Genomic DNA, 62,399 nt, shown 5'->3' on the forward strand with positions numbered 1-62,399 from the left:
GCTATGAGTCGGAAACGACTCGATGGCACATAACAACAACATTATCAACCCCGTGCTTGGGACAGGGTGTTGAAGGACACATGTGATATTTAAAACAAAGTGAAGAATTAGTGATTATTTATTTGGAATTCTAATGCAACTGTTCTGCTAAATTTGGGACATTTACATTCCCATCTCGTCAATGTCTGTCTCTCTCACACTCAGCACGCAGGACTCTGTCCCTTCTTCGATCCCCTGAAAAAGGTGTCTGGCTTCTCGGCCTGACTGGAGCGCAGAGTGGCATCATTACCCTCCTATGCTAAGCTTGCCCCTTGATGTCACCTCCATCCTTTCCTAAACCCTGGGTCTCTGTGGCCTCCACATTTCACTCAAGCCTGGGTACCTAGCAGGCAATTTTACCCTTAACTGGCTCCTTGTCCTTTGAGCCCAAGACAGAGAACCTTCTCTATTCTCTGTCCCACTGTCTCAGAAGAGGGAATCTGGGCTTCTGAGTCTGAGGAAAGCTCTGGTCCTGCTGCCTTGATGTGGAGCCGGAGGCATCTGGGCAGGCAGCAGGTGGCGCCATAGACAGAGAAAGGTGACTTGCTCCAAGCTTTCAGTTCCCTCTCCTCCTGACTGCCCCACACCCCTGCTTGCAGCCCAGGATCTGGGCTTACACATTGATTGGGGTGATCTCATATGTCTCTGATACTGGCCTGGGTGTTCATGCAGGGACCAATCATGCAGACCAAATCAGCAGCAGGTGCTTCCACAGGGGCTGAATCAATGAATGAAGGCGGGTGAGTGAACGTGGTCCTGTCCAGGAGAGATGCCTATTCTCTAGCTACAGATCCTCAGATCACTGGCTGCCAATGCTGACTGGGAGCAAACCAGCCTGTGTGCAGGAGCCGTCACCTGGCCAGGATTTCCTGCGTTGTCCTGTACTTGGTGCAAACAATGACCACAAAGACAAAGCCCAGAAGTATCAATTAAAAAAAAAGGTACTAATCAGACATGAGATCCTCACTCTAAAGCAATCATTTGGACCTGAATGGGTGTAGAAGGAATTTCAGAGCAACTTGGGCTGAGAAATGAGGGCCAGGGCTCTCTGCCCCTCACTCCACACATGCCTGGGTTAACAAAAGTCCAGAGGAGACAGAGGGTGTGTAGGGCTCATTGCCCTTATGCTGGAACTGCACGTCTGAAATGTGGCTACTTCTTAGATGTGCTGTATGTGCAAAATACACACTGGATTTCAAAGACTTAGCCAAGAATGTGAAGTATCTCACTGCAGTTGAGTCAGAAGTGACTCATAGCTGACCTTCCAGTGCTTTTTAGAGGCTGCGAAACATATGGGACGACACTGTCTCTCTTTCCCCCGAAGAACAGCTGGTGGATTTGAACCACCTGCCTTTGGGTTAGCAGCACAATTCCTTAACTATTAGGCTGCTAGAGTTGTGGTGCTGGAGAAGAGTCTTGAACATACCATGGACCACCAAGAGAACAAACAGGTCTGTCTTGGAGAGGGTGAAACCAAGTTTCTCCTTAGAGGCTAGGATTTTGAAGCTCTGTCTCACATATTTTGGGTATGTGGCCAGGGGGGACTGGTTCTTGGAGAAGGACATCATGCTTGGAAGGGTGGAAGGACAGTGCAGGAGAGAAAGACCCTGGATGGGATGGATTGACACAGTAACTGAGCTAATGGAGGTAGGTGTGTTGGAGAGAGACTGCCTCAGGACAGGGCCAACTTCACAGCTGTTGTACATAGGGTTGCAGTGAATCACAGGTGATTCAACGGCACATAACAACAACATACCACCGCCACTCCGACTCATAGTTACCCTCCATTGGTTTACTGAGGCTCATCTTTCTCTCAAGGAGCACTGGTGGATCTGAACCACTTCTGGTTAACAACACACCCCATCATCATAGCTCCTTAAATAAATCTATTAATAAATTAATTCTGCCTGTTTTTCTGTGTAGCTACTAGAAAATTCATTCCACGGTTGAGGCTGTTGAGGCCCTCCCACTTACAGCTCAGTCTCTGGGTTGGAGCCCACATCTCCCAGCCAGCCAGGGTCCTTGAAGGCCCCCTGAAGGGACATGACCATTGCTGAGGGAAGCCTCCCTTTACAGGCAGGCAGAACTGGGTGTATCCCACATCTGGCTTACTAAAATGACTTGTGGAGGCACATGGCTTTGGATCTAGAAGGGTACTTGCTGGAGGCCCATTATATCAGTGAAGAAATGGAGAGGTTCCACACAAGTCCTATGTCCCAGTTCAACCACTCTTCCACAAAGCCTCTCCCAGACTCGCAGAGGTAGTTCAAGACCCCTTCCAGCCTGATCTGTCTTTGTCCAAGCTGAACCCACTCTCAGGAAGTATCTGTCCCTTCCTCCTGTCCAGTAACCCTTTGGCTGAACATTGATTTATTCTTCACATCTCAGTTGACTAGAAGCTCTAGGAGGGCAAAAAGAGTGGTACAGCCAATAGACTACTTGATAAATGAATGAGTGACATAATTTCCTCCAAAAAGCTTTCCTCGACCTCCACTCTCCAGAACGGGGAATCCTCCCTCCATGCTTCTGCTGGACAAGATGCTGCCTCAGTATGGAGACTACAGCTGCAGCCCCACTTTCCAGAACCCAGTATGAAGCAAAGGCATCCTGGTGTTGTGGTAGAGCTCATGTTGAGCTACTGACCAAAAGGTTGGTGGTTCAGATCCACCAGCAGCTCTATGGGGATATTGAGGCCATGAGCTAGAACCAACTCTTCAGTGGCAGGTTGAGCCTGGGGTAGAATGGAGCAGGTGATGGACAGGTAACAAAGGAGATACACAAGGGGGCAAAGCTTCACAGCTTAAGAAACAAATAGATCCTTCAGCTCACCCTAAATCTTGCTCCTATCCCTGACAAGAGGCTTAAAGGGGGAGAAACAGTTAAAAAATTCTGGCCTTGATACTTTGTTTCCAGATGTGTGATCTTAGAATATTATGTCAACCTCTCTGGATTACAGGGGGGGTAAAAACGGGGATCCCATGAAATACTGTCCTTAACTCATAGCACCTGGTACTTATAAAGTGCTCAGAGAATATAATTATTCCTATTTGAAACTGAAGAGGACCTGAAGCGCCTGCTGCAGAGTGTCAAGGACTGCAGCCTACAATATGGATTGAGGCTCAATGTCAAGAAGACAAAGATTCTCACCACTGGACCAATTGGCAGCATCAGGATGGATGGTGAAGAGATTGAGATTGTTCACAGCTTTAGTTTGGTTGGCTCCATAGTTAACAGTCTTGGCACCAGCAGGGACCTCTCCAAAGTACTGAAGAGCAATGGTGTCTCTCTGGAGACTAAGGTGCGTCTGAAACAGGCTTCCCAATCACTTGTTATGCATCAGAGAGTTGGACAATGACCAAGGAGGATAGAAGGAGAATTGATGCCTTTGAGCTGTGGTGCTGGAGAAGAGTATTGAGAATACCATGGACTGCTAGGGAAACAAACAGATTCGTCCTGGAAAGGGTTAAACCAGGTGGCTCCTTGGAGGCAAGGATTCTGAGGCTCCGTCTGACATACTTTAGACATGTGAGGAGAGACTGGTCCTTAGAGAGGGACACCATGCTTGGGAGAGTGGAGGGACAGCGCAGGAGAGGAAGGCCCTCTATGAGGTGGATTGATTCAGTGACTGGGATAATTGGGATGGGAGTGTCAGAGACAGTGCGATTGGCACAGGACAGAGTGGAGTTTAGGGCTGTTGTACATAGGGTCGCTATGAGTCGCAAGCAACTCGACGGCACATAACAACAACAACAACATTTGCAACATTTCCCTCTTGCTTGGATCCACAATCAGCATCCTTGGCACCAGCAGCCAGGAAATCAAGACATACTGCATTGGGAAATTCAGCTGTCAAGGACCTCTCCAGAGGACTGAAAAGAAATGAAAACTGGGCAATGAATAAGGATGACAGAAGAATGAATGACTTTAAGTCGTGGTGTTGGAGAAGAGTGCTGAGTTTCCCAAGCAACGGCCGGAAAGACGAATATCTTGGAAAAATGTGAAGCCTTGGAGGCAAAGATAGTGAAACTTCATCTCACAAACTTTGGGCATGTTAAGAGGGGCCAGTCCTTGGAAAAAGACATCATGTTTGGAAGGATAGTGTCAGAAAGACCCTCAAGGAACCACATAGTGACTTTACCGGTGGGTTTTTGTTATGTCAGAGATGGTTAGCAGGGTTCAGAAGCCTTGTTTATAGGGTCACTATGAGTCATAAATTGACTCCACGGCACTTAATTCACTGGGAGGCAGGATGCAGCTGCTACCTTGGGATACTGACCAAGGCTATGCTGGGTGTGTACACAGGAGGCAACCCAAGCTGACCCCTGCCCCCCAGGGTCCTTTACCCCAATGCAACAGAGCCTCACACCAGCCAGCACAGAAAACATTGCTTTATTAACTGCGTTTGCCAACACACGAGGAGTGCAAAGGGCTCTTTAAGACACAGGCCCTGGCAGGGGGTGGAATCTGGAAGCCCCCATGAAGTGAGCAGGACATGATGGGGCTGGGAGCTATGCAGCAGCGGCAACACAGAATCATGCAGGGCACAGCGGGCACTGGCCACCAAGGCGGCCACACATTCTATTGCTTGTTAAAGGGTTGCGAACATGGACGATGTACAAAAAGGAGAAATAGGTCTTTGCGTTAATGAAAAATACATTTTTTTCTCTACAAAGGAATCTTCTCTAATACAAGAAAATAAATATTGCAACATAAGCCAAAAATAATTTAAAATTGCTCTTTTCAATATATTTTCAATATTTCTCTTGTATATTAACAAATGGCACATCACGTTCTTTGAAACAAAGACAGAAGGCATCTCCTCCTGTGACATTCATATCATCCCCCGCCCCCACAACTGACGTGGAACACAAAGTGGTGTGTGAAAAGAGGAATGCCTCAAAAAACAACCATAAGTCCCAGCCTCCAGCCCTGGCTCTTTGGCCAATGTGGCCAGCTGGGTCAGAGGCATGGGAAAGTGGCCTCCCCAAGGATCTGGATGCAGGAACCAGCTCATTCTGCAGCCACGCATGGGCATGGGCATAAGTTGGCCACATCTGGCACGGGGTAAGGAAATGCCAAGTCCAACTGCCGCAAATGCCCATGAGAACTGGGCAGCTGATGTAGAGCCATGGCAGCAGGCCCCGCAGAGCGCGCACATCCTACATACACACACGCAGGCACGTGTGCACATGGACACAAGAGCTGTGCCCTTGTACACGCTCACACACCCGTTGAGCACCCAGGGCTGGGAACCTGGGTGGTTTCTCCGAGACACCAATGCCCTGACATAGCAAATGCTCTCACACTGCTATGCTGGAGCTCATTTAATAAAATAAACCCTTCTAACTTTCCTCTCCCTATTTGTTCCAAAATACATTTACATAAAAATACTTTCCTTGCACATTACCCCTTCTCACTATGAGGAAGGGCAAAGAGGTGGTGGATCTTGATCGCGTGTAAAGACATTTTCCCCCTGAAAGGAGGCCAGGATGGAAGGAGTGACAGCCAGAGTTGAGTTACAGAGCAGCTTCGCCCTCCTGGAGTAGGGCCAGGTGAGTGTGGGCAAAGGTGGTCAAGTGAAAGATCCCGCTGGTCTGGAGAAGGCCCCTGCCTCCTCCCCCTGCTGCCCACCAGGGGCAGCCAAGACCTCTAGACTGTGGGAGGAGAGGACAAGAGTGAGGGGACCATGCCGATGGGGAGAGAATAGGGGGCAGGGACAAGTAACCTTGTCCTGCTTGCAGCCTCATGACATGCTGGATGTGGACAGCTGGCTGGTGAGGACAGCTCTACGGCCTGGCCTGGGAACAAAGTGCCATCAATCAGATACACTAGGTTCTACACAGGACACAGGGATAGTCTGGTCCAAAGTAATAGCCAATCAAGGAGGGAGGCTTGAGCACAAGCTGTGTGTGGAATGCCCCGTTCCAGCTGGCCCAACCGCTTCAGCCCTGCTGCCCTCTTTGGATTCTCCACCTGCCCCCTCCCTAGAGTAAAGACTACAGGCCAGGATGGAACGAAATGGCTAGTCACTCAGTACGGAGCCATCCTTGCCACCCCCAACCCCTAGCAGAATTTGGTTGTACTTTAAGTTTGTCCCTTTGCTTCCTGAGGGATCAGATGAGCAATCCAGCACATGAACCGTGTGACCCAAAGCACGGAGGAGAAAGGAGGTCTGTTCAAAGGCAGTAAACGAAGACTGGGGTTGGGAGGCCAATACTGCACTGGCCACTACTACCAAGGCAGGCAGGCAGGCAGGCAGGCAGGAAGGAAGGAAGGCAGGCAGCCGAAGCCCTACAGCATAGCTCATGCCATCCCAACACCCAGAACTCTAACACCCACTCCCTCCGAGTCCACTGCAACCGGACACATTTGTGAGATCCTCTGAACTGAGTCATTATCTTTGTTTTCGGTTTTGCTAAAGTTCACATGAAACTGAGTGTCAATGACAACACCACTGTCGTACCTTGATTGTTCTGGAGTCAGGGGTGGGTGACTGAGCTGCTCCCATCCCACTTTATTTCTGTCCTTTGTATCTAAGTGTGGGGAACCAATGAGACTTTCCCCAAGCTGGTTTTGTTGCCTCTTCCCCCATCTGAGTCTCAGTTAAGGAAACTCACAGCCAGCCAACCCCTGGATCTGAGAGCCAAGCCCAGGTGACAGGGCATCTCCCTTCCGCAGAGCCTGGACTGTCTCCTTGGGTATGTGCAGCGAACACGGTGCTATACTTGGTTGTTAAAGAACTCCACTTAAAAAAAAGTCCAAACGATAAAGTTGTCAGGTCCAGGCTGTGCTGTATTATGGTCAAAATATTCTTTGGCATCCATAGAATGATTCGACTGATTCACTGGACTTTTACAGGTTCTTGTTGGAGAAGTTCTGGCCTTACTAGTGGCGGAAGTGACCCAGGAATAATTCGTAAAAGAGAAAAACAAATATTTTCACGGAATTCCTTTTGTTGGTTCCCTGAGCTATCACCCTGGGGCCACTCACTGAAACTCTTCAGAGCAACGACCTGGGACAGAGGGAGGGGTGGGAGAGTGAGGAGAGGTGGGAGTGAGGGACACTGGCAGGGAAAGGGGTTAAGGCTCAGAGGGACAGAGGAACACAGGGACATCCAGCAAGACTTAAAACTGTGGCCAGCAGGCCAACACAGGCCCACCCCAGGCCCCGGGATCCCACTGCTTGTTGGAAGGATGTGTTTCCAAAAGGAAACCGAGGAAGAAGCTCATTCATTATCTTAGCAGGACTGGGAAACTTGAAAAGGCAAACGGTCTGGTCTGGTCAGCTCTTGCCTGGAAGTGACCAGACTTCGGCCGAGACTGGCCCCAAAGGGAGAAGGAAGTTGGAGCCCGGGGTGCTTCTCTGGGGTGGGCTGGGTGGAGCCCCACGCCGTCTGGGCACTGGCCCTCCCCTGCAGCTCCCTGCCTGCACTGGCGGCTGGCTGTTTGGGAGTCCCCTGAGTAAATGGCGCAGCCTAGGAAGGATTCTGGGAACCTCTTCCCAGAACCGCTGGGCTGGGCGCTGCTGGCAGGGGCGGAGCAGCAAGGGAGGGAGGGTGACGGGGTGGGAGGCAGGCCTCACATGCCATGGGCTGATGAGGAACAACTACTGGTTCCTGTGAAACCAGCCGGCCTCTGCACCCCTCAGTGCTTTCTCAGAGAAGCTCGTTGTGCTTGTGACAGTGAGTAGACTCTGGCCGGGGATCACTTGGTATACTTCCTTGGGGATCAGTGGAGTGCAGCAGGACCCCCCAAATGGACCCCAGTGGGATCTGGGGGCAAGGCGGGGCAGGCCCTGCGCTGGCCCATCTGCCATGAAATAATGCCCTAACAAGTCAGTGTCACCAGCGGCAGCGGACTAGAGTCCTGGGCTCTTGTTACTTTGCCTATGTCTAGCCAGGAGCCCATGGGGCTGTGCAGGCTGGGGGAGGAAGGCCACCCAGCAGGAGCAGTACAGGGGACCTGGCACGGCCCCAGTGGCCAGAGCCACAGAGGAATCCTAATGTCCTAGGCCAGCATAGAGGAAAGACAACAGTGTGGAATCAGAAACTCTCTCTATATTAAAAATAAAACCATAACAGAGTGGCAGCCTTGTAGGTCTGGGACACTCAGCAGAGACTGGAAATGGCAGTTGTGACTGAGCTGAGGCCTTGTGGGTGACCAGGGCAGGACCCAGGACAAGGCAGAGGTGAGTTAGGAGGCCAGTACGCCCATGCGAACCACCTCCTCAGCTCCTGCCTCTCGGGGACCCCGCTGCACCCCACTGTCCTCAGCCTCTATGTCGGAGTCGCTCATCTCCCCATCTGAGAAGTAGCCATCAGTCTCGGTGTCAAAGTGCAGCCTGACCTTTGGCCTCTCGGCCACAGGAGGAGGCAGTTCTGTCCCAGGCATCTGGCCTGGTGACCTCCGGCTTCCCTTGCTGTCACGGGACGGCCGGAGCCGGCCCAAGGCCTTGGGGCTTGCCGTGGGGCCAGGCACTTGGACATTCGAGTCAGCAGCCATGGGAGCCACCTCATCCAGGGCCTCAGGGACCAGTGGTGGGGGGCTCTCAGGGGCTTCTGGGATGAGACAGTCCCCAGCTGTAGGGCTGGATGGCACGTGAGAAGGTGTCCGCCTATGTGGTCTCCTGGCAGGTGGCCCTTGACTTCCCTTGTAGCTGCCTCCATCCTGACCCCAGGGCTTCTTGAGGGATTTATCTGGAGTTGTCCGTGGAACTGTCCCATCCTGTGATGGCGGCGGCTTCTTCTTGGCAGGCTGGCGGATGCGGCCTCGGGCCTTCCTGGTGGGGTCTCCAGGTCGAAGTGAGGGGTCCCGCATGAAGCTGAGCAGTGTCTCCTCATCCTGCAGCAGCTCCTCTGACAGCAGCCCCGGGGCAGGGTCCTCGTGATGACCATTGTTCAGAGACCACTCACTCATGGCCATGTTCTCTGCTGTGATCTGCACTGACTGTGCCAGCCAGCTGTTGAAGAAGGTGCCATCGATGGGAAATGGAGTGGACAGGCCTGGCCAATGGGAGAAAGGAGGAAGGTGAGATGCCAGCAGGTGTGTGTGTCCCACCCACCCCCTCTTCCAGGAAGCCCTCAGTGATTATCTGCAGTACACAGAGCAGGGTACTTTCCATCTCTCATTCCTAATCAAATAAACACAACCAAAGCGTAGGTTCCACACACATATCTTTCTCCCTGAAGGACCACTCATCTCCAGGGTTGGCTACATAATTTACAGGGTAGAGTGTAAACTTAAAATGTAAGGTCTTTTGTTAAAAAACCCACTTTCAAGCTGGCAAGAGCAGAGTAGTAAACCAAACACAGGGCCCTTCAAAGGGTGGGATCCTGTGTAGCTGCACAGTTCCCACATCAATGAAGTTGGCCCAGTCCACCCCCATTTTCCACCCTGGGGGAGGGGGAAACCCAAATTTGGCCCAGTCTGACTCATACAGAGCCCCCCAGGGCTGTGTTACTGGAGGAGACAGACGAGCAGTGGTGGATCTGAAGCGGGACCTTCGGGTGAGTTAACCACCAAGAGGACAGAGTTGACACCTTCACACCACCAGGGGGCGCTGGGCTTTTATGAGCCGTGCCTCCCACACTTCCCAGAGCAGGGGACTCCAAACAAGGCATTAGGTGTTGGTGTCAGAGATAGTGATGTGTGGGATGGAGTCCGGCTCTCTCCATGATGCCAGGGCTCAGATGAGGACATCTTGCAGAGTGGGGCTGGGATTGAGGTTTTAGCTGACCACTACTTCCCACCACAGGGCTGGATTTCTGAAAGGGCTTAAAGGGCCTTGTGGATCCCTGCAGACCTCTGGGAAAAATCTAGCAAAAGTCATGCTTCTGAGTCTCCAGGTCACAAAAGGGGAACAAGGGGACATCTCAGGAAGAGAAGAGCACATGGCACACTGCTCTTGCGGCTCGGTCTCCTATGCTGTGCACTGGGGTGCTGCTTTATGGAGGGTCACAGTGAGGTGATGGTTTGAGCTGTCCACCAGGCCAGCACGGCCACTCACTCACCCAGCTGCCCCAGGACAGACTCGTGCCTGGCCTTCACTTTCTCTTTCTTCTCTGGGCTGCCCTTGGGGCCCTCTCGGCCTTTTCTTTTTGAGTCGTTCTTCTTGCCCTTTGCTCTTCTCCCAGATCGCTCTGTGTCAAGAAAAAGGAGAGGATGATCGAGGCAGTTACGTTAAGCAGTTTCACTCAGAACCTAAGTCATTGCATATCATTCCAGGAGTCCTGCACGATCTCAGTGCCTTACCCTGCAGGCTACCTTTCCCTGTACCTATGCCTGGGTGAGCTGTGCGAATGTGGGAGTTGGGGTACCCCCACGGGGCTTCCGTGAGTGAAATGACAGTTTGGGAGAGAGGATTTCCTGTCCATTGCTGCCTTAAAAAGTCTGGGCAGCATATAGAGTTAAGAGAAGCCTGCATAGAGCTGACCTACACACAGGACATGCCCTATGTGAATTATAGAGCTTCCTGGTGGTGTCGGAAGGCTGACTAAGGTGAATCTGGACAGAGCAGGCTGTGAACACCAGGTCAAGGAGCTAGACATGAACACCAGGATAGAATACTACCTGAAGAATCAAAGGGCATCCAGTCCTGGTACAATGGTCAACCTTTTTATACAAGTCCCCTGCCTCCTCTGGGTCTACTTTAAAGGTTGGTAGTAAATCGAGAGTTAGAACACACACCTGGTGCTCATGCCCTCTCAGTCCACAAACCCAAGGAGAAGGGCAGAGCAGGGGAGGGGAGTGTGTGTATGGGTCGGCTCCACAAACTTGGAGGCCTCTCGTCCTCTTGTTCAGTGTCTACACTGGAGGGAAAAGGGCTTCCCAGATAAGGGTTTAAAGAAAAGGTGGAATGACAGGTGCGGCTCCAACTCCGAAGATCTTCCTAGTTCTGCTGCTAACCCACAATGCAAACTTAGGCCAGGTGCTTCTTATTTGCTGGCCTCAGTCTCCTCCTCCTTAACATGGATCAGAGCGGAGATGCTTTGGGAAGGGGAAGGGAGGCCTCCGTGACTCCCCACTGACATCAGGATAGTTTGTGCTCCTGCCCCAGGTTATAAGGCTTGGCCCGCATGATAGTGACACTCCCTCAAGTCTCACTGTGCACATTTGTCTGAGGGGCAGCCATGCTAGCTTCCTCCTGGTTTCTCTAAAAAGACATGCCTGGCCTCCACGTCTCCTCCAATATGTTGTTTTCTGCCTTTTCCTTTACTCGGTTTGCAGCCTAAACAGTACCTCCAGTGGGAAGCCTTCTTCAGTGTCCAGGCTAGAACTCATACTCGTTACCTGTTTTATATCCCAAGAGCTAAGCATCACGGTAGCACGGGTATCCGTCCAAGCGAGACTAAATCAGTTCTCCCTCCAAATGCCTTGTTCTGAAGAAAAAGGTGCCTGTTCCGGCCACTAACGTCAGGGAGCTGCAATGTGTCCAGGGCAATGCCTGGTGGGGTCTTTCCAGATTCTTGACTACATTTTCTAGGAAGGCTTCAAACCAGTTTAAACCTGTTCAGTCATGGCCAACATACTGAGATAGGAACAAACCTGATTTTTTTTTTTAATTGGTTACATCTGAACAGTAACTGGAATGGGAAAAATTACAGACTCAAGCCTTGAAATAAGAACTCGGTGAGTCCTTTCAGCAGCTGGATGTGGCAGATGAGATTATTGCCAGGTCTGTGGAGAGCAATACTATCATGCAGCATAAAGTGGCCACCATTTCTGAGCGTGGCACTGCGGTCTACAAGCTGATCAAGAGATTTGGTTGCCATGCCCTTGTTTTCTAATAGAAAGATTAAGTTTTTAGTGGACATCAACCTATAGTTTTCCTTGTTCTAGTTACTGTTCCAATACACCATATTTTACAAATTTGAGTCTACTCTGATTTTACTATTTCAGCCATGACAGAACCAGAAAGAAGTGGTCTGAGGTGCTGGTTTCTGGAATCCCGTACCCAAGGGCACTGCTCAGTCCACTCCCTGCATCTTTGCTCGTAGGTGCCTTGTGTGGGTGGGGCCTGCAGGGTCCACGAGAGCTCTGCTTCTGGATGTGTGGTCACAGCAGATGCCAAGAAGCCTGGGAGCACTGCTCCAGCACTGTCCAATCCCCTCTCAAATCACAATGATACTCTCCCATCTCTGTGTAGGCAACCACCATAGCCTCTCAGACGCCATGCCCATGGGTTCGTTTTCTTTTGCCCTTCCAGGTGGTGAGCTCCCCAAGGGCAGGAGCCCACTCTCTCAGGCCGCTGCAATCTGCCTTGTGGAGCACCTCATCACGCGCAGTTAGCACTCACTGAATAAACACACAAGGGAGCCTGGAAAATTCCGGAAACTGAAAAGTTGCCACAGTCCGGGGGTCTGCTGCGAGTTCTGACCATCACATGACAGCAACCTGCCCTGATCCAACGCATGCACTCAGCTGGTGTCCCAGAGTGGGTAGTGATACCCAAGTACAACTGAGGGAACCCCCGTCTCAGTCACTTCTGTGGGAGCCCAACAACCGTCCTCTCCACTCCAAGCCCAGCCTCACCAAGAGGCCGAGCTGGTAGTGGCAGCCCTTAGTCAAAAGCTTTCATCACGGATACATTCCTGTGGCATGTAGTTTGGTGTCACAGCCATATTCATTCGAGTTAAGCACTGTTCTTCTTAAAGTGTCAACACTCAAGAAGGGTCCTGTGTCTGGTAATATCCACAATTAATAGGTAAAAGCAGTATCAGAACTTTCTTTCATTTCCAGAGGGTGAAAGAATCAGAAGAAAATGGAGAAGAAATCTACTGATGTGGGACCCTAATTCCAAGGCAAACAGCATCAGACAGAATGAGCACAGAAGTCCTGATCCATCTCTGGGACAGTTGCCTCCTTCAGAAAGGGAGAGCGCTGGAGGTGTCCCAGCTTCTGGCCCTTCCATCCTCCACACCAGCACAGAGCCACTAGGACCACGGGTCTAGCCCTGTTTACATGCTCCAGACGCCTCTGGCCCTGGAGCTGAATGAGTTTCCTGAGGGAAGCTCGATGCCCACATTCCAACCTCTGCTTCTGTGCCTACCAACACACGACTCCAGGGCACTGGGAGGACCGCCTCTTAGCCTACTAATTGGACAGCAGAGAGTAGGAGTGGGGTCCAGTGGTGCCTGGCCCCCAGCAGGCCCTGAAGATGCACCCTCCTTGGGACCCATTCCAGAATGTGGCTGGTGGCGGGCAGGGAAGACGCCTACCTCGACACAGATCCTGTTCAATAAGTTTCATCTGCAGGTGGAATATCTGCTCCTGGAGTTTGCAGATGGCGTGTTTCGTTCTTTCGCGCCTTGTCACCATGTAGCACAGATTTCTAACCTGAGAAAACACAAGAGAGATTTTCCACCTTACTCATGGGCAGCTCTGACCTCCCAGCTCTAGGGAACTTTGTGCTGGTGAAGACAGTGCCCAGGGCAGAGACTGACCTCAGCTGTCTCCACTGCTTATCCTGCCTGGGACAGCTGGGAATCACTTCCCAGCCCCAATCCATAGGCCCAGGCATACCCTTGGCCCTGTGGCTCCTGGCTGAGCCGGAGGGAAGCATCTGGTGAACTTGAACTTGTAACTCAATCTTTCCTCCTCAGTCTTAACTTTCTGGTACCGTTAGCCACACTGCCTCCCAAGGTCCTTCCAACACAGCGGCTCTCCCCTACAGACGCAGTGGCCCAAGACTCCTCAAATTCTCTCAAGTTCCAAACTTTTGCTTCTGTCCGCGGCTTCTCCTTAACATTATTGAAACTCTTCAGCTCCAAGCCCCACAGCCAAAACGAACAACTGCTCTGAGTCACAAATGACCCCAGTACAAGAAGCTAGAGAATAGCTCTGAGCACACAGCAGTGCCTAGTCACGTCCACCAGCTACACTCATACCCAAAGCTTGGCCAGGCTGCTCCAGCCAAGGCCTCTATATTCACTTGTTTCTCCAGCCACTGCAAGAACTTCTTAGTGTACAGGGCTTCTCCAGCTTCATTAGGCCAGCCCCGAAGAGCCCCTCAGGGCCTCAGAGACCAATGTGCTAAGCACAGGGGGCACAGAAGTCATCGGAGGGTCTTGCACCTCAGCCCAGTACACCACCCCTCTTCTGCTGCTCTCAGGGGAGGTCATGTTCATGAGGCCAATATCAGGCTTCCTCTATTGAGAAGCTTCTTTGGCTGAGAATCATCTCCAGTTCAGGATGAAGCAGGGACAGCCGAATTTGAATCCTTGATCCCACCAGAGTCTCTCCAGCAGAAGTTGGTACTTCTGTCTCCACCTGGATTCTGTTTTCAAGAAGGACTTCAGTCTTTGTATCTTTCAGCTGCTGCTAGGAGGTGACTTCTGGTTTTAGAGCCCCTCTCAGCATGAGTGCCACTTCTCCAGGCAGGGAGGGAGCTGTTGTCTCAGGCCACTCTGCCAAGAACTAGCATCTTCACTTCCTTCTTGAGCTTAATCATGAAGTACATCCCAAAGCATCTGGTCCAGACTTGGCCTCCAGAGCGGGCTCTGTGTGTATTCCTGGTGCTACACCACACTGGTTCACATCACCTTTCAGCTTAAACAGCAAAGACCAAGCCACAGCACCACTCCCACGGAGTCACAGCTCTACTCCAGACCACCTGGCCCCAGCCCGGGGTTTCTACTGGCTTGTCCTGACTTGCTTTCAAATTCTGAAATTTCAGGACCACTCTTGGGCACCTCCTTCCCCAGATGCCCCTAAGCACAGATTATAGCTCTGTGGCCTGGTGCGATGCTGGAGATCCTGGGCTCAGTTAGCAACAACGCCAGGGTTCCTTTCTTCTTAGGGCAGAGCAGACAGGTGCTGAGCAAGTACTGACAAGACCAGACTTGGTAGCAGTGAGGAAGGCTTCCTGAGAAAGGGTAAGCTAGGCTAAACAGAATGTAGCTAGACTCTGTGATCTGCCATTCAAAAGGAGTGTCATCAGGAGCTGGACCAACTTGATGGCACTCAACAACAACAGGCTTAGTGAAACGACAAGTTCTTGAATTTCAAGTGTAATATCAAAGAGGAGGAGCCTCTGTGCAGTGCAAATGGTTAACACACTTTACAGTTAACTGAAAGCTTAGGGGTTCAAGTCCAACCAGTGGGTGCTTCCAAAGAAAGGCTTGGCAACATATTTCTGAAAAATCAGCTATTGCAAATGGTACAGAATACAGCTCTGCTCTACCACATATAACCCTGCTGTGTGTGAGAAGGAACTGACTCTACAGCAACCAGGAGGGTAAAAAAAAAAGGCTAACAGGGAAAGGTCCATTGACCTAGTGTGGACTCCAAGGGTGACGGGCTGGCTGGTCCCCAGGACACCTGTGTGCCACTGTTACAGGATCGCTCCTGCAGAGATGGGTTTACAATGGCTCTTCCTGGGTGAGGCTCCACTAAGGATGTGACCTCTGCACAATGGGAAGGGCAGTGGGCTAATGTCAAATGAGTGAGCTGGGAGAGAGTGAGAGGACAGGGAGGCAGGGGCTTTGAGAGATTTCCCTGTCACTGACCTGGGAGCAGCAGTTTGAGGGGATAACTGGGTTTGGGCCAGGTGGGAGAACTGATAGGTTGGAAAAGTCCTAGAGTTAGGAAATATGAAGAGCCAACGGCCTGGAGGCTGATGCTTCTCAGAATAAGATAAACTTTGGTGAGAGACCAAAGGGATCCCAAGCCAGGCACTGAGGACAAACGGGGTGTGGCCAAGTAACAAGGAGACAGGTGGCAACGGTGGAGGGGAAAAAGACCCACTTCTCAGCTAAGCCTTCCTCTTCTTGGGGGAGCCTGTAGATAGGAGGCCTTGGGGAGTTCTCTAATTTTATGTGTGTGAGCTGCTTCATTCTCTTGGCCCCTCCTTGGGCCAGCCTGGGTCTCTGGTAAACCCTGAGTAACCAGCTCCACAGCCACAGGCAGCGGCCCCTTGTGCAGCCCTGCTGCCAACACGGTTGCTAGGGGACACCTGTCAGCGTTTGTCGGGCTAATCGTCACTGCTGCAATTTTTTTGTTAGGCTGTGAATAAATCTGGGAAGCTGCAATAGCCATGCCTTCCCAAGCCGCCTGCCAGGGCCAAGGCCTAAGGCTGAAATTTTAGGAAAGCAAATTTTCTGGGCTGACCATAAAATGGGATTTCATGCTGGAGCCTGCTTCTCAGCAAACATCCTGCCCAGTCTTGTGCGGGAAGAGAGGTAAATGATCCATCAGGGAGAACGCCCCTTGCCCTGCTGGCCCCCAGTGCAGCCCTGCCTGGGGTGCAAAGCACAGCCTCTCTACTCCTCAGAGCCAAAGTGCTTGTCCAACCAAAGCGAATCAATAATGTGGCCAACAGCTGAGGAAAGGGAGGTAAGCTCTGCACCTTGACCTTCCCTGGTACTCCAGGGCGGCAGGATCCTTAGTTCCATTTCGTAGATATGGAAGGGAAATGCAAAGATGTGGAAACTGAAACTAGGAGCAGGAAGCTGGAAGTGATGCAAACACAGCCAACCAGAGGCCTCACTCTTAACCCCTGCGCCGCCTCCCTGATGGCTCCGTGCCCAAGCTGGCCAGCTGCCCGGCTCAGGCTGGACACTCTCAGTTGCTGGCACTAGACCATGGTCAGAGACTGGGCCTAGACAGGCCACCAACAGTTATGGGTCTCTGCAGAAAGCCTCCCCCGCAAGCACGGTTCTCGACCCTGTTCATTCACTGTCACCAACGCGTGGCCATGAAAGGCCCCATGGCTGGGCGTGCCTGGCACATCACGGTATCTGATGCCCTTCCTCGCCGTGGCCCTGCCAGGGCTGCTAATTCTCACACCCTGCTCTCAGCTGGTGCCAAAGACCAGTGTCCTCCTCGATCCTGTCGAGCTGGCATCCCCAAACCCAGCTAAGGGGCTGTTAGGGAAGCAATATTTTGAAAAGATCCTCCTAATCTCTAAGAAGCTGCAGAGGACTCAGTCTCCCCTGCTTCTTCTTCCTCATGTTTGACTCTGTCCTGTCCACTATTAGAGGAGTGTGACCAGCAGCTCTGTTTTCTCTGTAGCCCCAAAGCCTTGCTCCAGCATGCTCGCCGGCACCCCAGCCCCACCTGTACCCGCTAACCTCGCGGCAAGGGTAGTTAAAGAAACAGGTAAAGACTGTTCTTGCCCAAATCATTAACAGAACAGACCATAAACCAACATCTCTCGTCCCAACAATTCTGCATTAAGATCCAAATACGAGCCCAAATCCTAGTAAATGCAAAGTCTTCCTAAGAGTTTCCATCACTTCCTCTTTCCAAGTTGTTTCCTCATCTGCTCAGCAGGACTGAAGTATCCACCTCATCTTTCCTTCCCCAGGACACCGGAAGATTAAAGACCTCCGCCCAGCCCCTAGGCTTCCTGCTCAGCCTACCCAACCAGGGCTGACTCCACAAATGCCCAGCACACGGCAGGGAAGTCAGATGTGCTCAGTGGTCTGGGAAACAGGGCAGGAGCAAAAGCCAGTGTCTCCACACTGTGGGTGGAGATGGGGGTGGCCTGAGGGCAACTCTGGTAGCAGCTGTGGCTCTCAGGGAGTCTGTATCTGACGAGCCTGTCATATAAGGCAGGTGGATAGGCTGTCCAGCAGGTGGGAACTAGTATGCAGTGGCACTGGCCTTTGTGCTGGTTTAAGACCAGGACATGGGATCTGTCCTCCCCCGCTAGTCTCTTCCTGACTCGGTGGTAGGATGGCTTCTTCCAACACCAGTCAGGGTGATTCCTAATTCCACCCCCAACAAGTCCCAGGGCAAGCTAGCACAGTGAGGGGGACTAGGGCAGACCCTCCACCTCGTGTCTCCCCTTCTGCAGTACATTACAATACCTGCTGACTTGCTCTGATGCAGATTAAAAAAAAAAAAAGCAGCAGCTTTCCAAGGCTACCCAGAGCTCTTTCAATGCTTTCACTCAGGGATGACTCCTAGATCAGCCGGAGCAGAGAGTGGGCATGTGTGTACTCATTCAAAGCAGCCACCATGACATGCCTGATACCACAAGGCCTGAAAGCCTAGAATTTAATGTCTCAAAGAGGAAGAAAGGCTAGAATAGCCTCTGAGAGTAAGAGGACTGAGCCAATGACCCATAATATCCTATCTCGCCCTTGCACTGCTCCCACCATGGGGAGGAAGGTGATTAAACAGCTGGAGGTGGGCGAAGAGAGCCAGTGAGGCCAAAAGTTCAAGACACACCTCACTACATCCTACTGAGGGCAGGACCACTCACTTTTCTGGGGGATTTGGAAATCAATGGTTTTGGGGGCCTCCATTCTCTCATCTCATTCCAAAGCTACCAGCTTGGATCAAGCTATTGCAGCACACAGCTGAGGGGCTCTCAGTCAATTTATCCACTCTGGTGCCTACGAACCCTTTTCCAGGAGGCATTAGAAGTTTCGACCATACTAAGGCATTCTTAGCTTAAAATGCTCCTGGCAGCTTTCTAGCATGGTATGGCCACTAACCTTGAGACCCACCAGGAACTGACCCTGTCAGCCTCATCCTCCCTGCTCCACACTGGCCCACGTCAGGCCCCTCACTCTCCACCCCGGGCCTCTGCTCTGCTGCTCCCTCTGCCTGGGGCCCAAGCTGTCTGGCCTGCTTGGCCCCGCACACAAAGGCGGGCTGACCGAGCAGTCCTAACACCTGCCATCCAGGCACTCAGCACAGGCGAGGGTGGCAGCCTGGGAGGCCTGAGTTCCTTCTCTGCCTCAGATTCTAACCAAAGCTCATGTGCTGGGGGCAAGGCAGAAGTGACAAATGGCCTCAGAAGTCTGGATCCTTGTTCCATCACTGGTGTTCCCCAGTCTACTGACCCTGGCAGGGGACCCAGTTCACAAGAAAAGAGAAAGGGCTGGGACAAAGAGACTTAAGAGCCTCCATCAGCTGGGTCCTCCCTGTTCCTCAAATTATCAGCCAACTCATTCTTTCCAAGACCTGGAAGCCCTCAGCCTCTTGGCTAATCCACTATGGCAGGCCCAACTGGCCAGAGCTCACGTCTGAGTCACAGCTAGTTCTGGGCAGTGAAGATACAGTGGAAATAGTTTTGGAGATGGCCCACCAGGTGGTGGGTGGGCACAGGGCACTCACCCTCTCCAAGTCCTGCCGCAGGTGTGTGAAGAGCTTGAGGCGGCGGTACAGCACGTCCTGCTCCTGCTGGGCCAGGTTGTCCACCTCGTCAGTCTTGGCGGTCAGCAGCGGCTGGTTGGCATTGGCTTTCCTCTTTAGCTTCCAGTACTGGTAGATGAAGTCGACCAGCGCCTCGGCCAGGTCCAGCCGCTCAGCCACCTCCGATGGCTCCACCAGCTCATAGAAGTCCTCCTCCAGCTGCTGCAGCCGCTGCTTGCGTAGCGTCACCTTTTCCAGGTCCTCACTGGCGGGGCTGGGCTCTGTCGGTTCGGATGTGGGATCCCCTCGAGGGCCCCCATCACTGTGTTCCTGGCAGAAGGACTTGAACTTGACCTCGTCATTGTCAGCTAATATAGTCCGCATTTCCAGGCCATGGTCAAAGGCGCACGTCACGTGAAAGGCTGTGATGCAGGAAGGCATGGAGCACTGGCAGGAGAGGAAGAATAGGGTCAGGGTGAGCACAGGGGGCAGAAAAGGAGCCGGAAGAAGGGGTTCCCTCAGGATTCCACTGAGAATCCAGAACACTGCTGAGACTCTAAATAAAATGTGCAGGGCTCCAATATTTTGCGGGCTATGAAGGTATGGCAAGTGGAAAAGGGGGAACCTGCATGTCATGGGAAAGAGATCGGGCTCAGCACTATATACTCAGGGGAAATCAACAACCAAGAAACAACTGGGCAACCCCTCTGGGGACAAATTGTATTTCTGTGAGATCAGAAGGTATTAAAAGAAGTTTCTCATTCTTTGGTAATATTACCTAAGATAAGACTGTCCTATTCCACCTCTCCCAGCTGCTCTGTCTCCTGAAAGGAGGTGCCGCACTTGGACATTTCCTTTTCCTCTTGCCCAGAGAGCTCAAAGGAGCTCTGGTGGCCTAGGGGTAAGAAGCTAAGCTGCAATCCTGAAGACACGTGGTTCAAATAAGGACGGGCAGTCTCCTCCTATGTGATTTACTGCCTTTGGAAACCAGCTGGAGGGTCAGCTATGGGTGGTTCTGACGCCATGGGGCACCACAATAACGGGGAGCTCAAGGCTTGCCCCTCTCCAAGCTTCAGACGACAGCTGTGGAGAACTGAAAAACACTTCAGCAATAGCCTATCCACTGGTTGGTGACCACTGACACTAGTCACACAAGCTTGTTCAAAGTCTTATGCATAGATGAAAAGGGGGCACTGTGGTTAAGTGGCTTGACTGCTAACCGAAAGGTCAGCAGTTCACACCCACCAACACTTAGTAGAAAAAAAGACCTGGCAATTTGAGCTGTGAAGATTTACAGACCCAGAAACCCTACGAGTCAATTCTACTCTGCCCTAAAGGGTCACTGCCGAGTCGGAATTGACCCAGTGACCATGGGTTTGGTCTTTGGTTGGTGAGTGGATGAGGCATACCTAATTTTGGCAATGACAATTCTGTTCTTAGAGAGAACGAGAAGACAGACAGACCAAAAGCATCAGCCTCACTTCAACCTTCTGGGCCAAACCTCTGCGAGGGGCTCCAGTAATCTTTGTTTTCACAAAGTGATTCAAATGCACACTGAGATTTGAGAACTACTGCTTGCTACAGACAGTCTACTCCAGCTTTGCCCTGTGACGGGAAAGCCTCTTGTCTGGGGAAGTTTGACTCCTAACCCTCCCACCAATCATGCTTGATATAAGAAAAGAGGTCACTGTACTGACCCAAAGCACTGATTCTTGGGGAAAGCCAAAATTCTCCCAACTGCAATGGTATGTAAGCTAACTCTCCATGCCCAACCCCGACTCCCTGGAGCAGTGAGGGACGGAAGGAAGGCCCTCCAGGTGGGATCCTAGTTCCAGACATCCCTACGGCCACCAGTAAATGTCAGCAGCACCATGGAAGTGGGTGAAGGCCGGTGGTAGGACTCACCCCCCCCCCACACCCCAGGCTGCTCAGGAACACTGTGGTTGCTAACGTCCCCAGCATCAGGGTATGAAGGGAGCCACGTACCTGGATGCAGGTGCCCGTGCACTCCTTGCAGAGGCTGCAGGACAGGGCCCAGCGGCTGGCTGGGATATGCGATATCTTGGTGATGGGTTCCATCTTCTCGGGGCAACCGATGCTGACCTAGGCAGGACACAACGAGCTGCATCAGGCCCCTCGTCCCCAGCTTACCTCCAAGGTCCCCAAAGGAAGGCTGGTCTGCTGAAACCAAGCAGTGGACAAACAGGGAAGTGGGAGAGGCCTTGAATCCCAGGTCTTCCTGACTTCACACAAGCAAGGCTCAAAGGACCATGCAAGTCCCTTTTAACTGTCCCAAACCAACCATCTGCATGAGTGTGTAATGTACGCTGATTTTCAACTGTTTATAAATGTGTAAGAAACTGCACATTTGTGCACAGGACGTGGGGGTGCTAGGAACTGGTGAGGCCTTCCTTGATGTCGAGGCACATCTCTGTGTGTGGGCCTGAGTGACACGCTCTTTCCACACACACACACACACACACACACACACACACACACACACTCACACTTTTCTTTTTCTTCCATAACTCAAGTCTTTGTTAACATCATCTCCGGAGTTCTTATAACAACTTACACATTCGATTTCTTTTTCTGTGCACTATAAAAGGGACTGATGGCAGCACCTTCTCTTGGGAGACTTTTAGGGCACTTAGCACCTATGTTTCTATTCTGCCCCACTGGCTCAGCCTCCTATTTGGAAGACCACCTTACAACCCTGAGAATGGGCAGGACACTTTTGACTCTTCATTTCAAGGCCAGAGATTGGCCCCTGACCAAAGGACCTCAGTAGACCCCCATCATGTATACCATACCCAAGCATAAGAAGTCTCACAGTGGGTCCTCCTTGGTTCCTCTGTTCCTCTCACGCTCAGATCAGAGTACACTAGATCCAGCCTTAAATCCTGAGCTGGGTACGAGTGATTACTACCACAAAAATTACCATCACAGAAGCCTGCGGTGTGGGGGTCACTTGCTGACATGGTCACCTGGCTTGCTCCTGGCTTAGGCAGCACAGAAGCAAGGTCACATTCTGGGTCATGGCTCACAGGAGGGCTGGAGCTCATACACTGGTGGATCTAAGCACTTTCTATTTTAAATAAAATGAGATGGTCTTCTATGAACCAAGGGTCTCTTGCTAAATTACTCTGGTCTGAGACACAGGTGCTTGCCTCCATCCTGGTCATGGCTGGAACAGACCTACTACTTCAATTTTAACTAGGTTCACAGCCTGAGGGTTTATTTTTTCCCCCTCCAAAAGCGACTTATTTTCATTTAAAATCTGTGACTTCACATAGGTTGGCATTGTTGCCTAAATTTAGCTGGACCCACAACCTGTTTTCCTTTCTACTCTGTTGCCTTGCCTATCCAGACCCCAGACCAGAATCTCCCATTCACTATCCCATCTGAGCTTTGCCCAGGTCCCAGGCTGAGCTCTCTAGCATGGCTGCTGAGCTCTGCCCAGAGCCGTAATCTGGCCCCCTGGGTCCTCCAGCACTCATTCCCCAGCATTCTGCTCCCTGAATTAGGAGCTCCATGGAGACTAACTTCCTCACCAACTGATCCCTGGTGTGTCCCACCTCCCACGCCTGCTCACCTCTGGAATCCACAGGGCACAGCTGACATGCACCCACTTGGTCCCACTTCTGGTGGGCTTCAGGGCCCCTCCTCGCTTGGGGCAGAGCAGGCAGTTTGGCTGGACACCCAGGGCACACGTCCGGCACAGCCAGCTACCGGTGGGCACCTTGAGAATCCCATAGCACGCCTGGGGAGAAAGCGGTGTGGCCATGAGTCAGAGGCATCGGCCAACCACGTCTGAGCAAGGGGATGAGGGGATGGGTGTGGGCCTCAGCCTCAGCCCTGAACTAGGCTGTGTCCAGCTTCCAGAAGGGAGGCCTGTGCCTGACAAGCTGGCATTAAGATAAATTCCCTGTGTTTTGCTGCCGTCTACCCCCTGCTGGGGACAGTCACTTTAACCGTGGTTCATAATGAAAGCTGGAGACTCTCTTCAGGAGAGTCTATTAAGCCCCTTAAGTCCAGAGACAAGGCCCAGAGTTTTCACACTATTTGAACTGAGATCTGTGAGCAGGGTTCCTCCTGTGGCTGACTGGGCTTGGGAGAGACATGTGGACCCAAGAGCTGCTGGGAACATGAATGCTTAAGAGACGCACTGCCTATTATGGAAGCCCCTCACCATAAGCTCCCCAGAGTGTGTCTCTTATTAGTGGGTAATGCCAACCTCCAAGGTGGTCAAATCAAAGTGCCCTTCTCAGGGAGGGGTCCTATGCGTCCTAGTTAGGCCTCAGCAAACAAGGCTCAGAGATGCCAAAAAATAAAATCCTTTGGGGCTCCAGGTCAGGTGAGGAGGTTGGCAAGGCCGCACCTGGTTTATGATACTAATACTGGAAACAATTATTTACAGTCTGTTAGTGAGTATGCTGTTTTAAACAAATAACTCACAGTAACATAATCCTTTTATTTACAGTTGAGGAAAAAGAGGCCCAGAGAGGTTAAGAAATGTGCCCGAAGTTGCACAGCTTGTGAAGGGTAAAGTCATGATTTTAAATCAGGCAGCCTGGCATCAAATTTTACTCGCAAATTACCTCTCTAGAGGGGCTGCTTCTGTGAACATACAGAATGAGGAGCCAAGCGTCAAGGCGGGGGTGGGGTGTGTGTATGTGAGGGAGCAGGGTGCACCTTGGGAAGGTCTGAGAGGAAGATAAAAAGAAGACTCAATGGTCACTTCCTCAAGTCTGGTTGGCAGGGTTGGATCAAAGGGTCCTGGATGTTCCTGGCACCAAGGAGTATTCACGCTATTTCTTCTCCTGAGGGAGTCTTTGCTTAGTGACCCAGCACTCTTACAGGCAGGAAGTCCAACTCTACAGAGAATGGGGACCCGCCCTGAAAGTGTGCACGTGCGTATGTGTGGAGGGATTAGGGGCGTCATGGGCCTACTCACCTGGTGCACACAGACATTGCACTTGTCACAGAAGACCATCTCATTGCCATCCTCGCCCTCGGGAGAGCGGCACACGTCACAAACCACATCCTCATCATACTCGATGCCCAGGCCCTCCTGCGTCTCGATGGCCCGAGCCATGTTCTGGTGGCACAGCGTCTCCAGCTCCTCCAGCACACGCTCTAAGGTCAGCTCATCCAGCCCTGGCTTCTCTGCATGGAGGACAACGGGGGACGGTGTGAGGAGCCCAATCTCCTTGGAACTCTGAGGAGCACTCAGTTCCTGGGGACGTGGGAAGCCGGGGAGGGTTCCCACATGCACCAACTGTGTGGCCTGGGAAAAAGAAGCCACTATCTCTGGGCTTCAGTTCTATCATCTGAAAACAGAATGGGCTAGACCAGGCAGTCTCTAAGACCCCAACCCATCATGGTGTCTGTTATACATGAGACAGCCTGACTGTTACTACAGACAGGTGCACCGACAGAGGACAGGCTGCAGGGAAGTGTCCTGGGATGAAGTCAGCTCCCAGCTGAATCTACTGTTCGTGAGTAGGAAGGGACTTCTGAAGGTGGCTGAATATGGCAGAACTGGCCCTTCCTGAGATATGTTAATGGACTCCAGCCAGGAAACTTCTATCTTGTAACCTCTGGCTCCATTTGTCACCCTAGATACACCTTATACTTCTGTATGCTTCATGTAATATTCGTGCTTACTACCATAGTCCCTAAAACTACAATTACGTGGTATTATCCTCTCAGCAACTACAGAAACAGCAGCACATAACAGTAAAGAATTTCTCTGCTCTGTATGATTCTCCACCCCATCACTCCCAATTCAGATCCATGCCAAAGTTCAGTCTTGGCCACTGCTCTTCTGAGAAAGGACGCAGGGGTTTGGAAGACAACCCCCACCCTGTTTGCCGATGCTGATCCCCGTTCGTAACTTGGTGGGTCACCTACCCATCTCTTTGAGCTCCAAGTTGATGAGCTCCAGCCAGTAGGCATCGATCTCGTCCAGGTCATAGCGGCTGCCCCCTGGCCAGTCAGGCTGGGAACCCTCGCCAAGGTCAGAGCTGCTTAGAGACACCTGGGAAGGGGGGCCTTCTAGCGGTGGGAGGAGCCTAGGAAATCAAGAAGAGGTGTTGTGAGGGGCAGAACGCTCAGCCTGTCACCTGACTGGGTTTAGGAAACTCCAGAGGACTCCTGTGCCTCACTAATTGGCCCAGGAGATAGTAGGCAAGTGAGGCTGCCAGACTTTTGATGCCATGCAGCCTCACTTTGGTCCCCCTACTTACATTGCCTCCTGCCCATCTCCCTGCCCTGTACAGACTCACATGACCATGGGTAACAATCAGGACACAGAAGATGCAAAGGATTCAGGAGTAGAGTAGGGGATGGGAGTGGGCTAATGACACAGCTCTTGCTCTACAAACCCTACAGTACACATCCCAACTGTCCACAGCACATCTCCACCAGCCCCTCAACAAGAGGGGATCTGGGACGGAGCAAAGGCCCAAGGTCTTGATCTGGCCTGACCAAGTCTATGGAATGCATCGCAAGTCCTGTCCTGGGCTATCACTGTGACAGCCACTTTGGCACAAAGGGTTCAAGGCCAGCAGGTATGCCCTTCAAGGCTGCAGAGGAGTCAGGGATGGTCTACACGCCCTCACATACCCCAGCCCCTTCCTTCACCAGTAAACAGCCTGAAATCTCCATGGATTGAGTGGTTCTGTTCAGCTACACAGCTGCAGCCCAGGTGACTCTTGTTACAAAAAAGGACACAACCCCACAGGGGACATAGCATGTCTTACAATGTTCCATGAGCAAGGAGTCTCTCACTGTAGTGTTACCCCAAACAGGAGGCCACTGACACAAAGGTGCATTAGCCACAGTCTCCCGAATCCACCCTTGGGACCATGACTCTTTTTTCGAGGCCGCTTGTAAAGGCCGTCCTGGCTTCTGGGCCTGGTGGCCTCAAGTCCTGGCTCCACCATTTCATGTGTGACTTTGAGCAGATGACTTCTCTGTTGCCCTACATTCACATCAAGAGACTGGTAAAGCAGTCATAGTTCCTAGCTTTCCGAGATGGTGTGAAGATTAAGTGAATTAACACATGTAAAGCACTGAGAAGTGCTTGGCACACAGTTAAGTGCAGTATGTGTGAGATAGTGCATCTTGAAGACCTCTGGACACCACCACCTTTCTTCTGAGGTGGAATCTAAGGGCTTCTGCTTTGAGAGGGCAGTTTCCTCTCTTGACTCAGCTGTGGGTTGCCCCTCAGTTTCTGATGCCAGTTCAAAATGCCAACTCTTCCCAACCCCCACCGGTTGCCATGGTTATTGCTGTGGAGCCTGGCCTCCATCTGGCCAGCCCTGCTAGGGCTGAGAGGCCCCTCACTTGCCCAGGAGAGGCCTCCTGGGGGTCGAAGGCAGGGCTGCTGCCAGGGTCTGTGACTCAGCTGCAGGCTGAGGAGGGGAGGGCAGAACATTGGATGGCACAGAGCACTGCTCAGCCGCGGGGTGGGGCCGGCCCTCAGGCTCCAGGAAACGCCCGGGGTGTTGGCAAGAGGAACACTAAGGTTGAAGAAGACAGAGGCCCAAGCCAAGAGGGAAGGATGCCAAATGCAGTCAAGGGGATAAGGGAGGAAGGGGAAAGGGGAAAGGTTTGGCACCACCATCACCACACAGGAAGGACAGTGTGAGGAAGACCTTAGGCGATGATAATGGGGCCACCTCTCTTCCCAATAGTCCGGCCGTTCCAAATAGAAGCAGGATTCTTAGTTCAACAAGTTCTGACCTCCCTTGTGAAACTATTATCGGAAACAACACATTCTTTAAGAGAAACAAAACAAAATAAAAGCTAGCCCCTAATTTTGTTGTGACTCTGCTCTGAGCCCCAAGTATGAGCTTCGTCTGGCTTCTGGGCAACCCCTGTCTGCATGCTCACCAGCTACTGGCCTAACTACCTCCACCTGCTGGCCGTGCTGGCTGCCACCTGGCTAGGTCTCCTGGGGCTCCAGATCACATCCTTGCTCTGGAAAGCTGGGGCTGACACCAGAAAAGGTATTTCCTGTGCTTTCTGGAGCTTTCTCCTCCATCTGTTCAACCCCTTCTGGCTTCGGCTCCAGAGGAAACGATTCAACCAGGCGTGGACTGACCTGATCCTAGGCCAAGGCCTTACCCTCAACAGCAAGACGAAGGGGGGCTCAAAGGAGCAGTGAAGGGCTTGAGATCTGAAGGCTGTGGGATGGGTCTCTACCCTAAAAGACCAGGCACAGAAGCAGGTGTACTGAGCTGATTTTTTTGGCCAAAAAGGGCAAGCCCCCACTTAGCTCAAAGTAGGTTGTTCTCCTAATAGGTGGACAGAGAGGACCAGAAAGGGATGGAGAAACAGAGGCAGCCTGAGGTAGCCACTGGTGGAGGCCAGTCAGAACAGCATCCAGGGCCTCTTGGGGGCACCCTGGGCTCCTTCTCATGGCCTCTGATTTCCTGGCCCAGCTCACTGGGCCCCAGATCATTCAGGGAAGTCCCCAGAATTTTCTGACTTCCTCATCTATAAAATGGGGGCAGAAATATATGCTTCATATGATAATTAAATGAGAAAAGGAACATCACAAGCTCGGCATAGCAAGTACTTGGAAACAGAGCCTATAACCATTATGACCACGGTGATTGCCAAGCTGGCTTCCAGATGAGGGCTTTGCAGTTGGAAGGGCCCAGGAGACAGAGAGGCTGAACTAGAGAGAGAAAACCATATGTACCCTCCCCACCCCCAACCTACCCCCTCCAGAGAGCAGGGCAGCCCAGGAGCACCTGGCTCCTGTGGGCACAGGGCGGCCATGCGTCTGCTGGGAACACACCTAAACGCCAAAGCCGCCTCAACACATGCCTTCCTCTTGATGGCAACAGATAAGGCGCCTTACAGGCAGGCCAAAGCCCAGCTACTGGTGTGGAGGCATCTGCAGTTAATCACCCAGGCCAGAAGAGGTTTCCAGAACCACCTGACACAACGTCAAAGAAAGAGGCCAAGACTGCTGGGTTGAACCTGGTCAGGACTCACCTCTCCCTGTCCAGCTGGTATTCAGCCCCTCCTGCATTGCCTTGGGCCCTGGTATGTGCCAAGCACTGTGATATAACCTGGCACACACAGTCTCATCTAATCCTCACAACCACCCTGTCAGGCAGGCCCTGTTAACACAGCCACTTTACAGGTGAAGAAATAGCCCAAAGAGGTTCCTAGTCTGCAGAGATGAAGTCTGAGATTGACTAGAGGTGAGAGCCAGGTTTTTGATCCTGGGCAGGGATGTAAATAGACTCATTCTCCAAATCTCTAAGTTCTCCAGTGAGATCTGGGCTCCCCTGACTCCCAGAGAACTCTGGACAGGTGTTGGTAGGCATGTGGCCCTCACAAGTAGGTGGCAGGAGACATAGGAGGAGGCTCAGTTCTTCCCAACAGCCAGATTCGCCTTTGTGATCTCACGCCCAGTAAAGGACTGGCATGAAGTGTATGTGAGCCAGTCATGGGTGCAGCTGCCAGAGAAGCAGCAGTGCCAGTGTCAAGGAAGGTGATGGCAGCAATTTTTGTCCGAGGCCTGAGCAACAGTCAAGGGCCGCCAAGGTCATCAGCAGATTGCCAATGAGCCAAGTGTCCAGCCCAGGCCACATAGCTATAAAATAGCGCCATTAGTCCATCTGCCTCAAGTCATACCTCAGAAAGTTTCCTTGGGTGCAGAGAACAGCCTTGGCCTGAACTCTATAGATGCAGAAAGCTCATGGCCATGTAAGTCACCTCCTGACAAGAGTCTCAGCCACAGGCAGGCTCTCTGAATATAGGACACTTCACAGTCCAGAGAAGACTTATCCTGACCCACTGTTGGCAGAGGGGCCTCCTCAGAGGCAGATAATAGCCAATATGTCCTGTGCATCTGCAGTGTGTTAAGCCCTTGATGCTCCAACCCCTACCTCCCTAGAACTTTTGAAAGTTATGTGAAGAGCTTGGCTACCTTAAGGAGTTAAAAGCCTATAAGTTTCCCCATAAAGATCTCTTTGGGACTTAGTTTGGATTGGTTCAATCTAATCCATCAGTAACATCTAATTCACCCAGTTGTGACAGAGATATTGTCAGGACCACTGTGAGCAAAGTGTTATCAATCCCATTTCACAGACAAGGAAACGGAGGCCCAGAGAATATATTCCTGTGGCCCAAGGTCACATGGCATGTGGATGGCAAACAACAGGATTTGAACCTAGGTATTCTCATTCCAGAAGTGACCCCATGCCTGAGCCCTTGGCCTCAAAGGTCAAGAGCAGGTAGGTACTTCTGGAACATTTCAGGAGCTTTTGGGAGAGGAGAATAAAATACAGCATGGAGTTGGGCTAGAAAGGAAATCCAGGACAGGAAGGTCCTTCGCCCAAGAAGCAGCTTCTCTTTGCACTCTGTCTCTACGGGCTCCCAGCCCCAGCCATTCTGCTCACCTCACCACAGGTTCTGGAATGGCCTCCGCGCCTGCGGGCACCTGCACACCTTTCTCCCATTCTTGTCGCCATGGGTCTGCCAGGATGTAGTAGTCATCTGGGCTGAGCTGGTATGAGTCTGGGATCTTCATGGCTGTGATCAAGTCTGTCCGGAAAACCTGGCAGGAGCAAGAGCAACTTGAGATTAAACCCAGCAAAGCTGCTTTGCAAACGGCAGATGTTCAATAAATGTGCTGACTTGAATTCACATGTGTTCTGACCAACAAAAGGACTGTGTTTGAGGGATAGATGGAAGCAGTACCTAAAGAGAAGGAAAAAGACTTGCAGAGAAAGGAAAAAATGGATGCCAGAGAGGTTTCTACGAATGTAAAGCTGCCATTAAATGACTGTTTAGGGAATTTCCACTGAGGCTTAAAAGTATGTTGTGCTATTCGAAACCACAGGCATAAGTGAAGGTGTGAAAGAGTGCACCAGCTCAATGCCAGGACCTTATGCAAATATCTGAGGGCTTGGGACAACTTACAGAATGGCTTCACAGGGGTCAGGCCCTTTAGGGTCCCTCAAGAGCAGGAACACCATGCATCCTAATTCACCAATGACTTATCCCTCTTTGCGCTGGCTCACTCAGGAGAAAACAATTCTTTCCAACACCTGCTATCTGTTGCTTCCCTTCCTTCTGTCCTAGAACAATCTCCAAACCCAGTCCCAGCCAACTCTGGTAATACCACCTGCTCTGGGAGCCTGATCTCACAGCGCCTCCCACAGAGCGCTGTCTGGGACTTGATGGTACCTCTGGAGAGGGCATGCGACTTGGTCAAGTAGCAACTTTCCCAGTGATGAATGATCTCTTGAGAGTCACAAGTCAAAGCAGAATTCACATCTCTGAGTTAAGAGAAAGCACTTCAAGGAGAACACCAGGCCTCAGAGGAAATAGCAACCCCTCAAACCAACCCCCCACCTCAAATCAGCACCCAGTGATGTGCCTGGGGCCAAACTGGATCATTCAGCCTTCCACAGGTTGAGGAAACCAGGTTCAGCAGCAGCCTCTGTCTGCTGGGGGCCTCATTTCCATCAAGGGCCATAACCACAAGGCAAAGACTGAAATGGGTGGACCGAGGGGGCTGGAAACAGCACCTTGCACAACTCTAATTAACGTTGCATCTAGATGGAGAGGGCCCTGGCTCGGAAAAGGTCAAGTTTCTTGAAGACTCTATTTGCCAATATAATTTAATTGTTAAGACTAACACCCTAACATTTAATTAGGGTGCCAGTGTGAGAAAATTAAAATGAGATTACGATTAAATGCTAATTAAACATAAGATGGAATGTGGCTAAGATTTCACAGCCCTGATAATTTGCATATCTTATTAGCAAGGAGCTAAGAATGAAGACTTGGGTGCTGGGTGATTTAGGGTGTCCTGAAGCAGCCCCCTTTCTGTGGCTGTGGCTTTTCCCAGTTGAGGCCTTGGGAGTCTCTGCTATGTCCAGAAAGAGAGGGGTTAACTGAAACCCCAAATGGACACAAACCTCCTGCCATCAAGTTGATCTGGACTCAATGCAGTCATGTAGGGCAGAGCAGGACACCCCCATCGGACCTCCAGCACTGTGAACCTTTATGAACGCAGTCTGCCACTTTTCGCCCACGGAGCAGCCGGTAGATTTGAACTTCTGGCCTTTAGGTTAGTAGTCCAGCACCTTAACCACTGTACCGTCCAATCTACTGTTACCAAGTTGAGTCCGATTCACAGTAATCCCACAGGACAGCTGGAACTGCTCCAGAGGGCTTCCAAAGGTGTAAATGGGAATGCACCCAGACGGCTTCACCCTTCTGTCACAAAGCAGCTGATAGGTTTGAACGGCCAACCTTTAGCTTAGCAGGTCAATGCTTAACCCACGGCACCAAAAGGTTCCTTAGAGTGGCCTCAAGTTTGCCTAAAAATTCTTCAGACCCAATTGGTTCAATGGTGTGGCATATGAAATCCTGTCGCCCTCAGACGGCTCTTACTGACCGACTCAAAGAGCTCTGCTGGCACTATAATTAAACACTCTGATGCTAGCCCTAAGATTGAAGGTTCAAACCCACCTAGTGGCTTTGTGGAACAAAGACCTGGCAGTAAGGATTACAGCTAGAAAACCCCATGGCACAAGTCTACTCTGAACACACGCTCACAGTCTTAAAACCGACTTAACAGCACACAACCCTGAATGGATGAGACACTTCGGGAATACATCCAGAGGCTGAACTCCTCAACCATGTGAGCCTGAACGCCCTGACTGCGTGGACCGATGCCCAGGAACCAGGGCTCACACCAGAGGGTCAGCCACCCCAGAAGGAAAGGGGAGTGGACCCAGACCTAGGCTCAGAACTAACAAGCTGGGGCAGGAAGGCATCCTGGGCTCATTCCAAGAGACCCCGCATAGTGCAGTTAGGCAGACTACAGGGAGGCAAGAAGGGAACTTTGGTTCCAAGAGTCTTATGTTTTATCCAGGGTCACTTAGAGTACAAGGGGAAGACTGTTGACCTCTTCAGGCAGAGGACTCACGCAAATGTGGGGAGAGCAACCTACCAGACAATAACACTGAAAGATCACTGAAAGATCACGAAGTACGGACGACCAGGCCAAGAACTGTGCTTGAGTTAAGTTAGCACGGATCTTTAAACTGTGTGAGGTAGGCAGTACTATGATCTCAACTTTACAGTCAAGAAGCCTGGGGCTCAGGTTAGTTAAGTAACTTCCCAAGGTCTCACAGGTTGGAATTGGAAAAGGAGGCCAGGCCAGTATCACTTCAGCCACAGCACTCTCCCACAGCCTCTAGCCCCTTCCGGCCACACACTCAATGAGGTTTTCAAACTTGGTCTAACATCCTGTCAGTCACCTTTAGGCCTAATCAGATGGCTCCTCCAAATGGCATACGCAAATCTGACAGTGGCTCCTGCAGCCCAGCCCTCCAGTGGGTGGAAACCCACTGTCCTCAGGAAGAATTGTAGGCTCCTCCCTAGACCTCTGTGGCCACACAGATGAACTTGTCACCCTCTGCCCTTTGCAGTAGAATACCCTGCCTGGAACACTCTTCTCTCTTGCCAGATAAACTGGTTCACTTTGTCTTCAAGATCTCACTCCAGCCTACCTTTGCTCTGGGAAATCTTTCCTCATCTCAGGCTGGGTTTTGTGTCACATATGAACCCTACTCCCTGTATCAGAATATGTTTTTTTGCTGTCTTCTCTATTTAAAGAGTGGCTCGGCGAGGTCAGGCTCGCTCTGGCTGGGCCCTAGGATTGCACTCAACAGACCTGCCCCTACTTTTTCTGGCTGTCATTCAAGGTTATTAGTGCTGGTCATAGCCAGGCAACTGGGTATTTCACACCTACCAAAAGATTCTCAGTTTGTGAAGACAGAATCTGGCCACAACTCTAATCTAAATGCCTTTATGTTTTCAACAACAAGGAGTTAGGCTTGGAAAAAGGTTTAATTATCTTCCTAAAACTTCCATGAATTTTCTAAAGAAAACGAAATAAAATGGACGTTGATAAAACGGGAGGCCTTGGCACTGTAAGAAAGTTGGGAGATGGAAAACAAGGAATTTTCTTAGAATGTGAATGTTTACTATTTTTTTTTCTCTCTTTGGGCAGAAACCGACAGGTTGTCTTTAAAGGTCTGCTGCCTAGCAACCAAGTTCTGTCGGGCTGCTTGGGAGATGTTAATTGTAGCTTCTTTGAAGACTATGAAAGACTGTTTAGAGGTCTGAAAACATTCATTTGATAGCAAATTTGAGCGTCATTTAGGGTGCCAGTATATCCTCAGCGGGCTGAAGACCCTGCAGTACCAGACACAGGAACATCTCTTTGGGAACACACTACGTCATGTTCAGATATGGTTCCTCGTCCTCTGAGATTGAGACTATACCATAAAGCCCAACTTTCGGCACCTACTTCTCCAGGAAGAATGGAAAACAGGCTCTGCAGTGGAATCTGGACAACCTCCAAAAGCAAATCTAGATCCTAACAATAGGTAATGCCAATGGGAGCTGACTCCATAGCCTACAGATACCATGTTAAGAGTTTTCATACAAGAGTCCAAGACTCATGGATGTTATTTGAACAATTTATCCTAGGAATCTGTTCTCTACTTCCTTTTCTCAAAAGGTGAATTATTGTAGCAATGAGTACTTGAGACCAAGATGCACCAAGACAAAGTTCAGTGACTTAATTAATTACAAAATACAAGTATTTGTGGAAGGACTTGTTTAACATCCAGCACCTCTACTACTAAAGCTGTAAGAAGCAGAGGCTGCATGGCACCTGCTTATCACTGCCTGTTCGTGGCACAGCACCTGGCACATAACAGGTGCTTGAAATAGGCTTCGGGAATAAACATGTAAATGGATGAATGAAGCTCAGAATTTGTCTGAAGTGTGAGATTAAGCTGACCCTAAGGATTTTTCTGAACTGGCTTTGGTCAGTGTCTCAGTGAAATTGGCCTTGACGAGGAGTGACTCCCATTCAGCTCTAATTATACCAGAGGTGCTAATGTAAAGTTAGGACTGAGTTTTCCCCTAACTACGGCCTGGGAGCCTTTGTCCTTTACGGAATGGTTGAAAAGTCTATCCCAAAAACTAAGCTAAACTACTACCAGAGATTTTTCTTGTTGGCTGCCATTGAACTCTGACTCATGAAGATACCAAGAACCCTGGTATGAGATGGTACTGTGGCATCTCCAGGCCTGGTTGTGGATAGGATTGCTGTGAACCACAGGGGTTTTCACTGACTCACTTGCAGAAGCAGCACTGGTGGTCTAGTGGGTAAGAAGTTGCACTACCGATCCAAATGCAGGTGGTTCGAATCCACTGGCTGCTCTGAGGTCGAAAGATAGACAATCTCTTCCCATGCAATTGACAGATTCTGAAAACATGCTGGAAGGTCAGCTGTAAGTAGGTTCTGACTCAACATCATTGAGGTTTTTTTTTTTTACTTTCTCAGAAGTGGATCACTAGGCCTTTCTTGTTAGTCCATCTTAATCTGAAAGCTCTGCTAAACCCCACTCAGCATCCTAGCAAGACACAAACGTCCAGGGACAAATGGGTGGGGATTGATGAGCCAGCCTAGATCTCTCACAAAGGTGAGAGAACTCCACTAGCTGTGCCAGATTCCTCATTTTAAATGGCAACAATTTTTCCCCCTGAGTCAACTGATAAATGGAGCAACTAAGATTACAGACAATAGCTAACAGTGAGAACTAACTTCCCTGTTACGGTTGGTCATATACTGTGTTAAATGCTTTATACGCATCATCTCACATAATCCATATTACCCATTTTAAAGATAATAAGATTGAACCTCAGAGAGGTCAAACTACTTGTTGAGGTTTGGTATCTTGCAGGAGAACCTGTACTGTCCTTTAAACACTGCAGTACTGCTCAAACCAGCCTGATCTTTTTTTAAAAAAATCCCAACTCCATAGACACAAGACACCAAAAAAAGGGCTCTGGGAATAGCTACCCTCTCAGCCTGGTTGCATTTCAAACTATCAGCAGACTAAGCTGGTCAGAGACTTAAAAAAACCCATACACTCAACAAAAACCACTCTACATCTCCTTCTCTTACTTTCACAAGGATAACTGCACTTCCTGCTCTTAAAGAGAATTTATTACACACATTTCTTTTGCGAGACAAGTCCCAGAGGCCAGGAGGCCTTTCCAGCTGGCAGGAGCAGCAATGTTTCCGACTGCACTGGAAATGGATTCTGCCCCCCACTCCAGAGGAAGGCAGTGTGAGGCTCGAACGGCAGGCGCTGTGCCCAGTGGAAGCACTCTGCACACCCCCCTAGCCTCTTTCCAGGGTCCAGTGGAACTACTGCTGGGGGCACGTTTAGCTTACAACCACAAGGCATGTACAAAATGTATGCTGGCTTCTCCTGTTTCCTCTCTCAAGTTTGTGGGCATTTTTTCACTTTACTCCATCGTATGCCACTGATTTAATACAAAAATGTTATTTCAATTCTCTGCTCTCCGAGGAGTACATTTATCTTGTGATACTGAGGGCTACCTTAGCCCCAACACAATCTGGCCTGCCTTACCTTCACCCAAAGTAAAGGTGCCCTATTTTAAAAAGCATGAAGTTAAGCCAGTGGGCTGTATTTTCACCTGCTGCCTTTTTCAGGGGAGGGATGAGTGTATATTGAGATCCGAAAGTACACTAGGGCTGGAGGACACCTTGCCTTTTCTGGTGGCCAAGGCTGGTCACAGGGATCACCTCTTTTCCCCAGGCCTTGTTCCTAGGGGCAAGAGGCAGGAGCTCTTTAAAGATGAGTCCTTGCTCTCACCTGCCAATTCTGGGGCCTGGCCTTTAATCCCAAGGGAGACTGGCGTCACCAGGCTACTCTCTTCATGCCCCTCTGGGCACTGCTCTCAGCCTCCTTAGATCTCAGAAGAGGCAAGACACAAACACAGCCTACAGCAGGAGTCCTCTCTCTAGGTGAGGACTGAGACTTGGAGAGGGTCAGTCACTTACCCAGGCTCACAGAGGACCTCAGTGGCAGAGCCCACACACTAGCTGCACCTCCCAGCAGGAAGACTCTCCTGAACAGTTTTCCTACATCCTGCTAACAATCAGAGGACAAGCCCTCTAGGGGTAAAGCCTGCTCTTTCTGGCCGCCTAGCACTTGGACTGGGTCCATTAGGTGCTCTTAAGTGCTGGCTTAAGTCTATCAATATCAGAAGCTCCAGAGTCCCCAAACCCAATGTCTCAGCCTGCTGGCTGATTTCTGGGGACTCTAACTTCCTGAAAACACAAATTTTAAGACAGCCTACCCTGGGGAAAGTCCCTTGCTCGCCCTGCTCAGCTTGCTTCTCTGCCCCTGAGGAAAACATAACCTCAAACCACAGAACTGGGCTCCAAGTCTCTTCTCCAGTTGTCCTTCAAGGGCTAAGTGGGTAGAGGGGTGGGGGTTTGCAGAAATATGTCACCTCTCCAGCCCCTGTGGTGTGAGGAGGAGATGTGGAGACTATTCCCACTAACACTCTAAGTCCCTGATTCTCTGGAAAGCCTCCCCTGCATCAACCCGCTCTCCTCGCTCTGCCCCCCCGCCCCCGAAGCTTTCAGTGACTAACCAACCCAGGAATCCTTGCCATACACACAGAAGAAAAAGTGGCTCCCAAAAGAGAGTTTTTACAAGTATAGGTACCTGGCAATCAGCCTCCTGTATCACAGCCGAATTTTGCTCTGTAGGGTTTTCAACGGCTGACTGTTTGGACACAGATGACCAGGTCTTTCTTCCAAGGCACCTCTAGTAGACGTCTAATCATCTGGTTAGCAGCCAAGTGTTGTTAACTATTTGTACTACTGAGGACTCACACATGAAATTCATGAGTCAGAGTTGATACTTCAGCTTTGATTTACACATTCAGGACCAAACACCAGACCAAGTATGTCATAATCTCTGGAGGACAGGGTACACCCTGTCTTTTATTGACCTTCCCTGAATTTCTGAGGCCGTAAATCTTTATGAGACTGCCCATCTCTTTCTCCCCAAAAGCTACTCTACTTTTGTTGTTAAGTGTGTTAAGTTGTAGACAACTCATAACAACCTTAAGAACGAAAAGCCCTGAACACTTCGTTTCTCTAAGTTCATAGGGTTTCCGGAGGCAAGCTATTTCGGAAGTGGATGCCACTCCTGCTTCCAAGCTTGTTTTAATTGGGGAGCTCCACCTAACACTGTTTACCATGGGGAACCATTATTGTATTTGACACATCAGTGTCACAGTGTTCAGCATCACAGCAACCACGAGTTACCTCTGTGCAGCAAATGCACAGACCTTAGAAGAAAGTTTGACCAAAAACAATTAAAACCAGGCCCGCGGGCTACAGATTAAAAATCAGCCATCTCTGGCTTGGCAGCATTGCTTTCTGTCCACTAGGCCAACTGATCTATTGTTGTTGTTGTTGTTGAGTGCCATCGAATCAAAAGGCTACTAGTTATTTTAAATTGCTGACCTTTTGGTTAGCAGCCTGTTTTGTACTACTCCACCAAAGCTCCTTGGAGAGTAGGGTGACTTGCTGATACTGGTATTAGAATCAATCTCTATGGCTTCCATTGGATTCCCAGAAATCATATCACATGAAGGGTCAAGCACCACTTATAGCTAACCTTCCAGTAGGTTTTCAGAGGCTGTAAATCATACGGGAGATTGCCCCATCTTTGTTTTGCAGAGCAGCTGGTGGCTTTGAATTGCCAGATAGGAGCTGCCTCTCGGCTAGCAGTTCAGTTCCCTACAGACTATGCCAAAGCACCAGTAACGGTAGTGCTATGTGGTTTATTAGGCCAGAAATCCAAGTTACCAGCAGGCCAACTGCATCCTACTCCTTCATAGCTGCTCTGGTAGGCTTACATGCCAAGGGACAGCCTGCAACTGGTTGAGATTCAAAAGGTGGGCAGAATGAAGGAAGGCAGGAACCTGTGTTCTAGGGCTGAGTCTTGCCTTTTCCTCTCACTAAGGGGATTCTGGAGCAGACTTCGGGTTTTATGCCCTTCCACTAAAAATACTAAGCCCAGGTACCTTGGGATTTTTCATTTCCGTTCTCTGTACTGAGGCCTGCCTCCTACCCGTTCTGGCCAAAAAAAGGAGCTACTCACTTGGTATAAAGGCCATTTAGGAAGTTGGACCTCAAGGCTCCGGCCCTGTCCAGGGTCCTGACTCTAGTCTGAGCACTTTCTCCCACACTAGATAGAGGAGGACCCCTCTCTGGTGGTGGTGGGCATCCCTAGCTTTGTACTTTCAGGTGTGGTGGGAAGTGGGGCTCTGAAAAGTCACCAAAGGGACCGGCCTGCCTATCTATATTCCAAATCTGTTAAATCCAGTCTCCCCATGGCTGGGGGCTTCACAATTTGCAGACCTGTCCTTACATTCTCCCCACATTAGTCCATATTTTTAATAAGATGGCCAAAACCACATGTCCTGCCAGGCAGGGGTCTGCAAGCACTCCCACTCATAATGGCCAGTCTGGCAGCAGAGAGGGTGACCAGCCTGCCAACCACCCCTCAGGCTGCTTACTCAAGAGGAATGAGGAAATGGATGCCCCCCCCGCCCCCCAGCAAGATGTTCAAAGACTTCATTTCTGAGACCCAAAAACTTATAAAGCCTCTCCATTCTCCAATTCATTCATAGAAAGAAAAGCAAGCAGCCCAGAGAAGAGATTTAGTACAAACACTATCTGCCGCCAAATCTCCACTTTCATCTCCGCCCTCTCATGAGCCAAATAATTTGGAAGCTTTCATTGATGGTTTCCTCTCCACCCCACAGTAACTCAGAATTTATGCCGGCCACGGCTCAGCCTCCTCAGAGGACGGACGAGGTTTCCCTCTCAGGCTGTTCTCCAGCCCACTACGTGTGTGCAGGCGCGGGTGGGGGAGTTTGTCCTTGGCGACAGTTCAAAGCAGGAAGGACTTTCTCACCCCTCCAGGACTTGGTGGGAAGGGGAGTGTCTCCTCAGACCTCAAAGCCACCTGCAGAGGATCCAGGGCTGCACTCAGTGGGGGAAGGGGGCATGCACAGTTTAACTTGGCAAACAGTTAGGCAAGGCCAAAAGCATTGATACCCTTTACAGTGGCTGATTCTTAATTTTAGATGGGGAAAGGTGCAAAGCTCTGGGCTGGAAAACCCAAGAGGCTGGGGAATTTTCGGGGCCCCATGCAAATTGCTCTTTCCCCACAGCTCTGCTGACACCTGTTTCCTCCCGCCCCTGCCCCAGGGAGTGGTGGGCAGCCCAGCCCAGTGATCTTCCAGACAGGCCCCTCCTCTAACTGGGGCGTGAGGGAGCAGGCAGAGGGAGGGCCTGACCCCTGCACAGCTTGAAGTCAGGAGAAGGAGCCAGAACCGGGAAGGTCCCCAAAGATTCCTCAGCCAGACCAGTCTGAGAAAGCAGAGGACAAGCTGGTTTCTGGGAGAGGCAGTTCTCCAGCAAAATGAGCCTCACAATTCCCTTCTCTTAAGGCCTGGAAGGCACATAAAGGTGGTAATTGTTTGCTAATTCATCATAGCAAGTAGGGAGCCTTGGTGGTCTCCAGGGAGATGTACCTGACAACCACGTGGTGGCCAGGCCTCCCAGGTCCAAGCACAAGCTTCCTGCCTCCACCTAAGCACATCCTATTTCCTCCTCCCAGCAGGTGTATGCCCGGCAGGCAGAGTGTCCTGCCACCCCCATCCCGGCTCTGCATTCCTGTTCAGACCACATTCCAGGAGATGTCTCCATTCATCTCCACTAGCCCCTCCCAAGGACCCCCAGGGAGAGCACTAGATTGGGATCCCAAGGCAATTCCAAAGTAATTAAACTGGGAGGTGGGGAAAAGAATAGTGGGAGGAGGGGAAGACATTTTAAAGGCACAAAATCACAAAGGTTCTCATCCCTACGCCAAAGGGGGAGTCTGTGGGTAGGATGGCTTCTAGAGCGGGAGTCCTTTTTTTTTAATGCAAATCTCAGCAGAAGACTCTCATTGGGGTTAGCTAATGACTGTGGTGTAAGGACTGGGAAGCCTGGCTTGAAACAAAGATACCCTTCCCCACCTCATGGGGTCCCCAAGGACTTCTGCTTTATATTTCACTCTGTCCACCCCAGAATTCAGGTGTGAAGGTCCAGCTCATCACCAGGCGACTTTGTAGGCTACCTAACAATGTTCGAAATAACAGCCAGGTTTGGACACTTCCCTGCCCCCAGCTTAGACACGCAATGTTCTTGCGGCCCCATCTTGGCCAAGAGCCTCTTCCCTGTTCAGCTCTCAGAGAAGGGTCCAGGGTTAAGCCCTGTATGGTTTCTGTGCTGCTGCCAAGGAGACAGTTGAAGGTGAGTGAGGGTCTTCCCCTGAACCAGCGATCTGAGCTGAGTATGCATCCGCCTACTCAGCTTTGCTAGGCTGGGCCTCAGAGGATCAGAAGTGAAGGGGGCATCTCAGAGGCCTGGCCAGGCCCATCCAGGGACTGCTTCCTGTGGAGCAATGGCTGCAGAGTGTCATGAACACTGAAGACTATGATGGCAGTAAGTCTTAACAAGCTAGGACTATGGCATTTTCTTGGCCCTCCTTCCTGGAATTTCTCACAGCAGCCATGAGCCTTTTTTGAAACATTGGAGTATGTCAATTATCTTGTTCATGACTCTCCAATAACTTCCTCTTTTGCTAAGAGCAATAGGAACAAATTTTCAACAATCTACAAGGCTTATGTGCATCAACAACCCCACCAGCATGCTCCCATTCATGCCACACAGGCTTCTCCAGCACTGTCTGTGCCTTATGCAGGGAGCACTTTTCTCCTGCCTCCCTTCCTATTGGTCTCTGCTCTTGTCCTCCCCTCCAAGGCATTTCTCAATACCCACCTCTGAAGGCTTCTTCTCGTTCTGTCGGGGCCAGCCCGACTTGGTGCTGCAGGGCAGTTTGGAGCATCGTGATGCAGATGTAGTGTGGCCTGTAGGGAGAGCACAGGCTGTTAAAGAGTCCTCCTAGGGCCAAGAACACCACCCATGCACAAGGAGAGGAAGCCTGAAGGGAAAGCTTAGGCTTGGATGCTCAGGAGGTGGAGACCTACAAGAGCAAAGGCCACTGGTGGGTGGGGATGGGAGTCTCAACCACTCACCAACCAGAAAGGCTTGAGGAAATTAAAGGCAGTTACCAGGGCTCATTATCAGGTGACCCTGGATAAGTCCTTTGTCCTCTCTGGGCTCTGTAATGTTGGTCAGTAAGTCTCCTAGGTCCACAACACTCTGGGAATGATACCCAGAGGGTACAGAGGAGCAGGGCAGGACAGTGGGAAGAGAGCTGCGCTTCAGGAGATCCACAGACCAAGCTTAGCCACTTGTTGGCTGTGCCATGTGGGGTAAATGGCTGCATAGTTCTCAGTCTATTTCCTCACTTATCAAGTAAGAGGAAGAGAATAACTGTCTTCAAAAGTTGGGTGGAAAGATGGAATTATTTGTCTGTGAAGTCTTAGCACAATCCCCGGCACACAGTGATTCCTCAATAAACATTGTTTTGTAGTCAGATGCTGTGGAGTCGGATCTGACTCACAGCCATTCAATTAACAGCATGAAACATTGTCCATTAGTTGCTATTATTAGGGTCCAAGGCCCCTTGCTAAGGAGCCATAGTAGGATAGGAGGCTAACTGTTGAGACGCTAGCTAAGCGTAGACTGTCTGAATCCACAAGCTGCTTCATGGGAGAAAGACCAGGCAGCCTTCTCCTGGGAAGATTTCCAGCCTTGGAAATACAATGGAGGATCAGCAATGGAGGATCACTGTAATTCAGAATCACCTTGATGGCAAGGGGGTTGGGTTTTGGTAGGCCTTTGCTGGGTTACAAATCCGGGGCCTCTATCCCTATGGGTCAAAGTCACAGCAAGCAGGGCCACAGATAGACACCTCTCTCCACCCAGCCATCCCCACCTAGCCCTCTGCTTTGGATGAACAAGGACAGCAGTTAAGAGTGGGAATGGTGTTTGGGACTGGAGGGAGAGTGTGCCCCAATCTGCTGCAACCTTGATGAAGTGACAGGTCTCAGCTGCCCAGACACTCACCCTTGTGCTGACTGACCCTCACAGGGCCCTTCTACCTGTGATGAAGTTAGAAGCACATGATGCTTTTCTTTTTGGCTCTCCTGGGTCAGGTCACAGGCAGCATGATGTGGCCACAGAGAGGAAGAGCTGACAAAGTCAGACACAGCAGCCAAGCTGAGCAGACAGACCTCAAAGGGTAGCCAAAAAGACTTAGAGATAAGGAAGGGGCTGGGACCTAACTGGTCATCTGTGCTCAGGCTCCCATGGAGCCACAGAGCTTTGGAAGCGTCAGGGGCCTGAGAGATCTTCCTAGTCCTGCTTGTTCTGTGCAACTGTGAACAAACCGAAGTTTGCAGGGCCCCAGGCGTGGTCTTTGGTACAGCAGCGCCCATTCCTCAGCCCAGCCCCGGAGGGCCAGCACTGCTAAGGTGCACGTCTCCAGCAGGGCAGATCTCTTGCCCAGCCAAACATATTCCTACTCCTTCCCTGACTTGTACATGCAGGCCTGGCTTCCTGGGTAACTGAAAACAGCTGCCTTGGGTCCCAGTACCAGGGAAGCACTTTGCTTTGTACACAAAACCTCCCTTCGTACTCCCTAAAACCCTTTATTTTTCCCTTGACAGCCTCCCCATTAGACATAGAACTGACATACCTATCCATATACAAGTCTACCTCTGAGATCTTATCCCAAAAGGCCATGAATGAAGGCCAGTTTCCTTCATCAACATCTTCAGCAAACATTTACTGAGTACCTACTATGTGCCAGATCTTAGCTGTGAGCTTAGGAAACAACAGTAAAGACACATGACCCCTCGCATCATTGTTTGGTTAAGAGATGGCCAAAATAACAGCAACGGCTTTGACATTTGGAGTGCTGAGACTCTCTAAAGTGTCCTGATGCCAAGGAAGGGCCAGAGAGAGGGGAAATGCTCCAAGCAAGAGGGAGCAGTATATGCAAGAGCAGAGGTGATGTGTTCAAACCAGAGCTGAGACCTAGAAGGGAAGGGGAATGGCAAGACAGGACAGCAGGGCCCTGGGGGAAGGTGGGGGGGGAAGTGCAGGATCTTCTCAGGAGCAGAGGGGCCTGACTGGACTTCCGCATGACCTGATGGGTCAACAGTTTGTCCCTGGCTGCTTAGTGGAGCTAGGACCTCTGCCCACGCCCCCAGTCTTGGCCAGATAACTATTCAAATGTTTTCCATGCAGAAGTCCCAAATGGAAGTCCTTACTGTCAGTGGTGTCAGAGTTGTCGCTGCTGATGGAGTATTTTCGCCTCTTCTCTTCCATCTGCAACAAAAGGCAGGCCCATTAAACTCAGAGGCTTAGGAAATCTCTATCTCACAGAAAATTGCCCCATAACTTACCTCCCCATATTCATTCCACTGCTAAAAAGAATGAGAACAAAGCCTGTCCACACAGCTTCTCTGTAAGCTCCACCACTGCACCCACCCCCACCCCGCTGCCCCCAATTCCCCATTACTCCCAACCCTGAGCTTGGAGAAAGGGTTGCATCTCCCGTCTCCAGAGCCCAGAGCCCTCAGAGAGGCAGAGATCTGGCCAGACTCAGACTTAACAGTGATCTTGACTTGCTGGAGCTAGCTTCCATTCAGCGATTCCACGCCTTCTGCAAGGTCTCATGCCCAGATGAACGTCAAAAGGGAAGAGGAAACAAGAAGGCTCTTCCAGAAGGACCATGTTCTCTGAACCCAAGCCAGCGCGGAAAGCACATCCTAAGAGTGGCAGCCAGCAGAGGTGGAAGCGAGCAGGGTGAGGGCTTTTCCAGGCTGAGTCACTAGATACACAGTGCTAAAGCTAAGCCTTGCTTTCACCAGTGAACAAAATCTTGGGCATGGCTATTCCCCACCCCGCTGACGATCACAACCCTTTTCCACAGAGACAAATCACCTTCATCTCTACTCCAGTACCTAACAGCAGGTAATATACCAGGGCAGTGCTTACCTCTGTAGCTCCTTCTCCTCTGGCACTACTTCTTACTCCCAATAGCCCTATGAATCGTTGGCTCTTAGCTCCACTGACAGGTGAAGCTCAGTGCCTTGCCCTGCTAATCACTGGCTGGGCTGGGATTTGAGTCCACTGGTCTGATCCCTGAGCTCCAAGTTGAGCTGTCTTTGAGCCCTCGGTCAGCTCCCACTTGCTGGAAGTGCTTTTCTCGCCCACTCTCACTAATCCTTTAGAGTCCTGGGCAGCAGGGCTTGCTCCTGTCTCCTCTTTGCAGGGAGCACACCCAGAGGCTTTTGTTAACCTGCCTCTAGCTGAGTCCTATGATGAGAACACATCTAGGTCTCAGGGTCCAGAATGCGCTTGACCACATTGCAGCTGGTCCTAGAACTGAGGTGGCTTCACTGGCTACAGCAAAGGACAGACAATAAGCATCATGGAGAAAGGCCTTTGTAGGGCAACTGAGGCCCCCAGCCCTGTTCTGGGCCCTATCTACTTGTTGGCCCTGGACCAAACTCTTCACACTGTGCCCTGCATTGTCCCTTGCTGAAATTAGGGTGCACTAGCTGGCCTAGTGGAAAGAAACTGCGCTGCATCCCAAAGACACGTGGTTCAAATCCACCAGCAGCTCTGCAGAAGGATGGGCATTTTCCTCCCGTGCGATTAATTGCCTCAGAAAACATGCCAGAGGGTCAGCTATGGGTCAGTTCTGACTCGATGGATTAAACCAGATGGGGCTCCAAACTAAGTGTGACTACCCAGACCTCGTTGAGCCGGAGAAATCTATCTCTGGCTTGCCCTCAGCTAAGAAAGAGATTTTCTCTCTCCATCCCAGCACCCTAGAAAGGGCAGGATGAGGATGACAGACTGGTTTATGGGGTTGCTTGTCACTCAGCTCCAAAGGCACAAGCAAAGGACTCTCTAGAGGGTAAGGTACCAAGGGACAAACAATGATGTAAACAGCATGGATGCCTGAGAGGCAGAAGCAAGCTGGAGGGAAGGGGTGAGGGGACAGTGGCAGACACCCTTGTACCCAAGGACTTCATACCGCCCTTTGCTGCAGGTGGGTATAATGAGTGCCTTCTTTTTACAGATGAAGAAACTGAAGTTCAGTGGTTAAGTGACTTCTTAAGATCATGCTACTTGTAAAAGGTCTATCTGACTCAGAAGACCATGTTCTTGATCCTCTGTGCAGCTGCCCAGCAGCTCAGGCCATGAACTTAGGGGGGCGATCATGCATTACTACTCACCACGGCCATCCAGGGTTCTACAAGTTCAGGGTGTCAAGTTCAGATTGACAGCACCATATCTCTATCCCACACTTTCCCAGCCCAGACCTCACTTAGAGCAAGGAGATGGGACCTAGAAATGTATCCACTCATTTTCTCCTGCAACCTGCACATGAATTCCATTTTTCTTGATTTCCAAAGAGGACATCATGGCCTTGGGCTTACGAGTCAGGGTTTTTCTAATATTATAAGCAGGGTCTTTGGATTCAGGGGGAGCTTGGTTCAAATTCTAGCTCGACCCCTCACAAGCCCAGGGACTCTGGGAGACATGTGTCTCTCAGAGGACATAAACTGGGTCTGGATTTTTACACAAATTCTCCTGCATTTAAAGTACTGGCAACTGATTTAGGTTTTTTAAAACACGTTGAGAGGGCCAAACAAAACACATCTGTGGGCCAGAATCAGCTGGTGAGAATAAATGAGAGCAGTGCAAAGTCCCTAGCACAGTGGTGGGAGATCCATTTAGGTGCCAGTTATGAATACCATGGCAGCTTCCAGCCAGGAGTCGTATTCGTCTAACCAGCACCCACTTGGGGAACTCATCACCTCAATCAGAGAGGGCAGTAACCCTTTGCAGTAAGAAGTTCCCTGAGAGCAATATCCCTCATTCAAATATTTCACCTCTCACAGTCTCCTGCTGCCAAAAGACCAGGAGGTGACCTGTCAACATGCAGATCTGCACCCACTCCAGGCAGTGCCCCTCACAACCTGCCTTTCATAAAACATACCAAGGGCCCAGGGATCTTCTTCTGGGCCAGGGCCACACCACTGGAGGCTGTTATTAAGGGAGCATATTTTGTGGTGGTTTAATTAAAATAATCACTAGGCTTCACAGGGAAGTCACTGTTTTGTGGGTGAAGCCTCTTTCCTTTGAACCAAGCTTGTTACAGAGGTCTCCCTGCTTCAGGTAAAGCCCTGCATCACAGTGGTGAATGAAGGTCTACACGAAGTATCCCCGCTCCACTTTGGGATAACCTTTCCAACTACCCTATGTCCCACATCCTTCCTCCCATCCAACCTAGTGTTGAACATGGAGGTGGGCCTGGGGATGTGGAGAGTTTATCATGACTTCTGGTTTTCCCTCTCCACTGGCCCAGTCAGCTTAAGATCCTCCAATCTCTCTCACAGCAGTTTTGCTTTGGGGGTACAAAAAGTGCTCTCCAAACCCTGCCTATACAGGAAATGCTAATAAAGAAAGTTTCCAAGTCCTTCTATCTGCACCAACCCAGGCCTTGCACGGACACATAGGTTGGGAGGTGGGGTTCCCAAAGTTTCCTTCACACGGAACCTTGTTCTGCATCTTCCACCTCAACAGTCACTCCTTGGCAAGTCTAGTAGCTTCTCCCTCCAGCACATATTTTTAATCTGCCGGAAAACAATGATTCTCGCATCTGGACCAATAGGCAACATCATGAGGGATTGAGAAGAGACTGAAACTATTGACAACTTCATCTTGCTTGGATCCACAATTAACACCCTTTGTACCAACAGTCAGGATAGTGTTGGAAAAGAGCACTGAGCATCCCACTGAGCATGGACGGTCAAAAGAACAAATAAATACATCTTGGAGAAGGTGCAGCTGGAGTACAGTTTGGAGGCAAGAGAGATGAGGCTTTGCCTCACATACTTTGGGCATGTTGCTAGGAGGGGCTATTCTTCGGAGAAGGACATGATGCTGCGAAGGGTGGAGGGTTAGCAAAGAAAAGGAAGACCCTCAACCAGGTGAACTGACATGGTGACTGCTGAAATGGGCTCTTGTGTGTTGGGAAGTGTGAGGATGGCGCAGGATAGAACAGGGTTCTGATCTTTTTGTTCATGGAGTCGCTATTACTTGTACTTGACGCAATGGCACCTAATAGGCTATTCCCTCTGATTGTAAGGTCCTATATGGTTGTTGCATGACTTTTTCTCCTTTAGGTCTGGACTTCACTGTTACTCAAAGTCTATGCCTTTTATTACTTTAGCTAAGAAAGTTCTTTATCCAACCATACAATTTCTTCAGAGCACCGATCACAGTCTGTGCGTATTATGTTGCTGTTTAATTTCATTTCCCTTGGAAATTCAAGTCCCATGAGAATACAGAGCCCAGTGTCTACCTAGCATTGTATTGTTCATATAATAGGACTCAATGCATGCCAAACGCAGAGTTGAGTTCTCATCTCCTGCTCCCAGAAGTGTGGGGACCACACAGCCCAGCTGGCCACCTGTGGCTTGCAGGAACAAATACCCCATCTCAAGATCTCGTCCTGTTTTCACAACCTGCCTTCCCCGCCTTAACCTCACACATTTTCCAGGAGGCTTTATTTGGTCGGGCTCCTGGCTAATGATCAATGTCAACTCAGTAATAGGGCAGCAATTTGGTGGCAGATGTTTTCTTGGCAGCACTACTCATTGGTCTTAGTGGGGGCCCTGGACCTGGACTTGAAACACCAATGCCCAATGCCAGCCCCCTTTAAAGACCTCTCCACAAATAAACTCAAATAAACACCCTGGGTCTCCATTAACGCCCTTCCAGCTGACCCTGGGAACAGTGGGCCTTTCAGGCCCTCTACAGCAGCAGCTCCCTGGGCAGTTAAAACACCCCAGCCTGGCCCCCGGCCTCTGCTCTCCAGGGGCCACCAGGCCTGCCCTGCCCGCCACCACACACAGCAGGATTTCGTCCTTCTCCTTAAAAAAAAAAAAAGAAGCTTTCAAACAGGCAATTTACCATTCCAGACACAATCTTTCAAAGAGAAACAAAAACTCTCCCTGTCTGAGGCAGACCGCTAAGGCATGTGTGTAATAAGATGCTAATACAATTTAATGATATTTCGGCTGGAAAACCCGTCCTCAGAGCCTCCTTGTGTTGGGAAGGCCAGACATTCAGAAAACAAGAGCTGCACACTCTTAAACTGCTTTAAACGGGGGTCAGAGCCCCACTCCTGCCTATCTCTCATTAACTTTAATGCCTTCTCAGGGACAGTAATTGCCGTTACAAAAATGATTTTATACACAGAGTAGAGAGCTGCTGCCTGGGAACCTCAAATCTGTTTCTGCAAGCTGAGGTGAGCCTGAATCCTCTCCCAAGAGTCCTTCACTACCCATCTGCAACATCAAGTGTCCCACAGTTCACCCCACCACCTACAGCATGCTCCTAACCTCCACTCCTTAGACCAGGTCTTAGACATAAACCAGGGAATCCTGAAAGCATGAGAGGGGCTCTGCCTACTTTATCATCCTTCAGCCCCTTCTCATCCAAGTCTTCCTCAAGGTGGGCAAAACTCTTGTCTACTTGCTTCCAAAGCTGGCTTCCCAAGCTAACTGCAGGACTCATGAGATCCCTTCTTCAGAGAAGGAAGCTGGTGCCCTGGTCTAGTCTAAAGGCGAGAAGCCAAAGGTCAAAGTTACATTTGACCCTTCCTTAAGTAATTAATAATTGCTAACATTAATTAAGGAGGTCCTGGTGATGTAGTCCATAGGGAGTTCTGATGTTAGTTCAGAAGGTAAAACCTCTCTGGTGGTTCAAGTTCACCAGCAAGGTCCACAGGAGAAAGATGGGCAATCTACTCCCAAGGGATTGAGAGCCTTGGAAACTCACGAGAGGGTCAGGTATGAGTCAGTTTTAACTTGGTGGCAATCAGCGAACACTAATCAAACGTGCATACACATCTGTTCATTCTTACTATCCCTGTTGGGGAGCTGCTGGTGGGTTTGAACTGCCACAGAGAACCTGCCTTTGTGTTTGCAGCACAACTCTCTATGCACTACACCACTAGAGCTCCCTACCACGAGGTGGTGGTGGTTATGTGTCTTTGAATTAAGTACAACTCATACCAACCCTATGAACAACGTATCTGAGCTTTGTCCTATCTTAAACCGTCCTTATATTCTCTGGCATACTTGAGTTCATTGGTGAAGTCACTATGCCAATCTGTCTCATTGAGGGTCTTCCTCTCAATGACGCTTCACCTTTCCAAGCATGATGTTCCTTTCCAAGGAATAGCTCCTCCAGCAACATGCCAAAAGCACCCGAGACAAAACTTTGCCATCCCTGATTCCAAGGAGCACTCTGACTGTACTTTCTTTAAGTTTGTTCTTTTGGCAGCACACAGGATATTCAGCACTCTTCTGCAAGGCCACAACTCAAAGGCATCGATTCTTCTTCTATCATCCTTATTCACGGTCCATCTACTAGACATATAGCAAATGGATGCAAACACCATGGCCAGGTGCAACATAAGTCTTCATATTGGCATTATTGCTCCTCAGTAATTTGGAGGGGTCCCAGACAGCAGACTTTCCTCCCAGTGCAATACATCTCCTAATCTCCTGACTGCTGGTACTTAGGGTATTGAATGTGGATCCAAGTAAGATGAAATCATTGATGTTTTCAATTTTTTCTCCATCTATCATGATGTTGCCTATTGGTCCAGGGGTGAGGATTTTTTCTTCTTGATGTTGAAATGTAATCCATATTGAAGAGCAGGAGGTAAGTACTGTTATTAATCTCATTTTTACAGATGAAGAAACTAAGGCGCCGTTGACTGTCACAGCTGGTAACTGAAAAGTCAGGATTCAGACCAAGACTGTCTGACTCCAGATGGTATATCCCACTCCCAGCAGGCAAAAGCGCACAGGTCCACAATTCCAGATTCCTGTAGACTGTCTGCGTGGAGGCTAAGGAGAGGACTCCCTCAGGAGACAAAACAAACCTTTGAGTTCTTACATTGTGAGACGCATCAACCAGGAATCTTGTGTTCTGAACTATACAGTAGAAGTCTCCCACAGAGGGAAGTAAACAGGGAGTACACGCTTCCTCACAATTGTAACCTGACCTCTTCTCAGAGAACGTTTAAGGGGAAAAGGGTGAAGTCCCTAGGGAGCTCAGTTGGCCTAGTCCATAGGGAGTTGTGCTACCAAGTGGTTTGAATTCCCCAGCAATCCCACAGGACAAAGATGGACAATCTTTCTCCCATGCAACCTACTGGCGGGCCAGCTATCTGAGTGTATGCCGACTTGATGACACTGAATTTGAGTTTTTGAGTTTGCAAGGTCCTTAAAGAGCAAACTGGATGTGATAAAAAAAATTGTACTAGAAGCCTCTGACCTAGGTCTTTGGACATAAGACAACTATCTCCCCATTAACAGGCACACCAGTTAACCAAAACATCACCCTTTAACCATAAGGATATGGTTTATTGTTGTTGTTCAGTGCCATCAAGTCACCTACCACTCAGAGTGACCCTATGAACAGTAAGTGTGAACCTTACTCTATCCTGCACCGTCTTTACAATTTCTAATCTGCTCAAGTTCATGGATTTCTAATCTGCTCAAGTTCATGGTTATAGTGTCTGTGTCAATCCATCTTCATAAGGGTCTGACCTTCCACCTTTCCCAGCATGTTGTCCTTTTTTCCAAGGACTTCTCCTCCTGACAACATGCCCAATGTATGTGAGACCAAGTTTCACTATTGCTGATTCTAAGGAGCACCCCGACTGCATTTCCTTCAAGACAGACTTGTTTGTTCTTTCAGCAGTCCAAGGGATAATCAGTACTCTTCAATATCATTCAAAAGAAAGGTATTGATTTTTCTTCTGCCATCCTTACTCACTGCCCAACTTTCAGATACAGAGGAGGTACTTGAAAAGACCATGGCTTGGATCAAGCGCATCTTAGTCTTTTAAGGGACATCTTCGCTCTTTAGCACTTTGGAGAAGTCCTGGACAGATTTTCCTAATAAGGCACATCTTTTGATTTCTTGATAGTTGTTGCCAGGGATATTGACTATGGATCCAAGTAAAATGAACTCTTTTGGCAGCTTCAATATTTTCTCCATCTATCATGATGTTGCCTATTAGATGGAGAAGTCAGTGTCAGAGACCCTGCCATGCACCTGGGCTCTGAGGACCTGCAACCCTTAGTAGCTGTCAATGAAAACTACGTGGAGGTTTCTGATAGTTTCTTGGATTGCTACTATTTAGCCAGGCAATCTAGGGAAAAGAAAAATACACTGGACTGGAAAAAGGCCCTGGAAATATTTGCTGTGTCCCAAGCCCAAACAACTCTATCCTTAAACACTTCATCTCCAAAAGTGCTGAGAAGACCCTTAGCCAAACAGTTTCAAAACCAACATTCACCACTGCAAGTCTTGCTGCCTGGGGCAAGGACTTCCCTCTGCGAAGCATTTGCTGTGGAACCAAATGCTTTTCCACTCACAACAACAGCCAACAGTACTTGGGACAACTGAGAGGGCTCCAGATCAAACAAACATCCTCCCCCCCCCCACTACTATGCAAACTTTCTCAATAAATTATTCACCCACTTCGGATCAAAGCCTGCTTTTGCAGCCTGTGACCTAAAAAGCAAACAGCATCTCTTAAACATGAAAGCCCTCCTCCCTGCCTGGGTCAGTTTTATTACTCATTCCTTCCTCTTACAGTTATTGTTGTTATTTTCCTTCTCTACTCCTTAGAGCTCTCACGAGTCTCAACCTGCCTGAGGAAGATGGAATAGGAGGGATAGTGCGCTCACTTGGAGTGCTAAGGTGAGAGAGGAAATCAGGGAGGGAAGAAGTCAGCATCCTGGGAACCCAGGAAACAAGGCCAGGCCTGGTTGGCAGTTCTTTGCCCCATTCTTTTGCCAAATGTTCTACTGGGAATTTTCTCAGTGAAGAAAAGGAATTAGTGCCACCCTGAAAGAGGGACCAAGCCATCCTATAGCCTCTGAGACCTAGGATTCAGTTTGTAAACATTAAAGTTAAGAGGGTGTTGTGAAGAGTTCACCTTCACTAAAAAAGGCTCTTTGCTTTTTCAGCAAAGGCAGAGTGGCCACAACCCCTCCAATTCCCCTTTGGTTTTGTACTGATACACATTTGAGGTTTTGCAATGACCCTCCCCCCCCCCATTTTTAATTCTGTGCATGGCTAAAACTTTTGAACCTCTGAATCCTGCGGGAAAATAAGCCAGGAGTGCCAAGCGATTGGGACAGGTTTGGAAATCTGCAGACACCAGAATTGTCCGCTGCAGAATGTCCTCATCATGGAGCAAAGGGAGATCATACCGGCCGCACCTCCTTTTTCTCCCAGGCGTCCTAGTCCAGCTGGAGGCCTGTGGTAAAAGAGTGGCCTGGCCAGGCTAAGAGGATTGTGCAGGAGGAGGGTGTGCGCGCCTCCAGCCTGCCCCTGGAGGCAGTCGGCGGGACCGCAGGCAGCAGGCGCGCCGGCGTGATTCCAACCGCGGGAGCAGGGAGGAGGAGCTGGAGGTGGCTGCTGGGGGCTCGGCCCAGGCGACGAAAGGGCAAGAGGTGGTTCGGGACCCAGGCGGCGCTGGGATATGGGCGTGACGCCAGTGGGGAAGGTGACGTTGGGAAGAGCAGCTGGGCCTCTTGGGGACAGGACAGTTGTGTTTTGCAGGGGACAGGGAGCTCCTGGGCCTCTGGAAGCTTGAATGAAGCCTTCCTCTTGCTTATCTTGTAGACAACCCCATGATCCGATAGAAAGCTGAGACTCGATAAGCTAACCCACTTCTATTCCCTGGTCGGGCTAAGGGGTTGTCACAGAGCCCGGGGAAGGGTGGGATGGGACCGGAGAGAGCTAGAAGTCTGCACCCAGCAGAGGAGGAGGCGGGTGGGAGCCGCTCCGCAGACGCAGGCGAGTGGGTGGGAAGGAAGGAGACAGAGAGAGGAGAGAGAAAAAAGAGAGAGGAAGGAGGTGAGGCCGGGAAGATGCCACTGCCGGGGGCGGGGCGGGGCCGGAGATCTGGCAGAGGGACTGCAGCGGTGCTGGATGGGGGCGGGGGCTGCAATGTCACTCATTTGGGGGTCAGGTGTGTGCGTCCCAGGTAGGGGCCGCCACTTGCCAGCATCTTCCCGGTACCACCTTAGGCGCAGGAGTGATGACACAGGGCAGGGGACTGCTGTGCCTTTTCCCGAGCGAGACGCGAACCAGCAGACTTGGGAGAAGGTAAACAAGGGCCACGCCCCCTGCCGTCGCCCCGCGGGCGCGCACCCGCTGCTCTGGCTGTTGCCGGTACATTTCCACTCTCCCAGAGCCTCTCCCCCGCCGGGCTCCCTCTCAGCCCTGGAGTGGGAGCAGATCTAAACCCCAGCCCCCGTCCCCTGCAACGGAGCCGTGCACCGTCCACACTCACCTGGAAAGGGTGTCCCCCGCCCCTCCAAAAAACTGTCTAATTTGTGCAGAGCCTGCGCACCCCAGAGCTCAGCATGTTACCCCCGCGTGCTCCCCGCGCGTGCACCTAACCCAGAGAGGGGGCAACAGGGCGGAGGCGGTGGCCCCGGAAGGTGTCTGGGGCCGGACTGGCTGCACGTGAGCCCAGCGCTGGGTCATGTGCACCGGCTCAGCCCTGTTCGGCGTCCGGACGTGCTGCGTATCAACAAAATGAAACTCGGGAGACAGGAGAGAAGATAGCTCCAGATCCTCCAAGTGCCCCCCGCCCCCACAAGGCTCTTGACCTCCCCCCACTCCCGGGACCTTTCTCCCGCTGCAGCTCCTTCGCCCGGCCCCAAGCCGCCGGGCAAGTTGCAGCCCCGGCGCGCCCCCGCCCGCCTGCGCCCCCTCGCCGGCCCGGGGGTGCTTTGCCGCAGTCATTAATAAAGAAGGTCGCCGAGCTCACCCTTCCAAAAGTTGTGGCATGCGCCCCTCTCAGCCTCCCTGCACTGTACTCTTTAAAACACGACTGACCAACATGCGCAATCTCTCTCCCCAGTGCTGTGCATCCCCCCCACCACCACCCCCCTGCGCGCTGGCTTCCTAGAACAGGCAGCCAGCAGGAGAGAGAGTGAGAGAGCAAGAGAGCGAGCGAGGGAGCAAGGAGCGCCGGCAGATCTGTTGCAAAAGCACAAAATTAAGCTGTGGAGATGCGCAGGGCCCATCTGCCGGAGACTGAATCTTACCTTGCTCCGCGTTGCCCTCCCGAAGGGCGCTGCCCGCGGCTACGCGCCGCGGAGAGGGCCGGAGCGGGAAGGATGCTCCCGAAACCTGGAGCTCCTGGGGCCGGCGCGGGCGGGCGGGGGGCGCGCATCCATCCGGGGTTGCGGCGAAGGAGGCAGCCCGACCCACGGCGTTCCCGGCCCTGTGCCCCCGCCGGGGACTGTCAATCCGCCGGACCCAAAGCCGGTACCGCTAGGAGTGGGTGCAAAGTAACTCCACGGACGCTACTATCCCCTAAAAAAACAGCCTCCAACTGCGATGGCCGCGGTCGGCACCATTCACCAACCCCCTGTGTATGTTTCTGTTTCTTTTTAAACCAAGACTTCCTTGTGATCTCTTTAGAAAAAAAAAATGTGTTGGGTGGGGGTGGGGGCGGGCGGGAGGAGCGAGGGAGGGGGAGTAGCCACTTTTTTCTTATTCACTCGGATCTCCTCTCCCGACACCCCCCGTCGTCCGTTCCCCCTCCCCCCCCAGTTGTTTGGCTCCCGCGGCGGGTCCAGGTAGCGCTACCCGCCCCAGGGGGAGGGTGCCCTGCTGGGGCACTCGCCTGCCCGCACCCTGAGTCTGACTCCCCACGGGCTCTGGGGCGCCCCCAGCCCGCCCTGTCCCCAGGGCCGGGCCCGAGCAGCGGCAGCGCCTGTGCAAGTCCCATCAGGTCTGTACACACTTCACACACTCACATGCATACCCCGCCCCTCCACTCTCGCACTCACACTTTCTGCTCACACCCCGCCCCCTTCACTCCCCAGACCCGGGCGGCGCCCCCTGCAACCTTGGGGGGGGGGGGAAAGCAAGCTTATACTTAAAAAAATCTTTTGGCGCCATATTAATGACGTACTTAAAATTTGCCATTTCTCCCTGCGTCAAAAAGACGTTTCTTTGCAAATAACAGCCTGAAGGCGACACTCGCGGAGGGAACGAGGTTTGCACTGAGCACCCCGCCCCCCCTCCGGGGCTCCAGTGCTAGAAGACCCTTGCCCTAGGCCCAGCTCCTGAATGCGGGCTTTAAAATACGAATCAAATAAATCGCGTGGCGTTTTGCAGCGCCAGAAGTGAGCAGAAAGTGCTGGCAGGAGCGGAGAGGAGGGGCACGCGGGAGTCTAGGGGAGGGGGCGCGGTCCTCCTCCCCCACCCACACCAGATTGTAACTAACATCCTAGGCGGGGGAAACTTGAAATTGTGGGCGATCCCAAGACTAGTGGGGCGGTGTGTAGAAAGGGTGCCTTCCCTACGGGTTCATTGCCCCCTCCCCCCACCCTTAGCCCGGATGCCTCCAGGCGCCCAGTGCTGCCCCGCATTTCCGGGGGTGCAGAGCGCGGTGTTGGGTGGGTGGTGGGTGGTAGCATGTCTAGACCCCCGTAGGAGTTTTCATTTGCCCCAGGGTAACTCTGTCTCCTACATTCACCATCCCATTTTTCAATGTCCCATAAAGGGTTAAAAACCGAGGGGCAACTTCCAAAGGCTGGCACTTGGCGAGGAAGCGGGGCGCCCCTCTCCCCACCCTTCGCCTCCTCGCCCCTCCTCCTCCGGCTCCAGTTCCCGACTTGACCTTGTGGTGCACAAACAGTGCGCTTGGATCCTCGCAGTTTCTGGAAGAAGAGCCTGCGCTCGCCAGGCAGGCGGGCTGGCGGGCGGCTCGCCCGGCGGTGGCGGGGCCTTGGGGCTGTTCCTGAGCCGCGGGCCACACCCACCCAGTCCGCTGCGCCCGCCGCGCTCACCTTCTCTCGAGGAAGGAGAGAGGCTGGGCTCCTGGACGTGGAGGAGGAGGGCAAGCTGCAGCCTCTCCCGGTACCTTCAGCTTGGGAGGGGGTCGTCTGGCCTCAGGCTGGGGAGGAGAAGGGGGAGACCTGGGAGCTGGGCCCAACATCCCCAAAGCATCATTGCCAACTTTCTCTCCCCCTTCTTTCTTGGCTACTCCTCAAAGATGATCCAATATGTATTTTTTCCTTCCCCCCCTCTCAACTCACCTTTGGCTTTGAAGGCACTTGGGTGAGTTGTGAGTGGGGAAAGGACTCTCCTCTCTACAATACTTAAGGTTGCTTATGTTTTCTTTCTCTTTTACCCTCTTCCATGTTGTCGTTGTTGTTGGGTGCCTTGAGTCGAGCATGACTCATAGCGACCCTATGAACAGAAGATCTGAACCCTGTTCTATTCTGCGCCATCCTCACACTTCTGACACATAAAAGCCCATTGCAGCAGTCACCAGAAGCATCCATGGAAGAGGCATCCTCTTACATGGAAGAGGAAAGATAAATATTCGCTTTAGATAAGATGCCATTTATATGACAATTAAGAAGACTCCCCGATGGAATGTTGTGAACACTTTTGCTTATAGGAGAAATAAATCTAATAATAAACTCATAATAACACCACCAATCCTCCGACAGGGCAGATTGTCTACACAACAAAAATGGAGACGATGGATGCTGAAATAAGCACTTTTTTGCAACAAGAAAGATATATGAATCCAAAGAGAGTAACTGCAACATTTCCCCTCCGTGGCCTTCACAAAGTCTGGGGAGACTGTCTAGCAAGAGGAAGGTTTCGTTGTCATCTCCCAGTTAGACCTGGCTCTGACTCTTAGTGGTCAATTAATAAGATTTTCCTAAATCCAAACTAAGTATATGGAAACAGGTGCGACAGGTTGTGGTCCTGTAACAAAATGGCTCAAGTCCTGGGTTATAATTCTGGCTCTGCCATTCAGCAGAAGTTGTCATGTGCCATCTAGTCGAAATTCTGGATTTTAGAAGCTGTAAATCATGCAGAAGGAAATTACTTGTGCTTCTCCCTTGGAGCAGCTGGTGGGTTCAAACTGTGTTGTTTTGGGATGTCAGTGCAATTCCTCACCCATTAGGCTACCAGAGCTCTTAATGGACAAGTAAATAGTCTCTTTCCTTATGTATGGGATGGGATGGGAGGGTTCCTGAGACTATGTATATATTCTGCCTGCTGTCTCTATCTGCAAAGTGAATGTGCTTTCTGAAAACTCTTAACACTGGAAAACTGGGCATAATAATTAGGTTTTTCTTTCTCTGAAGACACATAAAATATCCTAAAGTAAGCAAAAAGAAGACCAGGCAGGGAAAACTACAATGTTTGGTGCAGACAGTAATTTCTGCCACACTGGTGGGTTGAGGGAAGGGGCCAGTCTTTAGTGGCAGAGAACAAGTGGTCCGTTCTGGTTGCAGAACATTTACATGCAAGAGAGGAGAGCCCTGCTCCCTCCTATCTTCATCAAGATCCTATGAACTGGAATGGGAAAATGCTTTGGCACATAATATGAAATGACCTAGAGAAATGGAAGAACATTTCTAGAACACTACCTCTATGCTGTGTGCCCTGTGAGCAATCCCATTTCATTCTCACAAGACCCTGTCGTGTTTGTCCACAGGTGCACCGTTATAGGACCATTAGAGTAGGTACCCAGGTCCAGCTGACACTAAAGCCCGTGGAAACCACATGGGTTTCTTTTTAACACACTGTCAGAAATAAAAATATTAGTATTGCTGTTTTGGGCATAGGTACCTGAATGCCATCCTGGCAAGACTCCCTCATTACTGTCAATTTGAAACTGATTCCTGGCTAACCCAGAATTGGGTTTCTGAAGATGTAAATCACATGGGAGGAGATTGCTCATTGTTCTTTTCAGAACTGCTGGTAGATTTGAACCATCAGAAAGGCACTTGACCTTTGGGTTAGCAGGGCGCTCCCTTTAGAAAGATTAAGCAGGATTTTATTGGTGGAGTTTTTCCTCTAAGGTGTTTTCTGAGCTTGAATAAGACCCAGATCCCCTAAACAATCCTTGGAAGATACCTGTTAATGAGGTTTGAAAACATCAACACCCTCATTCCTCACAGGTCTCTGTGCTAATGTTTAAGGTTAACCTTGGAAATGTCAACATAATCATAATGTTAAGGACATTTATAACATTTTAATCTATTAAAAGTCTCACAAATCAGTCACTATTTACAGAAAAAATTGAGAACCAAAGTTCTTGGAGAACTTTTCATTATATTCACTGGACATTTACTGGGATGACAGCAAAACAAAACAAAACAATTTCTTCTCTTGTTTAGGGGAACTAACTTTCTGATGGAAGAGAATTTACAATTTTAAAAAAATGAAATATATACTAAGTGAGGTAATGGGATAGACATGTCAGAGACAGTGACACTGGCTCAGGATAGGGCAGGGTTCAGAGCTGTTGTACTATGTTCACTGTGAATCGCAGGCGACTCGACAGCACATAAAAACAACATAGAAAAAAATGAATATGAGTGTAGAGACACAATTTAAAATAAAATGTTGAAGGAAGTGCTCTAAGAAGATGAGTAAACTTGGAAGTGAAGAGGGAAATGAGACAGGAGTATTCTAGGTCAAAGTTTCTTTACCTGGAGACTCCCCCCACCAAGAAATTTGTGGATACAGTTCAAAAGATCCTGTTCTTAAAGAGTAAAAATTCCATCTTTATTTTCATTAAGATTTAGCATATTCTTCTATTATAAATGTGGGCAGCAAATCACGGTGGTATTAGTAGCACCTGTGATATTTTGCTAGTAGAAATCACAGATATTTTCATATCACATTACAGTTGTTGGAGAGATCTTAAAATACCATTATAGTCATCAGTGCTTCCAAATTATGTTATGAGTGCTTACAATTTAGTGAATAAGAAGCACACAGATTACTATATTACTCATTTTAAATTATTGTAGAGTTGTATTTTAGTGGGATTGTTTTTCTCTCTAATTTATGGAACTTATTTTGCAGATTTAAAAATAATTATACTCAGAAAGAACTCACAGGCTTCATAGACTGTCACAAGAAAGATTAAGAAACACTCTCTCTGTGGAGAGACTAGCAAATGCAAAGGCCCTGAGACAGGAATATACTTAATGTGTACAAGAAAGAGTTTATAGAGGACATTGCTAGAAATTGAATTTTTGCTGGGATTAGACAAGAAGTCTAGTAGAGAACTTTTAGCAGAAGAGTGATATGGTCTGAGTTACTAAATTATTGGCAACCTCCTTGGGGAGAATAGACTGTAGGGGACAGGGACAGAAACAGGAATATCAGTTTAGAGGCCACTGGAGCAAACCATATGAGAGATGGTGTTAGTCTGGATGGACCAAGGTGGAAACAGTGGAAGTAGGGGGGAAATGGTTGGATTCTGTGTTTAAGGTGGCTCTGGAAGGATTTGCTGATTGATTAGCTGTGATGTATGTGAGAGAAAAGTTGAATTGTCTTCAAGACATTAAAAAAAAAAAAAAAAGAAAAAGTCAGCAAAAGGACAGTGTTGCCATGAACTGAGATGAGGAACACTAGGGAAGGAGTCAGGCTTGAGGGAGGATGAGGAGTTTGGTGTTAAAAATGTTAAGCTCGAGATCCCTGTTGACAGCCCAGTGCAACCATCTGGTTGGCAGCTGGACATGGTAGTCTCAACTCCGGGGCAAGATATTATTTGAAAGCAGTCAGCAGATAAATGGTATTTAAGGCTACAGGACTTTTTGAGATCACTAATGAAGACCCTGGATGAGATGGGTTGACACAGTAACTGGGGTAATAGGGGCAGATGTGTCAGACAGTGAGATTGGCTCAGGATAGGACAGAATGCAGAGCTAATGTGCACAGGGTTGCTATGAGTCACAGGTGACTTGATGGCACATAACAACAACAACAACAACAACAAAGAAAGATGTGAACTCTGGTAGCCTAGAGGGCTAGGCCAAAGGCGGTTGGTTCAAATTCACCAACTGCTCAAAGGGTGAAAGAAAGACAACCTTCTCCTGTGTAATTTACAGCTTCAGATATCCACTGAAGTGTAGAATCAGTTCCAATTTGATGGCAATGAGTTTAAGTTTTAAAAGTACATGTTAAATTTTGCTCTTCTTACTGGGGTGAGATCATTATCTCATAGTTGTTTTGATATGCACTTCTCTTAGAGATTTTGAACATTTCTTCATGTATTTGTTCACCATCTGAATGTCTTCTTTGGTGAAGTGTCTATTCATATCCTGTGCCCATTTTTCAATAGGGTTATTTACCTTTATCTTGTTGTGGTGCTTGAATATTTTATAAATTCTAAATATAATTCCCTTATCTGACATGTCATTATCAAATATTTTTTCCCAGTCTGTGGCTTCTCTTTTTACCCTGTTCGAGAAGTTTTTGGATGTGCATAGGAATTTGAATTCTTCCTTCTGCTTTGGCTTCTCTGCGCTCCAGTGCAATTTTCAGAGTATCTTCTGACATCCATTTTGGGCTTCTCTTCCCCTTTTGTCTTTGCAGTGATCGTTTGCACTCTTCCTGGATGATACCCTTGATATCCTCCCACAACTCATCTAGACTTGGTTAAATTTTCCTCAGCTTCAGCTTGAACTTACATATGAGTAGTTGGTGGTCTGTTCCACAGTCAGCTCCTGGCCTAGTTTTCACAGCTGATATTGAGCTTCTCCACCGGTTCTTTCCACAGATGTAATCGATCTGATTCCTATGCATACCATCAGGTGAAATCCATGTATATAACCTGCGTTTATGTCTCTTAAAAATGTATTTGCAATGAATAAGTCATTGATTGTGCAAAATTCTATCATTCTCTCTCCAGCTCCATTTCTGTCACCGAGTCCATGTTTTCCAACTACTGAATCTTCTTCTCTATTCCCAACTTTTGCATTCCAGTCACCCATTATTATCAATGCATCTTGATTGCATGTTCGATCTATCTCCAACTATAGAAGTTGGTAAAAATCTTCTATTTCTTCTTCTTTGGCTTTGGTTGTTGGAGCGTATATCTGAATGATAGTGGTATTCACTGGTCTTCCTTGTATGCGTATGGATATTATCCTGTCCCTCACAATATTGTACTTCGAGATGGATCTAGCAATGGCCTTCTTAACTATGAAAGCAACTCCATTTTTCCTTACCTTTTCAACTCCAGAGTAATATATCACATGATCATCCGACTCAAAATGTCCCATGCCAGTCCATCTCCCCAATGCCTAGTATGTCAATATTTATGCATTCCATTTCTTCCTTAACAATATCTAATTTTCCTATATTCATGGTTCTCACATTCCATGTCCCAGTCACTAGTGTCTACTTACAACTGTTCCTCTTCCTTTGTATTTCCATACCTGAAAGCTCAGCCTCAGTTGCCCGTTCTGTTATCTGCATGTGTTCTGTTGTACATAGGGTTTTCGGAGGCCTGCTATTTCAGAAGTGGATGGCCAATCCTTCTTCCTAGTCTGTCTTAATCTGAACGTTCAGATTTAGAGACGTATCAGACAGACCAGCATTTTACAGAAAAGTGAAAGATATATCCCTTATTGTGGAGTTAACCATTCATATCAGTGTTGTCCCTGCCCTTAGTACACGTGTCTTTACTCATTTATTTCCCTGCTCCACCATCTGCCAGGATACCCATCCACATCTACCTGCTCCCTTCAACATCCATCTCCCATTGTCCTACCCTTGATCTGATAGCTTTTATCTGAAGCTTCCTTGGATTTTGTGATTCCAAATACATCGGCTTCAGACAGTTTCTTACGATGTGACCAGTGTCTCTTAAGTTCAGTGGCAGTACTTTTCAAGCCAAGGTGATGTGTCCTGTAAAGCTGGTGTGTAGATAGGTTTTCTTCCTTGGATCTGGCGCTGCGGCCTTGGGGACTCCTTGTTTACCTGGAATGTGGGCGGAGTACAGGGAAGCCAAAGCAGAGGGAAAAATTAAAGATACTAAAGAGTTGAAGATTTCAAAAGGCAGCATGGAACGACAAAGTAAAATATTACAATGAAATGTGTAAGGAGTTAAGAGTCAGAAAATCAAAAGGGCCAAACTCGCTCAGCATTTCTTAAGCTCAAGGAACTGAAGAACAAATTCAAATCTCGAGTTGCTATAATCAAGGATGCTTTAGGCAGAATATTAAATGATCCAGGAAGTATTAAAAGAAAATGGAAAGAATATACTGAGTCACTGTATTGAAAAGAATTGGCAGACATAGAAGAATTTAATAAAACAACATATGAGCAAGAGCCTATGGTGATGAAGGAATAAGTTCAAGCTGCTTTGAAGGAAATAGCAAAAAATAAGGCCTCAGGAATAGATGGTATACCAATTGACATATTTCAGCTAACAGATG

The 62,399-nt window shown here is 50.0% G+C and overlaps 1 protein-coding gene across 1 annotated transcript; it reads right to left on the reverse strand.

Moving 5' to 3' along the window:
* Nucleotides 1–8,077: 8,077 nt before the first annotated feature.
* On the reverse strand, nucleotides 8,078–54,119 carry JADE2 (jade family PHD finger 2). The gene is made up of 11 exons (XM_006888062.1): nucleotides 53,948–54,119; nucleotides 43,320–43,377; nucleotides 40,918–41,006; nucleotides 29,555–29,712; nucleotides 25,041–25,201; nucleotides 24,082–24,293; nucleotides 22,720–22,887; nucleotides 21,111–21,227; nucleotides 19,107–19,571; nucleotides 13,256–13,373; nucleotides 8,078–9,040 (listed from the first exon to the last, which is right to left on the reverse strand). Exons 2-11 carry the CDS (start codon nucleotides 43,375–43,377, stop codon nucleotides 8,232–8,234), a joined length of 2,355 nt encoding a protein of 784 aa, XP_006888124.1. The 5' UTR covers nucleotides 53,948–54,119; the 3' UTR covers nucleotides 8,078–8,231.
* Between the last annotated feature and the right edge of the window lie 8,280 nt (nucleotides 54,120–62,399).

The sequence above is a fragment of the Elephantulus edwardii genome, unplaced genomic scaffold (assembly GCF_000299155.1).
Source record: "Elephantulus edwardii isolate Elephantulus edwardi_28Jun2011 unplaced genomic scaffold, EleEdw1.0 scaffold00064, whole genome shotgun sequence".
NCBI classification, from domain to species: domain Eukaryota; kingdom Metazoa; phylum Chordata; class Mammalia; order Macroscelidea; family Macroscelididae; genus Elephantulus; species Elephantulus edwardii.

What these genes read in the sequence shown, in the direction of transcription:
- JADE2 (XM_006888062.1), bottom strand. Translation starts at nt 43,377, where the DNA reads ATGGAAGAGAAGAGGCGAAAATACTCCATCAGCAGCGACAACTCTGAC. An exon ending in GCAATGTCTGTGTGCACCAG is followed by an intron (nt 22,888 to 24,081) that starts GTGAGTAGGCCC and finishes CTTTCTCCCCAG; the next exon opens with GCGTGCTATGGGATTCTCAA. An exon ending in TGAACAGGATCTGTGTCGAG is followed by an intron (nt 9,041 to 13,255) that starts GTAGGCGTCTTC and finishes CCCATTGGCCAG; the next exon opens with GCCTGTCCACTCCATTTCCC.